A 72,089-nucleotide genomic window follows, 5' to 3' on the forward strand; every position below is an offset into this window, starting at 1 on the left:
TGACACCAGCGGACAATTTGCTCCAAAATATTTATCTTGCTAAATTATTTTACTTGCAACGTGTTTGGCTCATTTTCTAGCACACAAAACTATTCAAATTTGTTAAGATTCATTGAAAGACCCCAATACTCATATTATACTCTGAGTTTCCGGAACATATGCGGTGATCCTTTGATCGTGCGCAAAAAAGGAATATATACAACACCTGATTTCATCAATTCGCACGTAAAATGTCATTTTCCCCTACAATAACTTAGTTCATATTAAACTTTTCGCTTTCATACACGACACATTTCACATAGCAGTCCATGTCCACAACCCGTAGCGTTGTTGAATAGCGTCACGCGCCGCCAAGAGAATAGGCATATAACATGACATCCAAGCCGGCATGGTAGTAGGTCTGCAGGCCAACGATTTCAATGTATTTGAGACATCAAGGTAAAAGAACGGTCGAACTTAAGTACTATGAGCTTTATTTGCAAACGCTGTAGCCTACATAATTTCGGAAATTAGCAGTTATCCGCCTCTTACTTTACTTGGCTCTCAGCACTATCGGACTTAACTTCTGAGGTCATCAGTCCCCTATAACTTAGAACTAGTTAAACCTAACTAACCTAAGGACATCACACACACCCATGCCCGAGGCAGGATTCGAACCTGTGACCGTAGCGGTCGCGCGGTTCCAGACTGTTGCGCCTAGAGCCGCTCGGTTACTCCGGCCGGCTTACTTGACTTGAACGCATTGCTTTAGGCAATGAAAATGCGTTTGCTAGGTGCTGCATAGAGGACAGCATCTGTGCACACTGCGGAGACTGGTTCGTCCTGCGTCATTTTTCCCATCAAACGGGGTCACGCTTGTGTTTATTGCTGTGTGAAGCGGACGGTAAATGGAGAGCTATTTTTGGGAGGAAAGGGCAGACATCCATGGGCTGATGGACGGCAATGCCCATGCTGCCCAACGTTTGAACGTTCGGCGGTTTCTGAATCGTTCAGCGCCAGACCTACGCACATTTACTGACATCAACAAGTCCCTAAGAGAGTCAGGTTCACTTTATGCACGTTTTCCACTGGAACGGGTGCATTTAAGCCCTACTGCGGAATCGGTTGTATTCAATCTGTGTTATAGGTGCGAATGCCAGACGGACGTGGTCATCAACGCACATTGTGTACACCAGGAATCCACGAGGGAGCGTTATCATTGCTGGAAAACACACACCCACAAGATCGCGGAGTGTAGCACCGGAAATGGATGCAAGCCATTCCACAATTTGGCGAAAGTGGCATGAAGATGACTTGCAACCCTACCGCCTTCAGAAGGTTCACGTCGTTAGCACAGACGGTTTTCCACGCCGAATTCAATTCTGCCACTGGATTTTACCAAGGTGTACCATTCAGCGTGACTTCCCGAACAATGTACATTTTACGGATGAGGCATCCTTTACACGAGACGGTGTTCGAAACCCAATCAACACGCGTGGGCAGGGTAAAATCCGCACGCCGCCTTTGTTCGTGATTACCAATACCGCTTCGCTGTTAACATTTGGGCTCGATTCTTAGGCGATAATCTGATCAGTCCAAACATGCTCCCCTGTCGACTAAACGCAAACAGAGACTTAACCTGAAGCTGCCTGGAAATTGTGCCGCACCGAGACTCGAAGTTGGGACCTTTGCTTTTCGTAGTAAAGTGCTCTACTATCTAAGCTATCCAAACACAACTCACGCCCCGTCCTCACAGCTTTATTTTTCCAGTACCTCTTCTCCTTCCTTCTAAACTTCACAGAAGCTCTCCTGCGTCCCGAGTTCGAGTCTCGGTCAGGCCCACAGTTTTAATCTGCCAGGAAGTTTCATATCAGCAGACATTCCGCTGCAGAGTGAAAATTTAACTCTAGTTACTTAATACGAGGGGCGTTCAGAAAGTAAGCTCCGATCGGTCGCGAAATGGAAACGACTACGAAAATCCGATAAAGCTTTCCACAGATGTGTTGGGTAGTGTCTCTAGTATAACCCCAGTTAGCATCACGTCGCTCTTCTCATTTCTGAGCTCGCAGTGAGTGCGTAAAGATGTCTAGAAAATAGTGTCTGCCGCCAAGTACGAGGACCTGGTGAGAAATTTCGCCTGAAGCTATGCAGCTAACATTACATAACTTTCGTGCTGTTTCTTCTTCAAGACAATTCTCAGCCGCATTCTGCAGGGGCAATGAAGATGCTCCTGCATCGTTTTCAAATGGAAATGTGAGATTACCCACAATACAGTCCGCAATTGTCTCCCCCTGAGTTTCATCTCTGGTCACATGAACCGCTGTCTTTGAAGACAACATTTTGACACAGACAACGAGGTGTAGGCCAGCGTGGAGAATTGGCGGAAAGCACTGGCGGCTGCCTTCTATGATGAGGCTATCGAAAAGTTGGTACAACGCTATGACAAAAGTCTAAGTCAGAACGGCGACTACGTAGAGAAGTAGCTGAAAGGTGTAGCTAATTGTTACAAGCAAAACATTTCTGATGTTCACTGTGGTTTCAATTTGGCAATCAATCGGAGCTTACTTTCTGAACAGGCCTCGTATTTTTACAAGAAAATCTGCCAGAGTAGTTGTAACATGCTCGACTCAACGTGTGACAGTGAATGGTACTCTTGAGCACATACATTTGAATGAAATCCTTTGTGAGAGCTGAATACGGTACGGTGGGCTTGTGACACTGCCTGCACGCTCCCCCGACTTGACGCTCATAGATTTCTTCTTCTGGGACCAACTTGAACACCCACTGAAAGTGTTTAGGAAGTGATAGAGCGGGTTGTGACAGCCTCAGGTACAATTTACACTTTGCCAGGAGTGTTTGAAAGAGTGCGACACTCACTGCGGTGCTGTTGCGCAGTGAGCATTCAAGCAGGAAGGCGTAATTTTGAGGACTTTTTGTAACCTCTCACTTACCTTGATGCCAGAGAAACATTCAATTCGCTGCCCTGAAAATCTGCTACAATGATGGCTCTGATGGGAAGTTGGTTGGCTACCCTCTTGGCGTTGCGCGACGCTATTCAATGACGCCTAGCGTCGTAGATTAAGGGATGCGGGCATGGGCTACTGATCTCTCATTTTCAACATTCATTTCAGATGTGGGTGTGTGTGTATGAGTGTGTGTGTGTGTGTGTGTGTGTGTGTGTGTGTATGTGCGATCCTGCCTTGCATGAGTAATAAAAATTCCACCACCACCCGTATGAGGTGCTGTCGGTAAGTTTGACGCCCCGTGGCGACTGCGTCCGCGCATGGAACACACTGTGAGGGAGCGTCTTATCTCTCAATAGCTTGCAACTAGATGGAGTATGGGCCCCCTCTTGCTTTTGCGGTGAAGCTTTTCTCATAGTGCCAGAGAGAGCTGTAGTGATGTGTTTATCTGTTGATGTGATAGGCCCTAGGTCGCGCCAGTATGGGTAGCACAGTAGAGTTGTAATGTGTTTAGTACTTTTTTTTAAGTATCTCAAGTGCTCTAGTTTGCTCAGACGTTGTCTTGATTCCTCGTTTTGTTCTATGTTAGAAACATCGGGATCGATTCTCTGCGAGATGTTGCAAGGGGCCAGCCTTAATCGCACATGAATCACGCTCTCTCAAACGTACTGGCTCTGTTCTCAATAGTATAGCAAGAGGCGCATGGCTATTGATCATGAATGCGTCTTGTGTCTGGCTTGTGTGCGAGCCACGAGTAGGGATAGTCATCAACATTTGAGAGTCTCATGTTTAGCGCCAGTGAACGTACGTGTTTCCAGTGGGCCTAGGCACCACCGGCTTGATCGCCTTGCTAAGTTTCCAGCATGATGTTCCGTTCACAACGGAGTACTTACGTTTGTCACCTATGCAAAATGTCTGTGGTTTGTCCTGCGAAAATTTATTCCCGTTGCTTGGTACTGTCAGCATCGCATTGAGATCTGTTTTGTGCAATCTGATTGGTATCCTGTGTTCAGTTACGTATTACTGATTGCATCATTCGTGTAGTGAGCTCAGTCATGTGCAACAAAACGCGCACGGCGTTACAAGCTACGCGGTATGCCTCTGAAAGTGAGAGTGTGTATTTCTTTTAATTGATCTCGCAGCGCCGGCCACAGTGGCCGAGCGGTTCTAGGCGCTTGAGTCCGGAACCACGTGACTGCTACGGTCGCAGGTTCGAATCCTGCCTCGGGCATCGATGTGTGTGATGTCCTTAGGTTAGTTAGGTTTAAGTAGTTCTAAGGTCTAGGGGACTTATGACCTCAGCTGTTGAGTCCCACAATGCTCAGAGCAATTTGTTCTCTCAGCTGTCGTATTTGTTGGTTATTGCTTCATGAAACGTGGGAATAATTTTTAACTCCAATTATGTTCAATAGTCACCAGGATGTGGTTTGTTTCCTGCAGCAGGCACTGACAAGCTTCTGTCAGGTAAGTGAATATTAAGTTTGCTTGCTGTACGTTTCTGATCTATCTTGTACCACATCATAGGGATTCGGCTATAGCTCCGCTGTGAGTAGTTCCACTGGAAATATTTATAGCTCCATTATATATAATATATTTGCTGTTTTATGAGTGTGAATGAGGGTGTGTGAGTGTGTGGATGAAAGCTACACTATAGCTTCATAGAATTTTATGAAATTCTAGTTAGGGGTGTCCGTTTCTGATCTCGCTGATTATTTGTACATTAATTATTAGCGGCGGTACGTTGAATTCTTACAACTAGCTCATTACACTCTGTGAGGTTAGAGTATTGTATTTCTTTACCATAGTCACAGTAGAACGCACTCTGGCTTCGACGAAAATGTTTCAAACTTATTAACATTTGTGACAGCAGTCTTAACTAGCTCATTATATTGAATTGGATGTAGTTAAATTAAGACCGTTTCTGTCACTATGTTCATGTCCTGGTAGTTGGGAGCTTCAAATAGTCGTCCATCCTACTCAGGTTCATTATCTGTTTGCTCAGACCATTTCAGATAAGTTCCTGGACGATTCCATGTACGAAGGAATGGCAGTTCTGCATAATTGCAGTTTGAGTTCATGATTTTCCTCTTGACGTTGAGGGGAAACTGAGTCCTGAATATCGCTCCACAAACACGAAATCATTTTCCGCTTAGTCTGATGATCTGTCGGAGAATTTCCCCGACTTCAGTGAACACTATTGATTCTAGTTATTGATTCAATTATTGACTGCAGAAGTTCCGTATCCATCCACGCGAACAGAGTGCAAGAGCTTCGTAATGTACACAATGAAACGCCGTATTTTAGGTTATTTTGATAATTATTCAAACGAAATGAATAAATAAGTGTTTTCTTTTTCCTTTTCCACGATGAACATGCTACATTTCACATGAAAAGTGATTTCAAGTATATAGTGCACCCCTGGAAATGGTTGTCCTGCAGGTCGATTACATCTGAGCCAAATTTCATGAACAATGCAAGATAGTCTAAGATAAGCTGTGCAGTAAACGAAGTTTCAAAATATTTCTACAAAGAATTAGCATTCTACATCTACAAAGGAAACATTTAACTGGCTATCGTGAATCGACATTCTTCACTCCGACACCGCTGAGGCTACTTTGATAATCACTCAGTGCCTTGTTCTTATGTAGAGGGTAATTAGCCACAACTCCTACTACCAGATTTAAGTCCTGAAGGTGTTTCTGCTCAGAGGAACTCTTTTTTCCGATCATTGTAGATGTAACAATGCAATGGAAACGTTTTATCCACTATCTCATGACTAGTTCCCTGAAGTTTCACAGCTCTCTTTGAATGTAGATAATGCGGGATAGAAAACTTAAATTTAAACAGAAGCAATGTTGCTAATGTCCTTCTCATTGAAACTTAGGAAGTTCTGGGCGTCGATCAATAACATCTGGTGTTACCTACCAATTCCAGAACTTAAATGACACAATAACACTCGACTTTCAGATAAATATACAGCACCATGTGACTAAAAAGAGACCAGACCATCCACAACAAGCACTCCCAGAATGAACAGTAACTACAATTTACGCTTATATGCAGCACTGAAAAGTCCAGATTTTGGTAAATACCAACAAGTTCTTTTTGAAAATAACACCTTTCAATCCTAAACACATTCGAGTTAGTTATCCCTTACTTGTGATCTCGTTGTCCGCAGGACTTTAAATCCAAAGTTCCCATCCTTGCTGATATGAATAAATAAAACCCATTTTCCTCCATTTTTTCTAAAAAGGTCTCTTACACTACGTGTCCTTGAGGACAAAGGAACATACGCTTTGTGATTTTTAATGGACCATTGCGTTCCACGCGTAACGTTTTGTCGAAAGTGATGCTGCACTACTGGCCTTTAAAATTGCTACACCACGAAGATGACGTGCTACAAACGCGAAATCTAACCGACAGGAAGAAAATGCTGTGATATGTAAATGATTACCTTCTCAGAGGACTCACACGAGGTTGGCACCGGTGGCGACATGAGGAAAGTTTCCAACCGATTTCTCATACACAAACAGCAGCTGACCGGCGTTACCTAATGAAACTTTGTTGTGATGCCTCGTGTAAGGAGGCTAAATGCGTACCATCACGTTTCCGACTTTGATAAAGGTAGAATTGTAGCCTATCGTGATTGCGGTTTATCGTATAGCGACACTGCTGCTCGCGTTGGTCGAGATCCAATGACCGTTAGCAGAATATGGAATCGGTGGGTTCAGGAGGGTAATACGGAACGCCGTGCTGGATCCCAACGGCCTCGTATCACTAGCAGGCGAGATGACAGGCATCTTATCTGCATGGCTGTAACGGATCGTGCAGCCACGTCTCGATCCCTGAGTCAACAGATGGGGACGTTTGCTAGACAACAACCATCTGCACGAACAGTTCGACAACGTTTGCAGCAGCATGGGCTATCAGCTCGGAGACCATGGCTGCGGTTACCCTTGGCGCTGCACAACGGACAGGAGCGCCTGCGATGGTGTACTCAACGACGAACCTGGGTGTACGAATGGCAAAACGTCATTTCTTCGGATGAATCCAGGTTCAACATCGTAATGGTCGCATCCGAGTTTGACGATATCACGGTGAACGCACATTGGAAGCGTGTGTTCGTCATCGTCATACTGGCGTATCACCAGGCAAGATGGTATGGATTGCCATTGGTTACACGTCTCGGTCACCTCTTGTTCGCATTGACGGCACTTTGAATAGTGGACGTTACATTTCAGATGTTTTACGACCCGTGCCTCTACCCTTCATTCGATCCCTGCGAAACCCTACATTTTAGTAGGATAATGCACGACCGCATGTTGCATGTCTTGTACGGGCCTTTCTGGATACAGAAAATGTTCGACTGCTGCCCTGGCCACACATTCTCCAGATCTCTCACCAATGGAAAACGTCTGGTCAATGGTGGCCGAGCAACTGGCTCGTCACAATACCCAAGTCACTGCTCTACGTGAACTGTGGTATCGTGTTGAAACTGCATGGGCAGCTGTACCTGTACACGTCATCCAATGTCCTTTTAACTCAATGCCCAGGCGTCAAGACCGTTATTACGGTTAGAGGTGATTGTTTTGTGTTTCTCTGGATCTATGCACCCGACCTGCGTGAAAATGTAATCACATCTCAGTTCTAGTATAATATATTTGCCAATGAATACTCGTTTATCATCTGCATTTATTCTTGGTGTACCAATTTTAATGGCCAGTAGTGTAGAATTATTTCGCATTTAATTATTTACGAATTAGTTCCGTAACGGAAATAAATTTCCTTTTGTCTAAGTGAATAAAACTGCCTTTCGTTTAATCAGCTGTTAGAAAAACTACATTTCTCAACAACGCGCTGCCTTCTGACAGATCCACTCAGCAGCACACACCCGGATACGGAAAATGTAACACCAAGAATACATTCACGAAACTCAGTGATGCCGATATGACGTTATTTCTATGCTCTGCAGATGCTCGTTACAAATCATCTTAATGTCAACCTCACTTCAATGATCTTAGTACATCCCTACGGATTACTTATGGTGCAAGTATGTGGTGGTTATTAGGTGCATTTAGTTTTGGTGGTACCAGCCACTAGCTTATTGCTACACAGTATACCCAGACGGTATTCACTGAGCTGCACCTTGTCCCCATCGTACGGAATTTGAGAAACCAGAATCAGAGCGTAGAGACATGGCAGCCAAACACTGAAATTTCGTACAGATAAGGGGCTATATTGCATAGATTGTAGAGTGAGCGGTGAAAAAATGGCTTCTGTGTAACTGATACCAACAAGAGTAAACACTGGTCCTACAAAATGGACTGTGCCACGAGGATAGAAGGACTGTTCGACTGACTGTTAAATACACTCCTGGAAATTGAAATAAGAACACCGTGAATTCATTGTCCCAGGAAGGGGAAACTTTATTGACACATTCCTGGGGTCAGATACATCACATGATCACACTGACAGAACCACAGGCACATACACACAGGTAACAGAGCATGCACAATGTCGGCACTAGTACAGTGTATATCCATCTTTCGCAGCAATGCAGGCTGCTATTCTCCCATGGAGACGATCGTAGAGATGCTGGATGTAGTCCTGTGGAACGGCTTGCCATGCCATTTCCACCTGGCGCCTCAGTTGGACCAGCGTTCGTGCTGGACGTGCAGACCGCGTGAGACGACGCTTCATCCAGTCCCAAACATGCTCAATGGGGGACAGATCCGGAGATCTTGCTGGCCAGGGTAGTTGACTTACACCTTCTAGAGCACGTTGGGTGGCACGGGATACATGCGGACGTGCATTGTCCTGTTGGAACAGCAAGTTCCCTTGCCGGTCTAGGAATGGTAGAACGATGGGTTCGATGACGGTTTGGATGTACCGTGCACTATTCAGTGTCCCCTCGACGATCACCAGTGGTGTACGGCCAGTGTAGGAGATCGCTCCCCACACCATGATGCCGGGTGTTGGCCCTGTGTGCCTCGGTCGTATGCAGTCCTGATTGTGGCGTTCACCTGCACGGCGCCAAACACGCATACGACCATCATTGGCACCAAGGCAGAAGCGACTCTCATCGCTGAAGACGACACGTCTCCATTCGTCCCTCCATTCACGCCTGTCGCGACACCACTGGAGGCGGGCTGCACGATGTTGGGGCGTGAGCGGAAGACGGCCTAACGGTGTGCGGGACCGTAGCCCAGCTTCATGGAGACGGTTGCGAATGGTCCTCGCCGATACCCCAGGAGCAACAGTGTCCCTAATTTGCTGGGAAGTGGCGGTGCGGTCCCCTATGGCACTGCGTAGGATCCTACGGTCTTGGCGTGCATCCGTGCGTCGCTGTGGTCCGGTCCCCGGTCGACGGGCACGTGCACCTTCCGCCGACCACTGGCGACAACATCGATGTACTGTGGAGACCTCACGCCCCACGTGTTGAGCAATTCGGCGGTACGTCCACCCGGCCTCCCGCATGCCCACTATACGCCCTCGCTCAAAGTCCGTCAACTGCACATACGGTTCACGTCCACGCTGTCGCGGCATGCTACCAGTGTTAAAGACTGCGATGGAGCTCCGTATGCCACGGCAAACTGGCTGACACTGACGGCGGCGGTGCACAAATGCTGCGCAGCTAGCGCCATTCGACGGCCAACACCGCGGTTCCTGGTGTGTCCGCTGTGCCGTGCGTGTGATCATTGCTTGTACAGCCCTCTTGCAGTTTCCGGAGCAAGTATGGTGGGTCTGACACACCGGTGTCAATGTGTTCTTTTTTCCATTTCCAGGAGTGTAGATGGGTGATAGAGTAAAGGTTACAAGCATATTACTGGAAGCTGTGTTTCTGATATTGTCCAGTGTTTGCGCTGCTACACCAATGTCGGCAACGCGAATCGGTACCACAGACATTAGCGGCGTCTCCTTACAATCCGTAACAGTGAATGGGAGGCACTGCAGATGACTCGCCCTCCCTCTCAGCATAGCTGAGCCCTCGCGCTAAGATCAGTACAGTGCAAGCATGCAGCATATCAGCCCCAGTTCGAACACTCAACAACGGCAGTGTAAGATAGTGAGAGTTATGACGAAATAAAAGGGTTTAAATGTGATATTACATGTCAATATAACCCCATGGGTATCACAGTTGGCAACGGTATTCCAGGTTTTCATCGGACACCAATAATGGACGTACAGCATCTGGAGGACCGAATGGAGCACGCCTGTGAGCCACGCCTCCAGTGGTACTGTACTATGAGTGCTATCTGCAGCTGTGGCAGGCACTCAGCCCACTCCCTCATGGAACCTCTTCATTACGTGACGCTAGACTGATGCCACCTACTTATGAGTGTGACATCATCGTTCGTGCTGTAGTGCAGGGAGCCTCTTCCGTGTCACCATTCAGAGCTGGGCTTTGAGTCTTGCTGCATTATTTGTAATAAATCTTTGCACACATCGAGAAATACAAGATAACTAGATCTTTTATTTATTGTGTTAACTTGTTCGCTAGTGATATTTACCCGTGTTCATCTTTCCTATGGCGACAGCTGCCGCCCCACTCTGTTGGCCACCTCTGCTTACCGTTGTGTACTATCATGTGTAACACTAAACATTGTACCTCAGGAGAACTGTTTGTTACTAAGTGCCTAAAATGATGTTTTCATAGTTAATGACAGTAGTAAATTATCAATCAATAGCGTGGCAAAGAAATGTGTCAATGTAAATCTTTTATTCACTGATGTAGTAAGGTGAATATCTCATGTTTGTGGTTTTATAAGCCTTCTAGGAATCAAAGAATCTACAACTATGGCCAGACGAAAGTAATTTCGTCTGGTCACAAGAGTGTTGAGCTTTTGTGATGCCATGCAACGTTAACTGCTAACACCACACTACCGACAATAGAGGTTTCCATGAGGTAGAGCAACATTCAACAGGAAAACTGAGTGGTGATCTGTGCTCGGTGTATCTCCATTTCGGCACTCATATCGAAACCAACATATCACTAGACGATCAGGTGAAAGGTGGTAGGAAGCAACGATCCTTGACTAATATCTCTTATTTGTGGAATCGTACTGAGGGATGGTGTGACATTCGCCTGTTTTATTTCTTCGTTGACGTCCTCGGTGTCGGTGTACTGTGTTGTTATATTGGCTGAAAAATTGGGGGTTGGGAATCGATTTCTACACTGACTATTGTAAATAACGTAGCCAACAGTTGCACAATTGCGTTTCGCAGTTCTTTACGTTAACTGTTCGCAATCCCCCTATATTACACACTTAATACGGTCAGTTCACTATTCGTTAACAGGGTAAATTCGGCATACTCCTAGAGTAGTTTACCTTTGAACATCTATGAGCAGTAAAAACCTAACCAAACTTTTTTGCAGAATAATACGGTACGTGTGGCGCTATTGAGCAGACACTGTCATTACTTTAACACAAAGCCAATTTGTGTTACACTTATTTCACAGTCAAGTTGATACATTGTTGTCCTGAACAATACAGGTTTCTCGTCTGAAAATCAGCTGTAGAGTGACTGTCTCAGGACCAAAAATCGGGCCGTTGTTTATCCTCACAATAACAGACTCTGAAACTACATTCGATGTTTACCCTACAAAATTACAATTACAACATAGCTCATTCGATTAATTGAATACATCAGAGAACTGGTTCTTTTTAACAGTTTCTTCTACCACAAAGGTTAGGTCATATTATTTGTTCAAATTCACAGACAAATTCACAGACATAGTTATGCAAACAACCCTTTTGACAAACCTGGTAATTATTTCGGAATTAATTGTGGGCTGGCTTTGCTAACATGTTTTCAAATATAGCCAAATAAATACTTTAAGAATGCTAGCTATCCCTCTTCCTAATGTTTATAATTATTATAGAATTTATATTTGCTTATAAGGCAAGAACAGAAAATAGGTCATGAAACAATTATCGACTTCACCGTATAACAAAAAATTAACTAGGAATAGTAAAAATAAATTAAGAAGTTGATGGCATACACAAAACTAAGCACAAAATGAGATTTGTTACTATATTTCATAAGATTGAGTGCCAATCTTTCCCTTTAATGAAAATGCAGATTATAGTCATGTATGTCAACGGTAATTAGACAAAAATGAAAAAATGAATTTAAGGAGGTAGATGGCCAAACAAGAGAGGAAGTAATAAGGTCACAGCTTGCTTTGGCACATAACGCCCTCAATGGATTGACCAAATAGATATCGCAAATATCTAACTGGGCTATTCATTGACCACCAGTGACCCCCGAAAGCGGGTTAAAAATCTTACATTGGAAATATAGATAAAAACTACAGTACAAATTCCTCAAATTCCTACTTATATGAACTGGCCATATGAAAATCAGTATACAGTATTACATATAGTGTATTGTACAATGGCACAAAATTCCACAAGTCATACTTTTAACAACAATAGGCATCTTCATCATAACTTACATCCGTTTTGGGTAAGCAAAGATTACTTTCTAAGATACATATCACTTTATACAAGTCCTGTCTTGCTTCAAACAATTAATGATCAGGGTTGCAAAAAGTCAAATTACACTGTGCCCTGCAGTTCATTTTCAGACAGAAATTCCACTTTTTCAATGTTTGGTATTTTTTTCTTTTAAAAAACTTTAACACACTTTCCCACCAAGTTGTCACGCCTTCAACAGGTCCAAGTGGCAGTTAGTAAGAAAACACATTGCTGTCAGTTCCCTGGGAGGTGGTTCTCCTCTTCCACAGTATATGAAAAAATTAGAAAAAATTACCCTGTTTTAATACACTCATTTTTACTTCTAACTATAAGGAAAAAATGTTTCACACTAATGGCAAATAATTATTACCTCATAAATAAATATTTACTCAGTTCTCATAACATCACAATAATTAGCACTAAAGCTGACTATAGTGCGAAAGATGGGGACGAGTAAGAATTTAAATCAAGTGCACATTACACTACAAAATTTTACTGTAGTTCATAATTCTGTCTCACACTGGTTAAACTTGAAAGATTTGGGTTCCCTTTCCATTTGCAAAATCACTAAAATGCCAAATACTGGTTTGAAATTGACACTATTTATGAACTCAAACCTTAAAGTCCGAGATATGTACAATACTTCTAGCAAAAACTAAAGATGTGCAGTAGCACAGATTTACTAATCATTGTATTATGAAAAAAGAAGAGTGTTACCATATCATAACTTAATTACTACTCAAATCGAAGTTAAGGGGATTCAAGTTGTACCAAACCATTGCCCTATTTCTCCTTTCAACTATGAGTACTACTCTCATTCTACCAGAATATTAAACCCTCACAAAGTCGCAAAATGGTACCAAATAATTGACCTGTCACAACGAAATCCTATAATGCAGCATTATATGACTTTTACCTCCATAAAATATTGCTATTCCTGTTAAGCTGTCATTCCCAGCTGCAGTGTCATGAATTGCACAATATACACAGTACCCAATGTTGCCTAGTCCAAAAATCGATCTTCCATATAGTTACACCACCTTTCTTTATATACAGTAATCATTCCCATTACTCTACTATGTCTGTATTCATCCATTATTTTACTCACATTTCTTACTGCATTAGCTAGTAGACAGCATTCTCAAAAAAAAAAAAATCCCTGCTGCAGGGACAGGCTACCAAACCATTAAGACTCTAATTATTATTTTATTATTTCTTTATCGCTTCATTATGTAATAAATAAACACCTGCTCTGCTTATTCAATACGCAATTAATTCCACTAAAATCATTCCACAGGAACAGATCCTAATGCTAAGGTCAACTTAACTCTCGTTACCGATCAGACAAAGTTTTCACTTTGAAAAACTATTGATTCACTGTATTCCATCGAATTGCTTGAGATTCCAGCGCGAAGGGCGATATACATACAAATCTTGCTTATTTCCACACATATTACTCTAAGCAACTATGTTTAAAGTTATATGTACTTAATGTTAGTAGAGGCTGTACCATAACACATTTCTATAGAGAGATAGTTATCCCCATACACTGACTGCACTGAACACAAACACTTACATTATATCAAATTAATATTAAGACCGAGTATTCAAGATGAATTTTGCTGCATTTTATCTTTGCTGCTGCACCAAATTATACTAATTTCACACATAAGCTGATTACTTCAGATAATCTGCACCTTCTCCTCCACATATGCTGAGACTTTTCGTTTTATGTTCACCTTACCTCTTTGTTTGACAGACATTCTTTGACCATGACACCAATTTACTTTCATTACACACTATTTGGTCAAAAGTAGCTGTACACCTGGCTGAAAATAACTTACAAGTTCGTGGCGCTCTCCATCGGTAAAGATGGAGTTCAATATGGTTTTGGCCCACTCTTCGCATTGATGACAGCTTCCACTCTCGCAGTCATACGCTCAATCAGGTGCTGGAAGGTTTCTTGGGGAATGTCAGCCCAATGTTCGTAAAGCGCTGCCCTCAGGAATGGTATCGTAGTCGGTCGGTGAGGCCTGGCACGAATTCGGCATTCCGAAACATCCCAAAGGTGTTTTATAGGATTCATGTCAGGACTCTGTGCAGGCCAGTCCATTACAGGAATGTTATTTTCGTGTAACCACTGCATCAAAGTCCGTCCATTATGAACAGGTGCTCAATTGTGTTGAAAGATGTAGTCACCCTCCCCGAATTCCTCTTCAACAGTGGGAAGCAAGAGGGTGCCTAAAACATCAGTGTAGGCCTGTGCTGTGATAGTGCCATGCAAAACAACAAGTGGTGTAAGCCCACTCCATGAAAAAAACGACCACACCATAACACCACCACCTCCGAATTTTAATGTAGGCGCTACACATGCTGGCAAATGACGTTCACTGGGAGTTCGCCATACCCACACCCCGCCATCGGATGGCCACATTTTGTACCGTGATTCGTCACTCCACACAACGTTTTTACACTGTTCAATCGCCCATTGTTTACGCTTCTTACACCAAGCGAGGCGTCATTTGTCATTTACCTGCGTGATGTGTGGCTTATGAGCAGCTGCTCAACCATGAAATCCAAGTTTTCTCACCTCCCACCTAACTGTCACAGTACTTGCATGTGATACTGATGCAGTCTGGAATTCCTGTCGATGGTCTGGATAGATGTCTGCCTATTACACATTACAACCCTCTTCAACTGTCATCATTTTCTGTCAGTCAATAGATTAGGTCGGCTTGTACGCTTTAGTGCTGTACTTGTCCCTTCACGTTTCCACTTCACTATCACATCGGAAGCAGTGGACCTAGTCATGTTTAGGAGTATGGAAATTTTGCAGACAGACGTATGACAGAAGTGACATCTAATCACCTGACCACGTTTGACGTCTGTGAGTTCAGCAAACGCCCTGTTCTGCTATTTCACAATGTATAATGACTACTGTGGTCGCTGATGCGGAGTACCTAGCAGTAGGTGGCAACATAAAGCACCTAATATGAAAAACGTATGTCTTTGTGGGTGTCTGGATACTTTTGATCAAATAGTGTATGTCATAAAACCAGATAAACACAGTATATCAAAGATTTTTACCAGATGCCACTGCTGTTTTTGCGTTTTGTTCCATCCTCTCATGATTCCATGACTTATCACTGACACAACATAACATATATAAACTTTTATGAAACATTCTTGTACTTACAGGGTGTTTCAAAAATGACCGGTATATTTGAAATGGCAATAGAAACTAAACGAGCAGCGATAGAAATACACCGTTTGTTGCAATATGCTTGGGACAACTGTACATTTTCAGGCAGACAAACTTTCGAAATTACAGTAGTTACAATTTTCAACAACAGATGGCGCTGCGGTCTGGGAAACTCTATAGTACGATATTTTCCACATATCCACCATACGTAGCAATAATATGGCGTAGTCTCTGAATGAAATTACCCGAAACCTTTGACAATGTGTCTGGCGCAATGGCTTCACATGCAGATGAGATGTACTGCTTCAGCTGTTCAATTGTTTCTGGATTCTGGCGGTACACCTGGTCTTTCAAGTGTCCCCACAGAAAGAAGTCACAGAGGTTCATGTCTGGCGAATAGGGAGGCCAATCCACGCCGCCTCCTGTATGTTTCGGATAGCCCAAAGCAATCACACGATCATCGAAATATTCATTCAGGAAATTAAAGACGTCGGCCGTGCGATGTGGCCGGGCACCATCTTGCATAAACCACGAGGTGTTCGCAGTGTCGTCTAAGGCAGTTTGTACCACCACAAATTCACAAAGACTGTCCAGATAGCGTATTGCAGTAATCGTTTCGGATCTGAAAAATGGGCCAGTGATTCCTTTGGAAGAAATGGCGGCCCAGACCAGTGCTTTTTGAGGATGCAGGGACGATGGGACTGCAACATGGGGCTTTTCGGTTCCCCATATGCGCCAGTTCTGTTTATTGACGAAGCCGTCCAGGTAAAAATAAGCTTTGTCAGTAAACCAAATGCTGCCCACATGCATATCGCCGTCATCAATCCTGTGCACTATATCGTTGGCGAATGTCTCTCGTGCAGCAATGGTAGCGGCGCTGAGGGGTTGCCGTGTTTGAATTTTGTATGGATAGAGGTGTAAACTCTGGCGCATGAGGCGATACGTGGACGTTGGCGTCATTTGGACCGCAGCTGCAACACGGCGAACGGAAACCCGAGGCCGCTGTTGGATCACCTGCTGCACTAGCTGCGCATTGCCCTCTGTGGTTGCCGTATGCGGTCGCCCTACCTTTCCAGCACGTTCATCCGTCACGTTCCCAGTCCGCTGAAATTTTTCAAACAGATCCTTTATTGTATCGTTTTTCGGTCCTTTGGTTACATTAAACCTCCGTTGAAAACTTCGTCTTGTTGCAACAACACTGTGTTCTAGGCGGTGGAATTCCAACACCAGAAAAATCCTCTGTTCTAAGGAATAAACCATGTTGTCTACAGCACACTTGCACGTTGTGAACAGCACACGCTTACAGCAGAAAGACGATGTACAGAATTGCGCACCCACAGACTGCGTTGTCTTCTATATCTTTCACATCACTTGCAGCGCCATCTGTTGTTGAAAATTGTAACTACCGTAATTTCGAAAGTTTGTCCGCCTGAAAATGTACTGTTGTCCCAAGCATATTGCAACAAACGGTGTATTTCTATCGCTGCTCGTTTAGTTTTTATTGTCGTTTCAAATATACCGGTCATTTTTGAAACACCCTGTAGGTATCCTGCTGTACAAATTCACATGAGAACCGAAGACAGAATGTTTCTGATTCACTTATAAATTACAGTTAAGATAGGAGGAGTGTCTGACTGCCTCGGGAAACACGACAAATGAGACAGACCGCTGCATAAGAATTATCGCCACATAATGAATGCCATTCAGAATGTTGAATACCCTGCCTGCTTGTAGGTCTTACTTTCTCCTAACGAAATCAACACAACCAAAGCTCAGAAACGCTTTAAACTGTTTTGCGTCCATGTTCAATATGTAATTTGTAATTGGTTATACATAGGGTTTCTGGACAATAATATTCACTAGCCCAAAATTCCTGTTAGTCTTTGTGTAAGCCAATTCATGAGAGTTGTCATGGGCAACACGTACTACTCTGAAAGGACCGTGATACACATGGAAAAACTTGTATATCTCATCATTTACTTTACTAGATTTTTCTTTGGTTTTGATGAGGACAGGGTCACGTTTTCTGAAACCAGTCGGATTCATGCCTTTATCATGCCTCTGTTCCTTCCTGATGCTTTCTTTTTCATCATCTCTTCGTCCAATCTTAAATTTTCGTCCTGTGCTACTTCACCTACCTGAGGGAAATACACTTCTTCTCTGATGATGTTGATGGGCCTCTCGTTGAACATAAGATCAGGGGGCATATCCTGTCAAATCATTCCATAAGTTGTTGACAATATTTCCTAAATGTCGAATATGGCCCGCCCAATCAGTGAGTTTCTTACTACTATAAGTCCTACACAGTCTATTAATCTCCTTCATAACGCTTTCACTGGTGTTACCTTGTGGAGAATAGACAGAAATCGTTGTCTTTTATCTTGTGTATTGCCATACAGTGTTCAGACCTCTCAGAAACAAATTGTGAACCATTGTCACACAAAAGTGATTTTGGTACTGTACATTTCAAAAGTAATCAGATGGCAACTTCTCAATTATAGTAGTTGTTCTTGCCTTCTTAATCGGAAACAGTTTTACATATTTTGAGAATGTGTCCAAAACTACAAAAATATATTTACAACCTTCTGTGGATGCAGGCAATGGCCCTAAAGGTCAACTGCTATAAGCTCTTCAGGTTCGCTAGGAAGAACGGAATGCATTAAGTCTTCTGATGGCGCACCAGTAGTCCATACGCTCTGACATTCATCACACCTTCCCAGTCTCTGCTTAACCCTTCTCCACAAGTAGTTGAACATTGCTGTCTCCTTATCTTTGCTACTATTTTCTTGGTCCCATAGTATCCATAACTCTCATGGAAGTAGTCAATAAATTTATCAACATGTTCGTCAGGAAATCGTAACGTCCTGTCCTGATCATTCAAATTTTTCCTCCTAAGCAGCAACCCTTTATATATAGTAGATTACTGTTTCAACTTTGGCATGTTGTCTGAATTGTAGTACAGCTTAACCAACCTCAAATTTGAATCCGCATTCTGCTCCTCCCCTCCTTTTCTTGCAAATTTTCCAATAAGGTTCCCATCCCCCACTCCCTGCAAATAAGACAATCTTACCAGTTCTTCACGGTTCTCACTACTATCACTATCTTCCTTCTCTGCTGTCATCCTAGGTAATACATCAGCCACAATATTGTCTTTTCTTTTTATGTACCTTACATCCAAAAAAATTGTTGTAAATTCAAAACCCACCTAGTTAACTAGGTTTGTTTCAGCCTGCATTTCTCAAAACAGCTTAAAGCCTTATTGTCTGTATACACTATTTATTTATTTATTTATTGTTCCATGGGACCAAATTCAGGAGAAGTCTCCATGGTCATGGAATGAGTCAATACATGGAATTATAAGACGGAAGTAGAAACAGATAAAATGAAATATAAAAAACGTATTCAGGCAATAAGTCTTAAGTTTAAATAAAGAAAATCTACAATGTAACACTGGAACCCGCTTAAATTTTTTACTCTTCCATGAGCTCCTCGACAGAATAGAAGGAGTGAGACATGAGGAAACTCTTCAGTTTAGACTTAAAAGAGTTTGGGCTACTGCAAAGACTTTTGAGTTCTTGTGGTAGCTTATTGAAAATGGATGCAGCAGAATACTGCACTCCTTTCTGCACAAGTGTCAAGGAAGTGCATTCCACGTGCAGATTTGATTTCTGACTAATATTAACTGAGTGAAAGCTGCTAACTCTTGGGCATAGGCTAATACTGCTAACAACAAACGACATTAAACGAAATATATACTGTTAGGGCAAGGTCAGAATTCCTACACTATTGAATAGGGGTCGACAAGAGGTTCTCGAACCTACACCACATATAGCCCGAACAGCACAGTTTTGAGCGAAAATTTTTTTCAATCAGAAGAATACCCCAAAAAATAATACCATTCGACATAAGCATATGAAAATATGTGAAGCAGACTACTTTTCTGATACTGTTCTAATGGTCAATAAAGCTGCATTTAATTTCTGAACAAGATCCTGAACATGGGCTTTCCACAACAGCTTACCATCTATCCGAACGCCTAGGAACTTCAACTGTTCCGTCTCGCTAATTATATGCTCATTCTGTCTGATCAAAATGTCGATTCTTGTTGAATTGTGAGTTAGAAACTGTAAAATCTGAGTCTTACTGTGATTTAGCATCAAATTACACTCCTCGAAATTGAAATAAGAACACCGTGAATTCATTGTCCCAGGAAGGGGAAACTTTATTGACACATTCCTGGGGTCAGATACATCACATGATCACACTGACAGAACCACAGGCACATAGACACAGGCAACAGAGCATGCACAATGTCGGCACTAGTACAGTGTATATCCACCTTTCGCAACAATGCAGGCTGCTATTCTCCCATGGAGACGATCGTAGAGATGCTGGATGTAGTCCTGTGGAACGGCTTGCCATGCCATTTCCACCTGGCGCCTCAGTTGGACCAGCGTTCGTGCTGGACGTGCAGACCGCGTGAGACGACGCTTCATCCAGTCCCAAACATGCTCAATGAGGGACAGATCCAGAGATCTTGCTGGCCAGGGTAGTTGACTTACACCTTCTAGAGCACGTTGGGTGGCACGGGATACATGCGGACGTGCATTGTCCTGTTGGAACAGCAAGTTCCCTTGCCGGTCTAGGAATGGTAGAACGATGGGTTCGATGACGGTTTGGATGTACCGTACACTATTCAGTGTCCCCTCGACGATCGCGAGTGGTGTACGGCCAGTGTAGGAGATCGCTCCCCACACCATGATGCCGGGTGTTGGCCCTGTGTGCCTCGGTCGTATGCAGTCCAGCTTGTGGCGCTCACCTGCACGGCGCCAAACACGCATACGACCATCATTGGCACCAAGGCAGAAGCGACTCTCATCGCTGAAGACGACACGTCACCATTCGTCCCTCCATTCACGCCTGTCGCGACACCACTGGAGGCGGGCTGCACGATGTTGGGGCGTGAGCGGAAGACGGCCTAACGGCGTGCGGGACCGTAGCCCAGCTTCATGGAGACGGTTGCGAATGGTCCTCGCCGATACCCCAGGAGCGACAGTGTCCCTAATTTGCTGGGAAGTGGCGGTGCGGTCCCCTTCGGCACTGTGTAGGATCCTACGGTCTTGGCGTGCATCCGTGCGTCGCTGCGGTCCGGTCCCAGGTCGACGGGTACGTGCACCTTCCGCCGACCACTGGCGACAACATCGATGTACACGCCCCACGTGTTGAGCAATTCGGCGGTACGTCCACCCGGCCTCCCGCATGCCCACTATACGCCCTCGCTCAAAGTCCGTCAACTGCACATACGGTTCACATCCACGCTGTCGCGGCATGCTACCAGTGTTAAAGACTGCGATGGAGCTCCGTATGCCACGGCAAACTGGCTGACACTGACGGCGGCGGTGCACAAATGCTGCGCAGCTAGCGCCATTCGATGGCCAACACTGCGGTTCCTGGTGTGTCCGCTGTGCCGTGCGTGTGATCATTGCTTGTACAGCCCTCTCGCAGTGTCCGGAGCAAGTATGGTGGGTCTGACACACCGGTGTCAATGTGTTCTTTTTTCCATTTCCAGGAGTGTATTTTCCGCAAGCCACGAACTTATTTCATGAACTACATTATTTGATTCTCTTTCAAAACTACACACAAGATCCTTCTCTACCAGGCTGGTGTCATCAGCAAACAGATATATTTTTGAATGACCTGTAATACTAGAAGGCATATCATTTATATAAATGAGAAACAGCAGTGACCCCAGCACCAACCCTTGGGGAACACCCCACTTAACAGTGCCCCATTGCGACTGAACATCGCTACCACTCTCAGTATTGTGGAGCATTACCCTCTGCTTTCTGTTCTTAAAGTAAGAGGCGAATCAATTATAAGCTACTCCTCTTACTCCATAATGTCCAACTTCTGCAGTAATATTTCGTGGTCAACAAAGTCAAAAGCTATCGTTAAATCAAAGAAAACACCTAGCGTTCGCAACTTTTTATTTAATCCGTCCAAAACCTCACAGAGAAAAAAGAATATAGCATTTTCAGTTGTTAAACCGTTTCTAAAACCAAACTGTACATTTTACAGCAAATTATGTGAATCTAAAGGCTCCAGTAACCTTGTGTATACAACCTTCTCGATAACTTTAGCAAACATTGATGGCATAGAAATGGGTCTAAAATTGTCAACATTATTCCTGTCTCCCTTTTTATAAAGTGACTTCACTACCGAGTACTTTAATCGGTCAGGAAACCGACCACTCCCAAAGGTAAAGTTACAGATATGGCTAAGTACTGGGCTAACATACATAGAACAATACTTCAGTATTCTGCTAGATAGACCGTCATATCCATGAGAGTTCTTGGTCTTCAGTGATTTAATTATTGACTCAACCTCTCTATTGTCAGTAACGTGGAGGAGCATTTCAGGTAACAATCTCGGAACACTTTTTTCTAAGTGCGTTATGTGATTCCCTGTTGGGACTAGGTTTCTATTTAGTTCACCTGCTATATTCAGAAAGTGATGATTAAATATTGTACATATACGCGACTTATCAGTAACACGGACATTCCCGCTACGCACTGATTCTATATCCTCGACCTGTCTCTGCAGAAAAGCCACTTCCTTTATGACTGACCATATGGTTTTAATTTTGTCCTGAGACTTAGCTATTCTATCTGCATACCACATACGTTTTGCCTTCCTAATAACATTTTCAAGCACCTTACAATACTGTTTGTAATGGGCTGCTGTATTTAGATTTTGCCTGTTTCTAACGTTCTGAAATAATTGCCACTTTGTTCTACAAGATATTCTTATCCCTCTAATCAGCCACCCAGGCTGCCTATTTGTGCTAGTACCCTGTTCCAAATGCTCTAACGGAAAGCAACTTTCAAAGAGCACGAGAAAAGTCTTGCGAAAAGCATTATATTTATTATCCACTGTATCAGCGCTTTAAGCATCTTGCCACTCTTGTTCCTTGAAAAGGTTTACAAAGGTCTCTACCGCAACTGGATCAGCTTTCCTAGACAGTTGAGAACTATATTTAAAATATGTTGCAGCACAAAAATCCTTTAGAGATAAAATTTGTACATCACGATCTGAAAGGCCATTCACCTTCTTGATAACAGAATGCCCTTCTAGTAATGAGGAATGAACAAAAATGTTGTCTATGGTTGTTCTACTGTTCCCTTGCACTCTCGTCGGCAAGAATACGGTTTGCATAAGATTATAAGAATTAAGGAGGTCTACCAGCATCCTTTTCCTTGCACAATCACTTATGCAATTAATGTTGAAGTCACCACATATAACTAACTTTTTGTATTTCCTATAAAGTGAACCAAGAACCTTCTCTAGTTTTAGCAAAAATGTTGTGAAGTTGGAGTCTGGGGATCTATAAATAACAACAGTTAGAAGTTTAGCTCCATTAAATTTAACCACACCTGCGCAACATTCAAACACCTTTTCAGTGCAGTACTTTGAAACATCAAGTGACTCAATTGGGATGCCGTTTTTCACATACATGGCTACTCCCCCACACCGCAATGAGCTCGTAGAAAATCTGCCAGCCAACCTGTATCCTGCTAAAGGAAGTCTCTGAATTATCTCCTTATTTAAGAAGTGTTCAGATATGCCAATAATTTCAGAGTCAACATCTATAAGCAGTTCACTACCTGTATGTCTAATACCTTGTATATTTTGATGAAATATACTAATTCCCTCATTAGTCGGATACCTAAGCTTTGTCAAAAGTGGTTCCTTTGTTAGAGAGGCTTCCCTTAAGCAGGAATACCTGTCAGCTGACTTCAGTCTATAAAAGGTGCAGCTCTAACACCGAATACTGCAGGAATTTTCCCATGACTATCGTCTTATGTCCAAGAAAACAGTACTCAAACTGCTGAAATACAAAAATAATTGCCAAAGCCTCTAATTCCGAAATGTAATGCTTCTTTTCATGTGACTGCAATTATCTACCTGCAAAAGCAGTAGTTTTGTGATCAACCCCTATCTCAGTAGGTAGTAAATGGAAAATTTCGACCCCCAGGCCACAAAATCTTGCATGTACTCATTGAGATAGGCAATGAAAAATTTGGATATCCTAACACATTACTGTGTACTATTTCTTTTTTCAAACTCTGAAATGCCTCTTCACACCCATCTGTCCAACTACACAGCACATTCTTTTTCAACAAATAATCAAGGCAAGGACCGCTAAATGACTGATCTGATACGAACTTTCAGTAGAAGCCAAACAAGCCAGATATAGCTCTAAGATACTTATTGTTCATTGGGAGTGGTTTACACTACATTGATTTTAACGAAGGAAGTGCAGCAGCCAATCAGCGCATGGGTTTCATGGTCACAATATGACAGCACCCAATCAGCGAGTGGGTCCTATGGAAGCAGCCATTGAGTACAGGAGCAGCCAATCAGCATGCAGATGGACGCAGTCGACTTGGATAAACAAGATGCATCACTGACGAAATTACAACTTGCACCAGCCAAGATAACAACCGCAGCAGTAGCAGCAGCAAGAGATGTGTGAATAAAAATAAGGTAATTCACAGCAAAAACCCATTTTGTATTAAGAGATACATAATGAGTCGCCTTAATGAACAAGACAGTGTAATGGAAGAGAATGGACAACAAGGGAGCGATGTGATTGAAAACAAAGCTGTAGAGGTTAAGCTTTTAAATAAACTGATATACTTAATGGGGATAGATTCTGTAGATGATAGTGGTTATAAAAAAAAATGGTTCAAATGGCTCTGAGCACTATGGGACTTAACATCTATGGTCATCAGTCCCCTAGAACTTAGAACTACTTAAACCTAACTAACCTAAGGACAGCACACAACACCCAGCCATCACAAGGCAGAGAAAATCCCTGACCCCACCGGGAATCGAACCCGGGAACCCGGGCGTGGGAAGCGAGAACGCTACCGCACGACCACGAGATGCGGGCGATAGTGGTTATAAATCAGACATGAGTGTAACTACTAACGATGGGAATTAAAGTCCTACTGTAGATGAGATGAAAAAAGCATATATCTGCGTTGTTATGTGAAGTGAGCGAATTGGACAAGACAGCACTGAAGTGGATGAAGTAGTTAACGATAAGGGGGAGGAACCTAGGATTGAAAGTCAGCAAAGACAAAAGATTATGGCCGATGGAAAATTGGAAGCGAGGTTAAGGCAAATTATGAATAGTTTGAGTACTATGAATATGAACGAAAACATTACAGGATTAAAGAAGACATTAGTAGGGTGGAAAATAGTATGGAAAAACACATTAGTAAAATGGAAACTGATAGCAAAAGAACTAACATGGGTTGCTGAAAGGATGAACTGAAGAAACAAATTAAAAGGGAGATTAAGTTAGTCAGCTCTAATCTTTTAAAATTAAATAACAAGGCTGAGGCGGTAGCTAATAATTATGATGATAATGAAATAAGTGCACAACACTAATGAGAAATTAACACTGATGAGTAGTAAATGTGTAGAAGAGAGAACCACGTCGATCAAATAAAAAATGGAGGTAGAAACCGAGTGTGCACTAGTGGTAGAGGGAAAACTGGTAAAAGTAAATAAAAATGTAGATTCTAAATTGGCTGAAATGGAGAAAAAGGTGGAAGAGGTACAGCATTGAAATCATAGAGTATGTACTGTCCCAAACAGTCTTTTATTTTATACATCGAAGAAATTTAATAATTTTGAACCATAAGGGGGAGTACATCCACTGGATTTCGTTAGGGAATTTAATGATTTGCCTGAAACATGGAATGACAAAGAGAAAATGTCATTTGTGAGATGTTTTTTGAAAGAGGATGTTTATAGATGGGCAGCTCAGGTAGTTGTACTTCGTGGCAAAGCTTTAAGAAAGCAATTTTAGATGAATATTGGTTCTAAGAGAGGCAGCAGAGAATTTTGAGTGAATTTGGGGAAGGAGAGAGATTTGAATCTAGGAAGGGCACTGTAAAATCTTTCTGACAGGTTTGGATAAACAAACTGAAATATTTCGACAAAGAGCTGGGTAGCGAAACTAAGTTGCCTAAGAAAGTTAGGGAATGTGTTTGACCTGCCACTAAGGGTGATATGAGTGACTTTTCAATTATGTTGATAAAGTGCAGAGGGTGAAGCCCTCAGAGGAAAAATGTCGCAGGAATTTGATAATAAACAATAAGGCCGAGAGTTTCAGGTCAATAGGATGAACGTAACTAGTCATAGTAGAAATTCAAGGAATTCTTAGGTGAAGGATAGCCAGAATGGCCGTGGAAATGGTAGGAGAAAGTCAGTTAACAGAAGTGGATGAGTTGATTTTAATTTCGATCAAACCATTTAAACTAGATAACGCTCCAGTTTTGGATCTCACTGGAACAGGTAGTGACAAACATCCACACGTATATAAACATGCTGTAATCACAAGTAAGGGTAATGTAAATCATAGTAGTAAGACAAGTGCTAATTCTAATTCTAGTGAGATGTAGAATGGTGGTGTGTGTAGCTATGTTTATCACGTGAAAATGGAGGAGGAAGTTACTATAACAGAATTAAGTGACGAAACAGAGTGTGCTGCTGTTGCTCAGGATGCCCAAAGTGGCAAAGTGGATGGTAAATTTGTAAGAGAGCGTAAGGAATTAAGGGTTTTGATTTGTGATCTAATACTGGAGACAAGGATCAACTAATCAGCCAAGCATTTGACGTGAGTGAAAGTGACAGTGGACCTGATTCTGACAGTGGTTGTAATGATGATAGCAGTGACGAACCCAGTAGTGATGAGGACAAGGCATTTGAATTTATAATTGATAACGATGGAAATGTGTTAAATAAAGGAGAATAATATTAGGCCTAATGAGGAGTTAGAGTTTGAGAGTGGTATTGAGGAAGAGAACCATGCTATCTGTCATTTGAATGTGTCTGATAAGTATTTTGGTAAGCAGGATGATAGTTTTTCCACAGAAAGGATCAATGAGGATTTGTTGTATGAAGAATATCAGACAGTATGGAAAAAAGAAAGTGTGGCAGCCTGTAATAATAGTAATTTTACAAGGTATACATGTCAGGTGTTTATTGGGCAGTAGTAGCGATTTGAATGGAATTGCATTGGCATTTTTTGAATCTATTCAAATCATAGAGGGTATAGTAATGATTCACGTGTCTAGAATAAAAATTATTCGTGCTACTGGTAAGCTATCAAATAGTGTGAAACAAGAGGAACTGGCAGGACAGCATTTGGAGTGCAGGTTCTTGGCATTTCATAACCTCAGCATTGATGAAATGTTTGGGACGAATTTCTTGTGCAAAGGTGTGTGTATACTGATTTTGTTAGTAGAAAGTTTAGTTTTAAGTACAACGGAAGTAGATAGGAAATATCATTTTTGGAAGGTATGGACAAGTGAGTGCAAACTGAATTGGATCTGCCATTAAGAGTTTTCACTACTCGGCAGGTATGTGAGGGTAAAGAGGAGGAGAGAGGTAGGCTGGAAATAATAAAGAGAGTTGAGGACATTGAAGGTATTACAAGTAATCAAAGAGAGGATTTAAAATGTAGTCTCCTGAGCAAGTGCAAGGCATTTTCAGACAGGCCAGGTTTTGTAAAGGATTTGGTGTACAAATTAAAGTTGACAGGTCTTGAATCGTTTTTCATGAAGCCTTATGCTATTCCATTTGCAACAAAACAGGAAGCTGTGAGAAGAGAACTTCCAAACATAGTCTCATGGGGGATAATTGAAAGGTCAACCAACAGGTATAAAAACGCAGTTGTGGTTGTAAAGAAGAAGATTGGTTGTTTCAGGCAGGTTCAGGATGTCACGAAGTTAAATGAAATTGTAGTCAGGGAGAGTGACAGACCACCTAACGTAGATGACATTTTGGGAAAGTTTCATAGATGTAAATTTCTGACTTCGTTTGATGTGATTTGGGGCTATTGGAATATCAGTTTGGCCAAGGAATCTGGCCCATGTATGTCATTTTTACATGAAGGTAAGTGTTTCCTTACATTGCTATCCTAATTGAAAGTGAAGAAGAATTACATGATCTGATGAACAGCTAATAAGTACAGAATATGGACTGAGGGTAAATGGAAGAAAGACGAAAGGAATCAGAAGTAGCAGAAATGAGAACAGTGAGAAGCTTAATATCAGGATTAATGGTCACGAAGTGGATAAAATAAGAAATTCAGCTATCTAGTTAGTAAAATAACCAGTGACGGACGGAGCAAGGAGAACATCAAAAGTAGAATAGCAATGGCGAAAATGGCATTCCTGGCCAAGAGAAGTCTACTAGTATCAAACACATGCCTTAATTTGACAAAAATATTTCTGAGAACGTGCGTCTGGAGTACAGCATTGTATGGTAGTGAAACATGGACTTTGGAAAAATTGGAACAGAAGAAAATCGAAGCATTTGAGATGTGGTGCTACAGGCGAATGTTGGCAATTTGGTGGACTGATAAGGTAAGGAATGAGAAGGTTCTATGCGGAATCGGAGAGGAAAGGAATATGTGTAAAACACTCATTAAGAGAAGGGACAGGATGATAGGACATCTCTTAAGACATGAGGGAATTACTTCCGGGACCTAGAGGGAACTGTAGAGGGGAAACTTGTAGAGGAAGACAGAGATTGAAATATATTAAGCAAATAATTGAGGAAGTAGGTTGCAAGTGCTACTATGAGATGAAGAGGTTGGCACAGGAGTGGAATTTGTGGTGGGCCGCATCAGACCAATCAGAATACTGACAACCCAAAGACAAACTGTCTTACCCATACCGTTTGGTGCCATTTGGTCTGAACGTGTCTGAGTATGTGTTTATCATAGCTATTGACAGGGTGCTGGGTGAGATATTAAGCAAAGAAATCACATTCTATGTAGATGATGTCATAGTTGCAAGTGCAGAATAGTTCAAGCACTGTAAGATTGTGAATGAAGTACTGAGAGCTATGTATATGGGAGGTATGAAGCTAAAATCAAGTAAATCTGAATTAGTAAAGAAGGAAATTTCAGTTTTGTGTCACAGGATTAACGATGAAGGTATAGAACCTCATGTAGAAAAGCTTGCTGATTTCATCCTATAACAAAAGATATCAACTAGGAAGAGTCAAAATAAACCAGGAAATTGATGACGTACACAAAACTAAGCACAAAATTATTTGGTGGTATATTTGGTGCTATATTAAGCCCAACCTTTCTCTTTAAGGAAAATGCAGGTTATACTCATGTACGTTAATTGTAATCAGTCAAAAATAAAAAAATAAAATAATTTTAGGCAAAACAAGAGAGGAAGTAAAAACGTCCCAGCTATTTTCGTCGCAATGGTAATGCCTATGGTAACAGGAGACTAATTTCTTATTCATTGAGATAGTCTAAATGCTCACCAGTGTGTAGCAAGAAAGGTAGCGCTTCTGTCATTCCGTTCATGACTAGGGTATCAAATGGCGCATTCCATCAGCATTGTGCAAGACCGAGAATGTATTCCACAGCACAAACATTTTGAGGAATGTAGGGATCCACGAATTGCCTGATTCGTCAATCTTTACATCTTTAATACGGTTTTAAGTCGTTTACTTCCGTACAAGCCTCTAGCTAACAACGATCATCAAGTGACACAGAAAGTGCTCTAAGTGTGGCACATAGAACGTCAAGCTGACTTGCGTAGGCTATTTCCTTCCAGGCCACAAGTAATAATTCCTATAGGAATCACACCTCGCACTGATGTTGTGGATAGACATGTTCCGAATGAGTGAACATTTAAAAATTTAATACCCGTCATGTGATGAACACACTTCTCAAATATCTGACAGGTGCTTCTTAGTGTTACACATTACAACTGGGCCAATACATTATTTATGTAGCAATGTCCAAAAATGTTTCCACTGAAGTCATGTGAAGCCCGTTCACAATAATGTCCATCGAGGAACAGAGTGTAAGACAGTTTGATGAAAGCTAATACACTCTCTTTTAGGAAAACACATCCTGGGCTAACCCATACGGCTTCGAAGGAGTTGCTTGCAATAGTTTTAGGACAGGTCTCAAGCGAACAGATATCTGTCAAAGTCTGAGTGAGTCGGGTGGCCTGTGATCACTCGCACAACGGAATGTAAAGAAAAGCTAGTTTAATGAGAGCACGAATATAAAGAAATCTGCAGCTGCAAGATCCACCATCCATAATGGAGAGACAATGGTAAATTTCCTTGCCTTGTGAGTGTCGGCGACGCCGATGTCATTTAACCATGTACAAACGCACAGGGGGCAGGTTGCTACCACACGGGCACGTGCCGTTGGCCTCTTCCGCAAACGTGTGACTCGTGAGCCCGATACGCAGTCACGCAAGCACGCACGCACGCAGGCATGCACCGCATGCTCGCATTCAGGGCTCGGCGCCGCGACGCGACGCACCGCGCCACCCGCACATCAATATTTCAGGCGCGTTGTTAAATCTTCAGGGCGTGGCCGAGTACAAGCGTGCAGGTAAATAACCCCGAGGGATCTCCCCACCGCCGTGTAATCTTCGTTGAGGGCGGGCCAAATGGTAGAGAGTGCCCACTAGCGTGACAATACGGCCCGTTAACGATGCGGTCGCTCCGTGGCCGCGTCTGCAAAATATGAAAACATCGCTAAGCGCTTCCTTAGAGTCTGGTGAGACGCGCCAGAACAAAATGAAACGTAACGATAAAACAGCAGCGTCATTGAGTTGCCGACGGGCGCCCTCCCTGCGTTACATGTTTTGAAACCACTGGGAACTGCTAGGAAGAGAAAACTTCCCATTACACTTAATATTACTGATTCTTCCTATCAGATTCGCATAAGAAGCGCGGAAACAATAACTGTTTGAATGCCTCTGTGTACGCTGTCATTAGTGTAATCTTCGTATTTCTTTCAGTCCTTTATTTAGGGAGCTAAGGTGCATTCCAGGAGTCCTCATTTAATATTGGTTCCTGTAACCCTGTAACTAGGGTTTGTAAGTGGGGTTTCAAGAGACATTTGACGTCAGTATTAAAGTGTTTCACTGTTCAAGTCTCTCGGCATCGCCGTGACGATCGCACCTGGGTCAAACAAAACCAGCGGCCATTCACGTTGATTAGCTTCACAGACTAAATATCTCTCGTTACTCCTACTGTGTATGACTCCCACACACTTGAGCAATCATGAGGAATAGGTAATACGAGTGCATAGGAAATAATCTAATTTTTTCCTTTTGTATTTTTCAGTATCCTACCTATGGCTGAAGTCTCCAACTAGTTTTACTTAGGACTGAGTCTACGTGATGATACCATATCATAGCCACGTACACTGTTAATTCCCTGAATTTGTACGACATGAATTTCCATTTTTGAACACATAAAGCAGGATTCCAATATTTGGACCACTATGTTTTACAGCTTGAGTGCATATTTGTGCACCTTTTTTATGATGGTCTTACATTATGTGAATCATCTTCATGGAGTCTGATCCGGCCGGAGTGGCCTTGCGGTTCTAGGCGCTACAGTCTGGAGCCGCGCGACCGCTACGGTAGCAGATTCGAATCCGCCTGGGGCATGGAAGTGTGTGATGTCCTTAGGTTAGTTAGGTTTAAGTAGTTCTAAGTTCTAGGGGACTGATGGCCTCAGACGTTAAGTCCCATAGTACTCAGAGCCATTTCAACCATGGAGAGTGAAGGTACTGTTAATGTTCCCCAGTAAGTCATTAACATACAACTGGGCATCTCCAGCACGGGATGGCGAGTAAATTTTAGGAAGTCGTATAATCGTCTGATAAAATTTATTTCGTAATTTGTGTCCTCGTCTTCGCTTTCTACATGAATGTTAACATTAGTAATATCTGAAAAACTGAATCCACTGCCTGGTCCTAGCAACTATATTTCATTCCAAAGAAACACATTTGTCAGAAAGGTTAAATGTCCAAATCGTCTGTTACGGTGTTTCGCCTCTCTGTTGCCTCTTATGTGGCCATAGTAGAACTGCTAACATAAGGGAAAACGTTACAGGTTCCAACAATAGTGCTTAGGGATCAACTGAAGTTCAGGGCAGCAGCATCTGAACAATAAGTAACGAACGTTGTTCGGTGACCAAGTAACATTGTCGGTGTTTACAAGTTTACAATTTTAGGACACCATCCATAGAATTCATTAAGTAATGTGTATTGTGTACCAAATGGTCTAGGAGTGGAGTCTTTGATTAATAACCCAAACGTTCTCGGTCCATGGTCAAAACCCGCAACAGCTCAAATTTCGAACAAAATTCACCAACAATGATCCCCCTCCCGGATGACGAACTTCGCCGTGACATCTACCCTTCCTTCCAACTATAACCTGGCCTTGTTCCCCCCCCCCTCCCCAGGGCCCCCTTTCCCTCTTTCCTCCTTCTCCCAGAGCGGATTTTCCTCCGTCCCCCCCTCCCCTGAGACCCTGCACCCCATACTTGCCTCTGTCCTTCCCACGTCCCTCCCTACCTGGCCCTCTTCCGTGCGCCCCCCGCTCCCCTCCCCCATCTCTTCCCCTCCCTCCCTTCTTCAGGTCTCCCTCATCTCCTAGCGCCTGGCAGATCCTCTGTATTCATCATCAGTGTGCCACGTCAGTGTTGTGTTTAGTGCTGTTTCTCGTGTGCGTCAAGAGGTGTGATTTTAATTGTGTACTGCCTTGAGGTTCGCCGTCAGTGTTACGTTATGTGCTATGCCATCCGTCGCTACCTTTATGCTCCTGTCGTACTGTGCGTTGTGTTTTTTTAACCGTCGCAGTGTGTGGCTTTTTGTGTGTGCTACTTTTAAACAGCTTGTTATCTCCATTTTACAGTCACCCCGTTTTTTTGTCTATTGCCTTCCATGATGTTCCCCCTTTTTTATATCTATGTTCACCTTATTCTCTCCTTTGCTGTTTTTAAATGTCTTCTCTTGTTTTGTTCTATGTCTTTCGGCTGAAGAGCGGCGCATATGCTGCTGCCAGCCCGCCCCGATGGGGAATTGAAATACAATAAAGAAAAAAAAAACAAAAAAAAAACATCAACAATGACGGCCGAAGAAATCTGGCATAAGAAATCACCCTCTTTGGAACTGCGTTGCCAAAGAGGCTGAAGGAGTGGACAGAGATTGAGGGCAATCTCTTGCCCTTGGGGTGGGAAACTCTCATTCGAATCTCTGGGAGTGGAGTGCCAAGAGGGAGCTGACCATCCCATAAAAACTGTACTCAGCACGAAAGGATAATGTTCTACGAGTCGGGGATGTGGAATGTCAGAAGTTCGAACGTGGCAGAGAAGCTAGGAAATCTGAAAAGGAAAATGCTAAGGCTTAATCTAGCTATAGTGGGCGTCGGTAAAGTGAAATGGTTAGAAGATAAGGATTTATCGTCAAATGAGTCTAGGTCAATATCAAGAGAAAATGATGTATCATGAGGAGTATTCATCATGAGTAGGAAGTTAGGGTGGAGACTGAATTCCTGTGAGCGGTTCAGTGATAGGGCCAACCGGTTGGACAACAATAGTTTGGAGGGGATGAGAATCATTTGTGGTGTAAATTCAAGAACATTATGTAGAAACCTGTTCAAGGAACTTTTTATTCTAACCACTGCTTCTCAGTATATTTATTCCTTAATGAAATTTTTTGCAAGTAATATATCTCTATTTCCAACCACTAGTTCAATACATAGTATCAATACTAGGAATAACAACAATCTACATAAAGACCCCAATTCACTTACCTCGGTATAGAAAGGTGTCCAATATTCAGGAACATACATTTTCAATAAATTGCCAACAACCATTAAAAATGTGGTTTCAGATAAAGCACTGTTTGAACAGAGTGGGAAAGAATTTTTGATAGGCAACTCCTTCTACTCCACAGATGAATATCTTAACAGAGACTGTTAAGGCAGCTTAAGTAAGAATGTCTGTAAGACTTCAGTTTTTACAGCACCTGGACTCAACAGACAAGATTAGGTATTTTGTGTATGATAAATTTATTAATAGTGCAAAACAATGTTTCATTCTGATAGTGTGACAATTCTGTAAATATTAGCTTATCCAGTTTACCGTATTGCATTCACCAACTTAGACGCTATCCTGACAAATGATTAAGGTAGTAAGCATGATATTCAAATGTTTTATGTTTTGATGTTATACTTTCTGACATGTTCCACACCCACGAGAATCATTTTTTGGGTCAATGGAACGAAATGTGAATCTAATCTAATCCAATCGTGGGCACTAATAAACCCGGAAAAGATAAGAATCGAAGCATTTGAGACATGGTTCTACACAAGAATATTGGAAATAGGGTGGACTGATACGGTGAGGAATGAGAGAGTTCTCCAAAGAATCAGCGAAAAGAAATCTATGGAAAACATTAACAAGAAAAAAGTGTCAGGATATTAGGATAGGACGGCAAAACTTCCATGATAATATAGAGAGCTGTGTAAAGCTAAAACTGTAGAGGAAAACAGACACTGACGACGTGGGTAGCAAGTGCTACTCTGAGATGAAAAGAAGGGCATAGGAGAGGAATACGTGAGGGGCCGCATGAATCCAGTCAGAAGTCTGAATAATAATCAGGTGTTACACTGTATCTACCATTCTTCGGTGTACGAAATCGAAATGAGTGAATTCGGGTGAATAACGGGTAGCCATAGTTTTGGACACCAATGTAATACAAAATTGATAAGCTGTTCAGTCTTTCAAAGAACAGGACAATACTGATATAAATCCTGCGGCAGTAGCACCTTCCAGATCTAACGCATATATGCCGACACTTGAAGATGTAGATATGGTACTTGCACCACAAAAATACAACAACAATACAATGAACCGAACGTGTGCTCCACCCGCGTTGTTACACTAAAGCAAGTCATGAATCACTGGGAAGTAAACTACAAGGATCAGAAATGATATTTCTCACTAAGGTGGCAGTTGTTACCAGGAAATCTCTCTTAAAAAATGAGGATTGTATATTACGAATCAAATAGATATTCACAATACTATGGCGCAGGCAAGTAGGAAATTTTGAAGCTACTAATAAATTCAAGAAAAACTGTTTGTATTGAAGAAAGGACATATATAAAGTCGGTCATTTATGTTTTCATTACAAATACCAGAAACTGTCTCTTTAGTTCTGAAAGAAATCATAGCAATGACCTGCTCCCTTTTGGCGTTGATGTTCTAATAGCCCGTTGTACAATCTCAGATACTCTCGAAGCTGCATGTCTCTGGAAATGAGAGTGATTTCTTCATTTTTCTGTTTCAGTACAAGGATAGTTGCAGATCGTCTCGATTCATATAGCATTAAGTTGTAGCTGCAGAAGAAATTTATTGAAGAAGTGAACCGTGCGACTCAGCTTCCTTCGATTTGTCGGGTTCTTTAACTTCTGTCTGGTGGGGAGGCTAGAGTACTGTGATCCCGGACACAAATTTTTATGCCGGTTACAATACTCGGATCGATGGCTTAGCAGTTTGATGACGTGAACACCTAAAATAATAAGCCTGAATATTTCAGCCTTGGTGGCAGTTTTTTCAGATTTATTCAGTTAATATGAAGGCTTACACAGTGTTCTGTTCTAGATATTTCCTGACATCTGCCAGGGAATGGGTGTGTAGCCTTAAATCCCACCCTTGAATGCGCAAGTTGCTGTCCTCTCCGGAGTTGACGTAAGTTGGGCGTTTGTTCGGTTTAATCTCTGCATCTGTCGGCCGCCTCTTGACTTGTTCTGCATCTTCTCTCTTGTGTTATAGTTCAATAGGGCCGTGTGGGGTTCAGGCAGTTGCACTTTTAGCACCTGGTTCCACGGTGCTTCCATGTTTACTGTAGTTTCACGAAGGCACTGAGCTATTTCGCACCGGACTGATATTCCTCTCCCGGGTGAATTTACTGAAACTACTCTGGACAAGTGGTATTGAACCGACGTTAATACAGGCCTTAGTGTGTTCTAGTTTTTCCAACGTGACGGCGACGCATTGCAGAAAACGACGCCGGTGTGACCGGTTGGAAGCACGCATTGACAGCTGAAAGGTGATGGCTCTGCGAATACCTCACCGATTCAAGAGTCACGTAAAGGAGTTTATACACATTTGCAGAGCTGAGTTGAAAGCACAAGTTCGGTGTGTCTCTGAGATGGGGTGTCTCTCATGTGGTTGCTTTCGCTTAAATAGTTAATAATTAAGAACTACCCTGTTGTTCGTTTAACTGAAAGAAATTTTGAGATTTTATTAAGTATGGTGGAACCATTGAGGCTTTGATAATTTAAAGCAGCTATACATAATCGTAAGCTTACCTTGAAAGCAAGTTCTGGGAGTGTTCTCAAATGGCAACTTTCTTTTAAATGGTTAATACCTTATGAATCTTTCTGTTGGTTGTTTAACTGAAACAAACTGTAAAGTTTTATTACGTACGCCGAAATCGCTGAGAGATTAATATTTTAAAGCAGTTATACATATTTGGAAGCTTACTTTGGAAGCACACTTTGGGGGTGTCTCTCAGATGGTTGCTTCTTCTTAAGCGGTTAAAAGTTTAAAAATTTTCCTGGTGTTTAACTAAGAAAAAGAAATTGTAAGGTTTTATTAAGTATGGTGACACCACTGAGAAATTAGAAATAATATATAATTGGAAGCTTGCCTTGAGAGCACATTTTGGGGGTTTCTTTTAAACGGTTGTCTTATTGAAATGGTTAATAACGTGTCTTTCAAAAAGTTTCCTGTTGCTTGTTTAGCTGAGAGAAAAATGTAAGATTTTGCTAAACATTCTGAACTTATCGCGAGTGTAATATCTAAAAGCATTTCATACATATTTGCAAAGCTGAGTGGAAAGCAAATTTCTGGGGAGTCTGTTAAATTGTTTTTTCCTGATATGTGGTAAACCCTTCCATTAAGAATTGGGCAATTGTAAACATCTCTCAAGCGTTTGAGTAGGTCTGTAGTTTACATTAGGTCTTTTCTTCACTTAAATCCTTTAAACATTTTATAATATTTCTTCAATTACCCGAGATTTTTTCTTATTTAAAAAATTTGGGTGTTGTTTAAGTGAAGTGTGTAAAATAAAGGATGAAAAACGATTTCCATGGACCTTGCCTAACAGTTCCGCTTTCCCCGGCCCTTGATTTTTACCGGGCACGTCAAATGGTTGCTCAGAGCGTGATTTTATTGCTGGAGGCGCCCATCATTTGAAGCTGTCTAAGTCTTTTTATCCACACTACAAACCTCATTCAACGCTGGACACACACGTCCTGCTCCTTTTGGCTGTCAAATGTTGTCTCACCCCTCCATTCTCATGACATGCAAATCAGTGACTTCCTCTGGCACCGGACGAAGAAACCGTATTTAGAATCTAGAGGTGCTGACTTGACTTTCACACTACCCCAAGCATTGTACATTTCTGCATAACTGTTATTTTTTCACAGGGATTTCGTAATTCTGGGTATGCTTCCACAACATCTATACAACCTGTCTAGTAATTCCGATTAATTCTTACAAGGAGATCGCACCTACTCGTCATAACCGATTTCATCTAAATTCATGATATATGCAGGACTTGGCCATAAATGCAGGTGAAAGTAGTGGGAACTCCCGATAGCCGACGGTTTTGAAAAAAATAAAAAAAAAGGTTGTATTTTTGGCACGTATCGGGTGAGAAATGAGCCATATATGTTAGTGTAGTTTCCAGGCATAGGCTGGCGCAGCGGGAAAAGTACAGAATGGTAACCCGAGGATATTGGGGTCAAGTCCCTAGGCTTCTTTTATTATCTCAGTATCGTATATTCGTTTTAACAATATTAAAACAAAGGAAAATTTGTAACCGAGGATTTAAGAAACAGTGGCTCACTGCAAAGCAAAATATAGGCATATCGTCATTAGTTCATTACAGTCTGCGAAACTTACAACAGCCTTGCACAAAATGTTTTTGACTAATGTGGTAAAAACCTTACTGCAGGAGAAGAAATTTATAATACTGACCCGTTGCAAAGGGCAAACAAAGCCATATTTATACGACAAGACTTTTAAAGACGAAAAGGGACTGACATCGTGCAGTATTAAAGTGATTTAGCACAAATGCACTCCACTAGTGTAATCCTGAGAAGTCTACTTTTATCGTCAGGTAAAGAACTTCAACAAACAGTGTCAAAACCATGCTTGTCTCAAGGCAGAAGAAAAACATCCTGAGATGACTACATCAAAATATATTCCATTGTACATCACCAGATATCCTCGCGAACCGGTTGCGAACTGATGCGTTGTGTGTAGTTCTTTGTCAAACTGTGTGACGAAAGAGAACCTTTCATGTATGTACACCAAGTATGAATGTACACCAAGTATAGAATTTTAAACAAACATGTAATTCCAAAAATCCGGGGCTTACATGCGGCAGACCACGACAAAATTACTGCTTCCTGTGTTTTTACGATGAATATTACCACAGCTCGTGTAAATCATAATCTGCAAAATAATGTAAATATATAAGTTCATATGTGAGGTTCCTGTGTACAACTTACAATCACTTTCTGAAAATTTATTTGCAGTCCCAAATTTTCTTCGCCTTTCTTCATCGTATTGCTTATGAAAATAATAAAAAATATATCACACTGAGCATTATTTCTTTTTATTTGCTGTGTATCGTAGCAGCTGAAAATAAAGAAACCACATAAATGTGACCCCAAGGCCACCGGATTATCGTTCTGTAGTCTTCTCATTGCTCAAGCCGCTGCCTGGGAACTATACTAACTAACTGGCTCACGCTTCATCCGACACACCCCAAAAATACTACTTCTTTTTTTTCTAAGCCCTTGGCTGTGTGGAGCTCCCACTACATTCACTTGATTTGTGGCTAAGTCTTGCGTATAGCATAAATGTAGATGAAATTGGTGATGAGGAGTAGGAGAATAGGAGCGCTCTCTTTGTAAGAATGGAAATACTAGCACCCCGTCTTCAGGCCACGACTGGCCTACCGGGACCATCCGACCGCCGTGTCATCCTCCGTGTAGGATGCGGATAGGAGGGGCGTGGGGTCAGCACACCGCTCTCCCGGCCGTTATGATGGTATTCTTGACCGAAGCCGCTACCAATCGGTCGAGTAGCTCCAGAATTGGCATCACGAGGCTGAGTGCACCCCGAAAAATGGCAACAGCGCATGGCGGCCTGGATGGTCACTCATCCAAGTGCTGACCCCGCCCGATAGCGCTTAACGTCGGTGATCTCACGGGAACCGGTGTAGCCACTGCAGCAAGACCGTTCCCGGAAATACTAGACAAGAGAGAAAAGGTTGCTGTTTCAATCCTGTGACGTATAGATATTGTGGAGGCATACTCAGAATTATTGATTGCCTATGAACAAATAACAATTAAGCAGAAGTGTGCAATACAAGTGTTAATGGGAAAATTAAATCAGCGTCTCGAGATTCGAAATACGCTCCTTCGTCCGATGCTAGAGGAGGTCACTGATTTGTATGTCTTGAGAATGCAGGTGTGACGCTATATTTGACAGCAAAATGAGCAGGGCTAGATGTCCAGTGTTATGTGAGGTTGGTCGTGGAATAAAATAGACTTAGACAGCTTCACGTGACGCTTCGTTTCGATAAGGTTGGGTAATCAGAAGGTCAAGAGGTTCCGATCGTACGTTCCTGTCGCGATTTGCCCCTTATGAGCGTAATCTGTCATCGCTGAACAATAGCAGTCCCAAAAGAGCACGCAGCTTTTCCCTGCCCCATGCTGGTTGGATTTTCTCATTTTTTTCCTTTTTTGACGGTGGTGAGTGCGTCTATTTCCGCTGCTTCCTTTGCCCCTTTGTTTCGCTGCTTTAGAGACACACCCACCGCTTTAAAGTCATTTAAGCTGGAATGCAGCATTCCTACAGCTTCGTGGTTTCCGGAGGCTTTGTCAGTGGAGGTGAACGGTCTAGGAAGGGCAGAGTCTTTTGTCATGTTCAGAATGTTGCCCAAGATATTGGAAACTGATATATAATCTAGGTTTTTATTCCTCCGTCTGTTTTAGAGACTGATAACCCAATCTTCGAACACCAGACCCTATGTTTTTCTAGCGCTGCGCTGAATGGAGGTATGCCACAGAATTCTTTTACATGGAGACTTGTTACACCATATTGGAAGCATTTGCTTCGCCATGTCAACTTATGATAAGATGCTGCATTGCTGCCACGCACGTCCATCAACTCGGCATGTTCTGCTGCAGCGTTGATCTACGTCAAATGGAGAAAGCGGAATTATTGCACGATTATCCACTTAATCGGTGGGATGCACCATTATGTTTTTGTTCCTCTAATGGTGTATTGAGGAAGAAGGTGGTTATAATTAACGTGCAGGTACTCACGGAGGTTCAGTGTAGGCTGTAACTGTCAATGGCAACGAAGTGGGGTTGTTATGATAGTGCATTGGCGCAGAACAAATTTACGATGGAAAAAATTATTTCAGTTATGGTAACCAGATGCATATGTGGCACTGTTCACTGTTCGTATGACGGTACGACATCCGCGCTGCTATTTGACAAGCCATAACGTGAGAGAACAGTATGGCTTTCGAAAAGAGATACAGTGCGCTGTTAGTGATACTGTTTTATGTGATCGGCAGTGATTGCAGTCCTGCATTGGGAGAGTATCGCCGACTGAAAGGTCTCAGAAGAGGCCCGATGTTATTAAATGATTTAAAGATGAAAATGACATTCTAAAACACTGGTGAGCTTGGTGCGGCACGTGCAATAGCAAGACGTCCGAACCCCCTGGATGTCAATGAGATTGCTGTTGCTGTAAATAATCACGCAGCTAGTGCCTTTGATAGTTCTAGCGCTGGTGCATTGTCACACGCATTGTCCATCCCACGGTCAAAAGTATGGAGAGTTTTGTGGTCCATATTAAACTGGTACCTGTACAGTTGGTGTACCAACTGAAACCTTACGATCCCCAGTAAGGTTCTGAATTCGCTGTTTCGTTCTTGGCGCGGGTCACTGTTGATGGCAGAACATTATTCTACGGAGTGGCGAGGCGCATTTTACATTACAGCGTGCAGTGAATGCACTGAACTGCCTAATCTGGGGTACCGTTAAACCGCATTTTGTGCACAAAGAGTTATTGCACTCGACATATGTGACTATGTGGTGCGGATTGGCAAACACCTTTATCCACGGTCAATTCTTCTTTGATAAATATACACCCAAAGGGCTTGTCAGATGTATCTTGATGTCTCCAATTTATCGAGACCTCCTCGTACAGCATTTGACTCCTCCTCAGGAAGAGCTCAACTGCCTGGAAACCACAGTTTTTACGGAAACTTCCATGAACTTTTCTCCAGAGGTTCTCCAGATGCATGACATGCAAAATCACTTGATCTGAATCCATGTGACTATTGCCTGTAGGGATATATATTAAAAAACGCGTTTACCAGGGACACGTTCGCTGCTGACCTGATCTGAAGTACACAGGAACACGTTGCTCAGATTACACTGGAACCGCTGCGATAAACTGTTGATCGCCTTGAGGCCAAACTTTTAGCTAATTTTTTCTAGCCTAAATCGATTCCACAGTAGCACATTAGTTTATACACCAAGTTTCGCTGCCATACTGTAGTCACAGCCCACACTGGTCCTCCGTGAATTCCCGCACTTCAGTTATAACCAGCCAGTACTTGGGCGCGTGGACTTCATGGTGTACGAAGTAAATTTTGTAGCTTATGTACAGAATTCACGAAAAGTGATGTAAGGCCTCTGTTCATTCGATGTGTAATACTTCATATCTGTGTATGAGATATTTTTGAAATAGAGGTTTTCAAAAGTCGATATATTACGCCACAGAGGTTCCGGGTGACCCTTGTTTGCTAGTAGTACTGGCAGTGCTGTAGCTATCTAAGAGAAGTTAGTGAGTGTGTCGGGTGTTACCTTTGCAGCTGAGTGGCCTGAAACAGAAATAAAGAAGCAGAGCGTGATGAATTTTGAAATATGATTTGTTAAACATTTATTTGTCAAGTGAAGTCTTGAGGTAATATTATTTATTTTTTATGGTGTGTTTGAAAGAAGGAAGGTTGTAATGGAATTTTTCTCTGCTGGTTTAGGTAAGTTAATTTCATAGTTGAGACGTGATTAAAGTAAGTTATCAGTTCACATGGCTTGCGTTTAGAAGTTATAGAATTACCACTCATTTAGTATTTCAGTAATTAATTTCTAGTTAGAGTCACATCTTAAGTAACAAGTAATTCTTGTGAAAATGGTTGTAGCTATCAGGCAATGAGTTTCATTATTCAAAATATTTAAAGAGAGGTTCCCTCTTGAACCCAATTTCTACCACCCTCTCCTCACGAGACTTCATTTTCTCGCTATTTATGAGACAGCATTGGACTTTGGGAAACACAGTGATTGAAGAATGAAATTTTCGCCCTACAGCGGAGTGTCCGCAGATACGAAATTTTCTGTCAGATTACCACTGTGTGGCGGACCGAGATTTGAACTCGGGAATTCGAGTACCGGTCCGGCACAAACTTTTCTGAATTTTATTTAGTCAGCTGGTGTACGTAAGACCTGTAAGGTGATTTCACTGAGACATTGTTGATTAACTATTCTTTTAAAATTCTACTAGAATTTTGTATAGCGTTTTTATTCTGTTATCTATGTGTGTTTGTTTTTCATGTCATATATTGTAGCACTGCTCGCTGCTCTGCAGAATATATTCACAGGAACATTTCTTTAGCCTGCACTTATACAATTTCAGGTAATTTTAGCAACTCATTTAATCAGATAGCGTTTCGTAACTACACCACTTGTAGTGTTCAGGCTTACAACACAGAAATACACGACTTTAAAGATGGCAAAGTAGATTAGATTTAGTCCACATCTAAAATAAATATTGTTTGTTTGCAGCCAGTACGAACGACGTATGCCTACATACAAAATATTTCATTCTGGGTGTTACTTAACTTTACAACTAACCCGAGTAGATTTTATGATGAGGTATTTTCCAATCTACTTTCTCCATAAGTGTGAGGACACTGCTGACACTGTTGACGTTTTCTTGCATGTCATACGTGAGAGGTTACACGATAAGCGCAACGCCGGGAAGCTGCTGTCTCAGTTCCCCCCAATTAAGTATCAGACAGAGCTAATATAACGTGATAACAACCGAGGGCGTGTGGTAGAAGAGCAGGCCTGGATTTCCCGGAAGTAGAGAGCCCGGCGGCGGGCCACGGTGGCGCGGCTTGTTTGATCACGTAATGGCCCCGCCGGCTGCACTCCACTCAGCTACTCCTACTCCTGCTGGTATCCCGCCTCCTCCGCGTAAGGTGAGACACTGTTCAGCACAACAGGCACACGCAGGGTGGCTCTCACAGCACCCTAGTTTACTGCGCTTCCGTCTTAGATGGTCCTCCAAAAAGCAGGGTTTCACTATTACCTCTCGCTGGACACCTGAACATCGTGCTCAACATCAGAAATATTTTTCTCGGTGTCGTTGTAATAATAATGCCTTAAGGACTACCGGCCTGGTGCAAGTCTTTCAGTTGGCTGTCACTTTGGCGACTTGAATGCCCCTGAACCACACAATCAGCCACCCAAGTACTAGGGGAGCAGAGTGGTGTTTAACCTCCCGCCGACAAAGAGGGCGTAAGAGACGGACCTCAGGCTCGAAATTGGAAAGGAAATCAGGGGTGGCCTTTGTCAAAGGAACCATCCCTGCATTTATCTGTAGCGATCTAGGGAAATCACGGAGTAACCGGACACAGCTTTGAACCGTCGTTCTCCCGCATAAGAGTCCAATGTTGTAACCACTGCACTACATTGCTCTTTCCCAGCGAAGTACTAACTGGTCTCATGTTGCTTAATGTCCGTGATAAAGCAGGAACCTGTGTTTCCAACGCGACAAAGCTGTTCATTTCCTCCAAAGTGAAATTTTGATCCACGTAGACTGTGCAGCGTGTTAAGTGATGTAGACGCGACCAGAAATGTGGGACTGACTGTCTCGCGGAAAACACTTGTTCACCATGATGTGTTGGTAATTGTGCCAACACCTTGTAGATAGAGGCGGCCTAAATGCACGCTATCTAAGGCAGACGGGCGTGAATTGTGGAACAGGATAAGTAGTGAATTCTAATAAGAAAAGTATGCAGCTCCTCGAATACACTCCTGGAAATGGAAAAAAGAACACATTGACAACGGTGTGTCAGACCCACCATACTTGCTCCGGACACTGCGAGAGGGCTGTACAAGCAATGATCACACGCACGGCACAGCGGACACACCAGGAACCGCGGTGTTGGCCGTCGAATGGCGCTAGCTGCGCAGCATTTGTGCACCGCCGCCGTCAGTGTCAGCCAGTTTGCCGTGGCATTCGGAGCTCCATCGCAGTCTTTAACACTGGTAGCATGCCGCGACAGTGTGGACGTGAACCGCGTGTGCAGTTGACGGACTTTGAGCAAGGGCGTATAGTGGGCATGCGGGAGGCCGGGTGGACGTACCGCCGAATTGCTCAACACGTGGGGCGTGAGGTCTCCACAGTACATCGATGTTGTCGCCAGTGGTCGGCGGAAGGTGCACGTGCCCGTCGACCTGGGACCAGACCGCAGCGACGCACGGATGCACGCCAAGACCGTAGGATCCTACGCAGTGCCGTAGGGGACCGCACCGCCACTTCCCAGCAAATTAGGGACACTGTTGCTCCTGGGGTATCGGCGAGGACCATTCGCAACCGTATCCATGAAGCTGGGCTATGGTCCCGCACACCGTTAGGCCGTCTTCCGCTCACGCCCCAACATCGCGCAGCCCGCATCCAGTGGTGTCGCGACAGGCGTGAATGGAGGGACGAATGGAGACGTGTCGTCTTCAGCGATGAGAGTCGCTTCTGCCTTGGTGCCAATGATGGTCGTATGCGTGTTTGGCGCCGTGCAGGTGAGCGCCACAATCAGGACTGCATACGACCGAGGCACACAGGGCCAACACCCGGCATCATGGTGTGGGGAGCGATCTCCTACACTGGCCGTACACCACTGGTGATCGTCGAGGGGACACTGAATAGTGCACGGTAAATCCAAACCGTCATCGAACCCATCGTTCTACCATTCCTAGACCGGCAAGGGAACTTGCTGTTCCAACAGGACAATGCACGTCCGCATGTATCCCGTGCCACCCAACGTGCTCTAGAAGGTGTAAGTCAACAACCCTGGCCAGCAAGATCTCCGGATCTGTCCCCCATTGGGCATGTTTGGGACTGGATGAAGCGTCGTCTCACGCGGTCTGCACGTCCATCACGAACGCTGGTCCAACTGAGGCGCCAGGTGGAAATGGCATGGCAAGCCGTTCCACAGGACTACATCCAGCATCTCTACGATCGTCTCCATGGGAGAATAGCAGCCTGCATTGCTGCGAAAGGTGGATATACACTGTACTAGTGCCGACATTGTCCATGCTCTGTTGCCTGTGTCTATGTGCCTGTGGTTCTGTCAGTGTGATCATGTGATGTATCTGACCCCAGGAATGTGTCAATATAGTTTCCCCTTCCTGGGACAATGAATTCACGGTGTTCTTATTTCAATTTCCAGGAGTGTACTTAACTTTATTCTATCCTTGTGGTACATCGCTCTTGATAATACAAATAAGACTCTCTTCAGATACGGCTAATGGCGCCTTGCTAGGTCGTAGCCATGGACTTAGATGAAGGCTATTCTAACTGTCTCTCGGCAAATGAGAGAAGGCTTCGTCAGTGTAGTCGCTAGCAAAGTCGTCGTACAACTGGGACGAGTGCTCTTCCGTATCTCGAGACCTGCCTTGTGGTGGCGCTCGATCTCCGATCACACAGTGGCGACACGTGGGTCCGACATATACTAAATGGACCGCGGCCGATTTAAGCTACCACCTAGCAAGTGTGGTGTCTGGCGGTGACACCACATTCCTCCCCCGCAAATCGGCGAACGGTCGTGTTATAAGGGTTCCGCCCGCCGTGGGGAGGACCCCATGTTGACGTATGCGATGAGGTGGGGAGCCTAACAGGCGAGGCTGTGCCACCCGCACCCGGCCATTCGGTCCGAGGGGAGCTAGGAAACGCCTGAAAACCTAGTCCAGGGTGCACGTCAACATGCAGTGTATGCGCCCGTAAAGAGACAGGAGGGGCCGAAGGGTCGACCTCCATTGCGTCGGGGTACCCGACGCGCGTTGACGTCATGTGGTCCGGAGCGGGCAAGAGTTCCATGGCGGAGGGCAGCTGGTCACGGGAAGCGATCGGCGGCGCGTGACCCAGGGAGGCGCTTGGCGGCTGCAGTGAAGCGTCGATTGCGGGCGGCGGCGGCGGGAGAACAGGCGGCGGCGGCGGCGGAGGCTGCGGCGGCGCGTCGCCATGGGGAAAAATGGAAGGCATCGTCGGTAACACCTCGGGATGAGGCGAGCCAGTAGATGGGTCCCCAGGGCGCTGACCGGACGGCACCGTCGCTGAAAGCAGACGGGGAGCGGCAGAACCCGTGCGACGACAGAGGCGCAGCTGATTGAGATGCCGACGCACCGCACCAGAGGCCCCCAAAACCAAATACATCGCGCGGCCGAGGCAGCGAAGAATGCGCCCTGCGAGCAAACGCCGTGAACCGCAAAAGTTGCGATAGAATACAACGTCGCCTGGAGCAAAAGCAGGAGTCTGCCGCTGCACAGGAACCTGATGCGGCGGATGCAGCAAAGACATCAAGGTTCGATGAGTACGACCATGGAGCAACTCAGCCGGCGAGCGACCATCTCGGTGCTGAGAGCGATACGAAGACAAAAAGAGCAATAACGCGTCCTCCCGAGAATGCGACTCTTTCAGCTTCAACATCTGTGACTTGAAAGTCCGGACCAATCGTTCAGCGGCACCGTTTGACTGAGGTGAAAACGGCACGGATGTCAGATGTTGAATACCATTGGCCTTGCAGAATGACTGAAATTCTGCGGACATGAATTGTGGGCCATTGTCGGAAACAATAGTCTGTGGAAGGCCTTCAATGAAAAAGATAGCGGATAACGCTTGGATGGTGGCAGATGACGTCGTGGAAGACATCCGGACAACAAAAGGAAAATTACTGAATGAATCCACCACAACCAACCATCGAGCATTCCAGAATGGACCAGCAAAATCGATGTGTATGCGTTGCCAAGGGGAAGTGGCTTTCGGCCATGCAAAGTATTTCCACAGTGGTGCGGATTGTTGTTCGGCACACGCCATGCAAGAAGAGCACATATTCGTAATCGCAGCATCGATTCCGAACCAAGTACAGTGCTGACGAGCAAGTTGTTTCGTTCGCACTATACCCCAATGTCCTTGGTGAAGAAGCCGTAAGACAGAGGACTGTAACGAACGTGGGACCACGACTCTGGACTGATCATTATCAGAACGCAACAACAAAACACCACGTCGTACAAAAAGTCTCTCCTTGTGAGCAAATAATCGGCGAACCAACGGATCCTCGATCCGAGACTTTGACAAAGGCCATTGCGTAGCAACAAAACGCAAAACGGTAGCAAGGACAGGGTCAGCAGCTGTGGCTGTAGCTACACGACGAAAATCAATCGGAAACGATTCGACTACTTCATCGGTTTCCGCATCAATGAACATGCAAGCAAGTTCGGAAGAATCGAATGCTTTGTCCTCCGCAACAGGCAAACGGGACAACGCATCGGCGTTTCCGTGCTTAGCAGTGGACCGATATAAGATATCGTAGCGGTACTGCGAGAGGAAAATAGACCAGCGAATGAATTTCTGCGCTGTACGCGGAGGTACAGGCTTGTTCGGATGAAAAAGCGACGTCAAAGGTTTATGGTCTGTGATGATGGTAAAGTGACGACCATATAAGAAATCATGGAACTTAGTAACACCAAACACGAGAGCCAAAGCTTCTTTCTCTATCTGTGAGTAATTTCTTTGCGCAGACGAGAGCAATTTTGACGCAAAGGCAAACGGGCGATCATGCGAGCCAACTTTGTGCGCAAGCACAGCACCGATCCCGAAATCCGATGCATCTACCATCAACAAAAGGGGCTTCTGGGGATCGAATGGCGTAAGGCAAGTATTAGAAAGCAACGCCGATTTCAACTGGCGAAAGGCGCGTTCGTATTCCGTCGTCCAGACGAACGGAACACCCTTACGGAGTAAGCTATGAAGCGGAGCTGAAATGGAAGAGGCATTGCGCAGAAAGCGATGATAATAGTTAATTTTACCCAACACACTCTGTAGCTGCTTCACATTTTGTTGTGAAGGTAAATCGTGTATGGCACGAAGGTGCTCTGGACTTGGATGTATGCCTTGGGCATTGATGACATGGCCCAGGTGTGGTAAGTCACGAGCAAAAAACACACATTTGTCCTTCCGTAAGCGAAGACCATGTTGGCGCAATACCTGAAATAATGTTCGTAGGTGTGCTAAATGCTCGTCTGCCGTCTTCCGGCGATCACAATATCGTCCAAATAGTTCGCAGCAGTCGGGACCGACGCACAAACAGTTTGTAAATATTGCTGAAACAATGCAGGGGCGGATGCACACCCGAATGGCAGTCTTTTGAATCGGTACAAACCAAGATGCGTGTTAACCACCAAGACGCGCTGGGATTCGGCGTCCACTGGGATTTGCAAGTACGCATCTGGTAGGTCCAACTTGGAAAAGTATTTACCCTGGCACAGTTTATCAAAAAGAACTTCCGGGCGTGGTAAGGGAAAAGTTGCAGTCACTAGTTGTGGATTCACTGTTGTCTTGAAGTACACACAAAGTCTCAGTTTTCCGGAAGGTTTTGGCAAAATTACTAAGGGTGAGGCCCAGAGAGAACCTTGCACACGTTCAATTACACCCTGTGATTCGAGATCGTTTAATGTTCTTGCGACCTCATCACGCAATGCGTGAGGAACATTGCGCGCTCGGAAAAATTTCAGTTGCGCGTTTACTTTCAGTTCCAAATGTGCTTCATAGTTCTTAGTGCAACCAAGGCCCGGTGCAAAAATGTCTGCAAATTCTTCACACAGACGAGAAACACTGTCTGAAGCCACAGTCTGATTCACTGATAGTACCTGATTTACTATAGACATGTTAAACAATGGAAATAAATCTAAACCAAACAAGTTCACTGCAGTAGAAGAACGAAGAACGTAAAGTGACACAAGTGTTGTTTGTCCCTTGTATGTTGTAATAAGGCTGCACTGTCCTAACACAGGGATCTGTTGTCCTGAATAACTTTTTAACTGAACATTGGCGGCACGCAACGGAGGTTTGCCCAGTTGTTTGTACGTGTCGTGATTGAGCAATGGAACTGCAGCTCCGGTATCGAGCTGGAATGGTATGATCTTGCCATGAAAGTCCAAATCTACAAAATGTTTATTGTCCTGCTGACGACAAGAGCGACTGTCTCGTGCAATTTGAACTGATACAGGTACAGAATCACTTGCTAATTGACGCGATTTCCGGCGACGTCGACGCACACGTTTTGTGGGACGAACACAGTCACTGTTAGAGAAAGTGGCACTGGACGAAGTGGAATTAACTACATGAATGTCCATGGGCGAAGGTTCACGAGACTGAGTGCCCTTGGCTCGATTCCGGCGCGAAGCAAAGGGCCTGGAATGATTAAGAGTGTCTGATCTGAGCTTTTTCAGGCAAACACTTTGAACATGTCCTTTCTTATTACAGAAAAAGCAAATAGCTTGGCGTGACGGGCAAGTTTCACGTGAATGTCTAGTAGCACACCACGGGCATGATTGAACTGCATTTGTGTGCTCTCACGGCTTAGAGCGTGGCGGCAGCTGCGTTGACGTGCGCGAGGGCAGTTGACCGGGCCGCGCAGCGCGCCCAGGGGGCCAGTTAATGTTACACACGGCTGGCGAAGTTTCAAAAGATTCCTGAGCACAGTCAAGTGTGTCTTGCCTATCCAGTATGTCTATCACTTGCTGAAGGGAGGGATTAACTAGTTTCAAAATCTGTTCCCGTATGCGAACATTAGAAACGTTCTGTGCAATTGCATCATGTACCATTGTATCTGAATAAGGAAGGCCACAGTCACATTCAAACGCACAATCCCTAGTAAGGCCTTGCAAAGTTGCAACCCACTCCCGATTAGTTTGACCAGCTGTACGTTTTGTACGAAAGAACGTATACCTCTTTGCAACTACATTAACTGTTTCTTTGAAATAGGCGTCCAATGCCGACAAAATTTCTTCGTAGGACAGAGCTGCTACGTCGCGGCGGGGAAATAATTTCACTATCACACGGTAGGTGGACACACCTACACACGAAAGCAAAAACGGCTGCCGCTCATTACCTTGAATTCTGTAGGCGGTGAGATGGAATCCAAACTGGGGGGACCACTCGGTCCAGGATTCGTGCGCCGGGTCGTAGTGCCTAAAAGGTGGTGCAACTGCGAGTTGTGGCTGCTGTAGTGGTGAAGCGGCGGCTGCCACATCGTGTTGCAGTGCACGTTGACCCTGGACAAGCTGTCCAAGGGCATCCAATAACGCCTGCGTCTGCTGATTCTGCGAGCGATAAAATTCGGACAGTACATCTGGCGAAGCCATGACACAAATAAATCAGAGCAAGTTACTATCAAAATGACTGCAACGTGGGCGCGTCACCAATACTCGGCGCCAATGATGTGTTGGTAAATGTGCCAACACCTTGTAGATAGAGGCGGCCGAAATGCACGCTATCTAAGGCAGACGGGCGTGAATTCTGGAACAGGGTAAGTTGTGAATTCTAATAAGAAAAGTATGCAGCTCCTCGAATACTTGACTTTATTCTATCCTTGTGGTACATCGCTCTTGATAATACAAATTAGACTCTCTTCAGATACGGCTAATGGCGCCTTGCTAGGTCGTAGCCATGGACTTAGCTGAAGGCTATTCTAACTGTCTCTCGGCAAATGAGAGAAGGCTTCGTCAGTGTAGTCGCTAGCAAAGTCGTCGTACAACTGGGGCGAGTGCTCTTCCGTATCTCGAGACCTGCCTTGTGGTGGCGCTGCGATCACACAGTGACGACACGCGGATCCGACATGTACTAAATAGACTGCGGCCGATTTAAGCTACCACCTAGCAAGTGTGGTGTCTGGCGGTGACACCACACACCATACGAAGCTACATGTTGTGCTGCGTGTATGATGGAGTAGTATAAGGCGCCTAGGAAAATAAGAATGTCAGCACAACAGAGAATCGGTTATCTGATTACTGAACGGTTACGAAAGTGGGGTGGTCATCGAAGTCAAAGCTGTGGTGGGTATCTTGCAGAGATAGCGCTGACTTTAGGGTGTCAAACAGGGCATTTTATTCCTATCTGGCAATCGTCATCATTGCTGTTCTGTGTTGACGTCAGAACTTTCGCTTGTAGGAGATCATGCGATCACGCTGTTTAATCAAAATATCCCATGTTATATTTCAAACATTTTCCCTCGAAAAAAAACACCGAAATTTTAAAATAAATGGAATATGGATGTTTGTATTTAGTTTCGATTTGTATAAAAATCTGACTGATCACTTGAATTTACAGTAATAGAGGATTAAACTAATGCAGAGGTATAATTACTTAATAAATCTCAAGGATTGCCTGAAAAGTCATTCACTACCACCTGCCTTTCTTAGTTTACGTCTACATCTGTATTAATAAAAAATCCGTAAACATGTCGTGTCTGTCTGTCTCAACATGCTAATCTCCAAAACAACTAGACGAATTTTCATGGGGTTTTCCTACGTAACTTTCACGTAGGTTGGGGCAGCGTACAGGGTTCATTTCATCAAAATCTCATCACGAAAAAATATCCAAATTAAAATTTTGTGGTTCATGTTATCTCAGTAGTTCGAAGGTTTACATTGCCGACGGCGTAGTACTCGTACACCAGAATACCAATGCATGGCGCTGTTAGTATTGTAGTACCACAGCAACAGCAGTAGTTTCGGAAGATTACGTCAGTGCAAGAATTGGTTCAAATGGCTCTGAGCTCTATGGGACTTAACAGCTATGGTCATCAGTCCCCTAGAACTTACAACTACTTAAACCTAACTAACCTAAGGACATCACACAACACCCAATCATCATGAGGCAGAGAAAATCCCTGACACCGCCGGAATCGAACACGGGAACCCGGGCGCGGGAAGCGAGAACGCACCCGTACGACCACGAGCTGCGGACAGTGGAAGAATTAACCGTCCCAGTCTCATCTTTACGAATACAAAGTCACAATGAATTTACCTGGCTTGGGTATAACAATTTACTGATTTGGGTTCGTGTATTAAATTCTTAACAATGTAGCATTGCTTCTTTCCATCATAGGTTTCATTTATATTTGAGTTCTTGGCGAAGAAAAAAGAAATTTATTCCGCTAGCAATATTGTGAGATATCCGTTTTCACTGATTTAGGTACCAAAACAAAATAATTACAGAAAGAAAAGGCCTTTCTTCAACTTCCGTTCCGATGCATGGGCGTACAACTACTTTTGCACCAAAAGATCAAAAATCAACGATCAGAGGATAACCTCCTCCAGGAGAAGACAATGAACACTCAAATTAATTGGGAGGTTGGAAACAGAGGGCTAACAGCTTAACCACATTATTACCGAGATAACCAACGCTACTTGGTAAGAAACATAAAGGGATCTATATTCATTTACGCAAAACGAAAGCGCTATAAAAAGTACCCTAGGAAATAGAGATTGTCATGTATGGGATCTACATCTACATGGACACTCTTCAAACCACATTAAGTGCCTGACAGACGGATAATAGTGAAAATCATGGGACTTACTGAGTTTTACTTACACATAAATTACACCACTTGACGAAGACAAAAGGCTGCAAAAGAAATGTGTTAATACTTCTGCTTGGCTGAAACTTGTACAGTCATCTCAACCCCCTTCTAAAGCTAATTCAGACAAGCCTGAATCCCACGGACGATTGCCTGAGCACGCTAAAAACATGGAGGTGTGCACTGCTACCGGAAGCGACCAGACAAACCCTTTTCGCACCGTGTCAACTTGAGCACAACAGCGGTACGATCGTGGTGGAGTGGGAGGTAGGGGACCAAAGTTCTTTGTCTCACTCTAAGTAGAAGCAAGAGCTGGGTAAAGTGCTACAGCATCATGCAGAAACAACACATATAGTCAAACACTATGAAAACGCTATAGACAAGTGGCTCTGAGCTGTATGGGACTTAACATCTGTGGTCATCAGTCCCCTAGAACTTAGAAGTACTTAAACCTAACTAACCTAAGGACATCACACACATCCATGCCCGAGGCAGGATTCGAACCTGCTACCGCAGTGGTCACGCGGTTCCAGACTGAAGTGCCTAGTACAGCACGGCCACATAGGCCGGCGCTATAGTCAGATACGAGTACATTCAGTCCCTCTGTCATTCAAAGAGGGAAGGAATGGGGAAAGAAAAGCATACAATACAACATGAACGCATCATAAATAAGGGTGTAGAAGGTAGAGGAAACAAAGGTAATTTATGAATCTACACACAAATTTTTAAACCGGATACAAAACGAACATGGTTGCAAAAAATGGGAGATACTGTGGCTGATAAGGACTCACTCAGATGCTCACTCATTATCTGGGTATAATTTAGTAAATGCACTGAAAGTGTGAGGTTCTATTGATTTGAAACATTAACTTGAGTATTCTCTGCCAGCGTTGCTTCAGACCACCAACTGATAGACCAGGGGGCTCAAACATTAATACAGAAAGACACAGCCACGTGTGGTACTGACATATGAGCACTCGCCGTCGACAACAACGCACTTCGTTCAGTTACGTAAGATCTCTTCAAGTCACTCACATATCTGGGAACTTGTTCCGTATGCTTGTACCTTCGCTAACATCCGCAGATCGACACGCTGTCGAATGTTTTACCGTAATCTACAAATATGGAATCGCCTTGTTGGCCTTCATGCATAGTCTGCAAATATATCATGTGAGAAATTGGGAAGCTGAGATTTGCACAAGCGATGCTTTCTGAAACAGTGCTTATCTGTGGACAGAAGCTTTTCACTCTCAAGGAAATTTATTACATTCGAACTGAGAATATGTCAATGATTTTGCAACAAACTGGTGTTAAGGATATTAATCTGTAATATTTCTGGTCCTTTCCTTGAACAGTTCTTTTGTACAGGAGTTACATGTGTTTTTTCCCAATCGCTTGAGACTTAGCTCTGGGCGAGAGATTCGTGATAAATGGATGCTATATAAGAAGCCAATGCTGTAGAGTACTATTTGTAAAACAGAACTGGAATGTGTCAGAACCTGAACACTTATTTGCTTTCAAGTCTTTCAGTTGTTTCTCTTTACCGGGAATCTTTTACTATGTCCATCATGCGGGAATCTGTCCTATGGTAAAAAGATGGTATGTTTCTACGATTACACTGCGCGAACGATTCCCTAAATGACAAATTTAAAACTTAGGTTTTACTTTTGCTAACTTCTGCTACCCCACGAGACTGGACAATGATTGACTGGATACAAACCTCAGGCCCACTTAGCGATTTTGCGTAGGACCAGAATTTTTTCGGGTTCACGGCAAGATATTTTTTCTAAGGTGTGACGATAGTTTTAAACTTCGCTCATCGATCTTTCTAGAGACAAACGGATTTCTGTTATCTTTTGTATGTCGTCATTTGCACGTTCTCTTTTGTACCGAGAGTGCAACAGCCTTTGCTCCCTTAGCATTTTTCTAAAATCGTTGTCCAAATAACGTCAGTTCCTTGTGTAAGTACGATGCTAACTACTGTCTATCTGTTCTTTCTTGTAGAAATACTCCTAGCCTTAGTGACTGATTTATTTCTTTTAATAACCAAAGTCGCTATGGTGACATGGTCGTTAATCCCTGTCTTAATACTGACGCCTTCTAGAATGTCAAGCCTCCTTTCAGCTGCAGGGTTTAAAATAATCCCACAGAGTGGGAACTGTCGAACTAGTTTTTGGTAAATGGATGAGAAGAATTTCGCAACACCGTTTGTCCGTACCCCCCGTAAAGAATCTATAGACGTCCCAAACTACACTCTGTAAGTTAAGGTCACCTACAAGTAATATTCCATGATGTGGCATTTCAGAGCTACTGACTGTAAACTTTCTTTCAAGATTCTAAAACCATCGCAGCGCAATCGGGTTCCAGTAAAATCATTCAACAGTTAACTGCATTTCGGTTAGACCTCTTATACGCGACCAAATAACTTCACCGTCGCACAGAGATTCGACCTCAGTCTAGACAATACTTTTTGCACCTGCAATGAACACCCCCTCCCCCCTTCTATGGCGTTTAATCTGTCTTAGATGTACGTTCCATGAATCTGTAAATATCTCATACCTTTTTACTTCCGGTTTCAACCACTCAGCCTTCTCTTGGTCGCAAGAATAGTTTCAGTACGAGAAATTTCCTGTATTTATTCCGAAAGTGGTCTCATTTCATACCATAATCTCCGAATGATATTATTCTATGCTATGTTGGAGAAAATCCTATTAAAATTGAGTTCCACATTGGGCTCAAGTGTTGTGAAGATGTTACGACATAGCGGGACATTGTGCATATGGAGACCTAAGAACTGCAACAGGAATGGACAAGCTCAACGGTAACTGAAGAACACAGTGTTATGAAATGATTTATTGGTGAAATATGGAAGTTATCATCTTTTATTTTGATATTAAGCTCACCGAAGTTACCTGGGTATCTTGCAGCAAGCTTTCTCTGCCGGTCAGTTAGGCCCTGTGTTCCTTACCCAAAGTGCTGCTTGAAGAGGCAACGCTTGCCTTGGAGAGGTCAGCCTACACGTGGAAGACGTGGCTTCACAGCCAACCAGCCTGGCTTTGGTTATTATATCCCACCCATATCTGTCAATTGCAAAGCCCATTGCTTTTCGTGCAAAGAATGTTCTTTCACACACAGATGGCGTCCTGTCACGCACAGAATGACATACGACGCCACAGTAGTACACACGCAACACATCCATGTAACAACAAGGAAAAACAAATGAGTCAAAGGAACACACGTCCCACGAGGAAAAATATTTAACTGCAGAAAGTAAAAATGAATAACACACAAAAAATGTAAAAACAGAGTAAAACCTGTTCATATACAGGGTGTCCCAGCTACCTTGTCCACCCAAAATATCTCTGGAACAATAACAGCTATTGGAAAACGACTTTCACCGGTATCAATGTAGGGCTGGGGCCCATGAATGTACATATTCGGAAACATTCTAAAACGAAAGCATATGTGTTTTTTTAACACAAACTTATGTTTTTTTAAATGGACCTCCTATATTTTTTCTTCAGCAATCCATAGCATGACAAAGCACATACACAATGGCGTTGATTGCATCGCAATATTCCCATTACATTCCGAGATATTGAGACGCGAAGTTGACGCTTGAAACACCCGACATGCGCTGCTAGCGCACGTCCTGAGGCTTATGCGTGGACCCCATGCTGCCCGTAATCGTGATGTGATTGACATGTATAATCACACCTCCATACTTATCGAGAGGTCCGAAACGAATAATACGGTCTGTGCCATCAAATCTCATAAGCACATAATGGTTTCCCTCTTGCACGTTTTACGTATCTACGTACACAATATGAACCAGTACCGATCGGTGTACACCCCTCAGGTTGTCTTATTTATGCTGGATCTCCAAAGTAAGGTTTATCTAATGCATTATATGACCCATTGTGCCTGTCGCGCAGGGCCTGGCTCTACCTCTTCAAGTGTCCAACATAGTTCCAACTACTGCCACAGTTACCACTTCGCCTTGTTTATGATTTGCGACCCATGCAAACCCCTGTACTCCACCATACTCCGAGCATTCCATTTGTTGTTGCTTTGGCGTGCAGTAGACGGCTTGCCAGTGTAGTCGTGCATCAGATTAATCTAGTGACGGCACGGAGGTAGTACACATTGTGAATAAACGTTGTGTTGTGGAACTTATACTGTTCAGTATAATGTACACACATGAAGATATGGTAGAAATGCTGCTGATCTATGGAGAATGTACGTTGACGGGAAATACGTTATGAGATTGCTTGTTAGTTGGTAGTACTGTTAGTGAACATTATGATTATTAAGTTAATATGTTTTCCACCCTACTCTACATACCTGTACTGTACCCTGTTGTAGGTGGACGAAATGCTGTTCAGGCAGAACGAATGTACAGAAGACGGTTCCCTGACAAGCCATCGCCTTCGCGCCGGATGTTTGGTCGTCTCACATCTCGTCTACGTGAAACGGGAAGCTTAAATCCAAGACCTCGACATCGTCCTAGAACACGCACAGAAGAACGTGCTGAAGTTGCTGTGCTCGCTACCATAGCTGTGAATCCTCAAATCAGCACACGTCAAGTTGAACCTGAAGTTGGTGTGTCGAAATCAAGTGCACAGCGTATTCTTAAAAGTCATACATTTCATCCTTACCATGTTCATTTACACCAGGATCTTCATGGAAATGACTTCCGCAATAGGGTAACATTTTGTCGGTGGGCTCAGCAAAAACTTCTGACTAATCCAAAATTTTTTTGCAGATGTTCTCTTTACCGACGAGGCATTATTCTCCAACAAAGGAATTGTCAATATGAGGAATATGCATTATTGGTCCGCAGACAATCTAAAATGGCTCCGTCAGGTAGAGCATCAACGTCTGTGGAAAGTTAATGTTTGGTGTGAGATTATTGGAGATACCATTATCGGACCTTTCTTTAAAAATGGCATCCAAAATCGCAGACAATACTCCAGATTTCTACGACACAATCTTTCTGTTCTCTTCTACACCGTACCTCTGAACTGGAGAATGGTCATGTGGTATCAGCATGACGGATGCCCTGCACATAACGCCTTACGAGCACGACGACTTCTGAACCGTAAGTTCCCTGGTAGGTGGACTGGACGAGGTGGCCCAGTTAGGTGGCCTGCCCGTTCTCCGGGCCTTACACCGCTGGATTATTTTCTTTGGGGAGCAGTGAAGGATGCTGTTTACCAACATGAACCAACAACACCAGAGGACATGAAGCAACGCATTATTGATGCTTGTACAGCCATCAAAGAGGAAACAGTAGCACGAAGTAGGGCATCCTTCATCCGCAGAGTGACCCTATGTATGCAAGCCATTGGGCAACACTTTGAGGATGAGATGTGAACGCTATGTTTAGTATATAGTGCTGGTATCACAGTGGAAGTTTCTACAAAGGGCCATTTTATCCAGTGATGTTAAGATCCATTTGTTTGCAACAATTTGTCATTTAACGCATTAGATAAACATAACATTGATAATTATGTGATAATAAAATTAATCGGTTAAATATGTTTACATTCATCTTCTATGTCCTACCTGAACTTCCCAAATCAAAACATTTTTACCTAAACAACGGTAAAACTTTTAGTCCACTTGCTCGTTTCACTAAAACCATCAACATGAATTTTACTATTACGAGTGAATGATTAACTGTCACTTGCGCTAGATCTACAGCAAAGTAAAGTTTTAACGTTGAACGGCATTACCTTTTTAGTGACGGACTAACGATAAGCGAAGTTAACTTTGACTAACGTTGCGGTACACAGATATGTTACAGAACCGCATCACCTCTAGCCTATGGGATAAATACCTGCTGGAATGTACGACGTTAATGCAGGATGGCAGCAGACCGTATTATTCGTTTCAGACCTCTTGATAAGTATGGAAGTGTGACTGCCCATGTCAATCACATCGCGATTACGGGCAGCATGGAGTTCACGCCTGAGCCTCAGGACGTGCGCTAGCAGCGCATGTCGGGTGTTTCAAGGGTCAACTTCGCGTCTTAATATCTCGGGATGTAATGGGAATATTGCGATGCAATCAACGCCATTGTGTATGTGCTTTGTCATGCTACGGATTGCTGAAGAAAAAATATAGGAGGTCTATTTAAAAAAACACAAGTTTTGTGTTAAAAAACACACATGCTTTCGTTTTAGAATGTTTCCAAATATGTACATTCATGGGCCCCAGCCCTACATTGATGCCGGTGAAAGTCGTTTTCCAATAGCTGTTATTGTTCCAAAGATATTTTGGTTTGACAGGATAGATTGGACACACCTGTATATACGCAGAGAGTTTACACAACCCAGCCAACGGCCTTGCCGCAGTGGATACACCGGTTCCCGTGAGATCACCGAAGTTAAGCGCTGTTGGGGGTGGCTGGCACTTGGATGGGTGACCATCAAGCCGCCATGTGCTGTTGCCATTTTTCGGGGTGCACTCAGCCTCGTGATGCCAATTGAGGACCTACTCGACCGAATAGTGGCGGCTCCGGTCAAAGAAAACCACCATAACGACCGGGAGAGCGATGTGCTGGCCACACGCCCCTCCTATCCCCATCCTCAACTGAAGATGACACGGCGGTCGGATGGTCCCGATGGGCCACTTGTGGCCTGAGGACGGAGTGCTCCTCCTTACACAGCCCAGATACGCTAAAGACAGATAACAAAAACGACCATCACACCACCGATACACCAATACTCAAAGTAAACAAAAATGCTATCAATGAAGACAACAAGATCTCAAAAGCGCCAAACAGTAAAACAAACCTGACGAAGAAAAGCTATCACTGCTACTATAACAATACAATCAGTAGCATATCATACACATCAAATACACTCGCAGGCAGGGAGAAATATCAAAATAAACACAATTAGATAAAGGTACACACAACAGACAGAAACGCAAAGAGAACGAAGCATAGCGTAATAAAGAAGACAAACAAAGTACAGCGACAACAGTTCTTGAAGCGAAGGTAGCTTACCTTTAAGCAAACAGTGAGCGATGTGCCGCAGAGGTTAACACACTGGCCTCGCATTCGGGAGGACAAGGGTTCAAATCCGCGTCCGGTAGTCCTGATTGTTATTTTGTGTGTTTTTTCCTAAATCGTTCCAGCCGAATTCTCGGATAGCTCCTTTGAAGGAGCACCGCCGATTTCTTTCTCTATCGTTAAATCGATCCGAGCTTGTGTTCCGTCTCTAATTACCTCGTTGTGGATTGGACGTTAAACCCTAATTTTCTTTCCCTCGTTCCTTCCTTCTCAGTATACTAGAAAATAGAAACACTTTCCAGACAGCACTAAGAATCGTTATACGTATGAATTATCCAGATTGCGATGAAATATGTTTTCCAGCCATCGAACGAACGGATAGAATGGTACTCAAGACACCACGGCTTCTTAACCAAACTCCTGGTGGGACAGGCATGATCAAGAAGGGTGAAGGAATAGAATGGAAAGTAATTTACTAGGGCGCGTTTACCATGGCGCTGAAGAGACGAAAAAGCGACGTCTATACAAAATATCTACCAAAAACATGAAACGTATCCTACTAAATCGCATGAAAAGTGCCTTAGTGAGAACAGAGCTAATTCAACAAATAGAGGACGAAGCGGCTGACGTAAATTGACTACAGGAATCATATATGCGCACTGTGAAAAATACATGGCATTCCGAGACACCATACCGTAATCACAGGTTCCACACATGTGAAGGCAACAATCGTGGTGGAAAAACACACACAGATAAGTCACAGAACCTACATAGCTGAACACAGGACACACAGTAACGATACAAATCATACTAGGCACAGAACACTAGGTAAAAATAAGGAAGATAACACAGTTTGCAGTGGTAGACGGTTACTGATATGCACCGACATTAATGCACGCTCGACCATCTGGCATGCCGACAGAACGGGTGCCAGAGGGCAATACGTCAGTCACACATATTGTAAACTGTCATGCCCTAAACAAAGTCACACATAGTGATCACAAATGTAATAGTCACAACTACTACTGACACAAGCACACATAAAACGTAGCACCCACGGTTGCTGGTATACAGGTCAAACTGGCAAACTGTGAGACAGGGAGACTCTATACTACACACGGCAGCAGTGATTTCAGTTTTAACACTGACACATATATTACAAAAAGTGTGATCAACTTCCATACCAGCAGCAAGTGAAAACGAAAACAGGGAACGCCATGGTTCACAACGTCGACTAGACTTCAGCAAGACTCGCGACACAAAAGATGATTCTATTAAATGTCAAAAACAGCACTAAAACGGGCACATTAGACTCCAAATCCATCTCGACACGAAAGTGAGGTATAAAACTGAACTTAACACAAGACCACCGACAGGACCGCTGGGACAAATTTGTGCTGACTCAGTTACAAAATAATCTGTGGGGAGAACCGTACAAACTGCAGACTGACGAAATCAAACCACTACTCACACTGTCCACACCGAGACGTCCAGACGGCTCCACTACACGTGGCCGGAGACGTTTTGCAGAATACCTGCTACGAAACCTTCCCTCAGACGATAAGCCAACGCAGGACCAACGACAACATGTCAGTTTCCACCGACTAACAGAAACTAAGTAAGGAACTGACCAAGTAGTCATCCCCTTCGTTTAGGAGATTGTTGTCCTGGTAATTAACAAACCCTACTCAAAAGAAGCACATGGACCGACAGAAATCACACAGAAACTCTCAGGAGTACAGCACCGCAGACCATGCCATTTCTGACAATTACTGAGTGATGCCAAGTACTGGTGCGAATCATGGGTGGCCTGATGATATTCATCAGTACAAGAAGATGAAGCCAACTGGACTAAAAAATTACCTAAATATTGGCACCCTTAGCATATTAACCCTCATTGGAAAAATGGAAGAAATGACAGATGTACCAACAGAGAGAAAGTTAAATATATTGGGATTAAGCGAAACAAAGTGGAAGGGAAAGCGTGAGAAGAATTTGAGAGGAGGAGGAAAACTGTACCGGAGTGGGAATAACGGGCCTGGAAGAAATGGTGTGGCAGTGATGGTGAATAAGAACGTACAAAGCTGTATTGAACATGTAAGATATATATCAGACAGGATCATAATTTTAAACCTGAGATTCCAAAAAGATACACTAAAAGTAATCCAGATTTATTCACCTGAAGTGGGATGTAGCGAAGAAAAGATGATAGACTTTGAAAATGAGTTGGAAAACCATATAGAGAGTGCTAATATAGTGATGGGAGACTTTAATGCACAGGTAGGAAAAGACAGAAACGGATTTGAGCAAGTATTGAGATGTTTTGGATACTGAGGCAGAAATGAAGAAGGGGAAAGACTCCTGGATTTGTGCCAGAGGAATGAAATGAAAATAGCAAACAGCTGGTTTATGAAGAGAGAAAGACATGTTGTCACCAGATACAGTTGTGATGGAAGAACCACAAGCGTACTTGATTATATTCTAGTAGATAGGGAATGGGGAGAGAAAGTAACAAATGTGAAGGTAATATCAAGTGTGAGTGCAGATGCAGACCATAGATTACTGGTGGGACCTTGGAAAATGAATCAGTGTCTGAAAAATAAAAAACAAAACTGAAGAAAGTGATGAGGGTACGGGATTGGAAACTGAAGGAGAGTGAATGTGCTGAAAGGTACACAGAATTAATCTCACAAAAATTTCCAAAAGAAGTTTTCTGCGATGTGGAATAAGAATGGAGTTTATTCAAAGACACTTTAGTCGAAGCAGCACAAACAGTATGAGTCAGAACATCTGGAAAGGAAAAAATAATACAGACAAGTTGGTGGGATGATACCACAATCCAAGCAGTTAGAAGAAAAAAATTGAGCATGGAGAAAGTGGTGGAAAACTAAAAATGACGAAGACCATAAAAGATATATAGAGGAAAAGAAGAAGTGCAAAGAAATAGTGGAAACAGCAAAGAAAAGGCATGGGAAGAGTTTACAAAAAAAACTTGAAGAAGACGTGAAGAGCAATAAGAAAATGTTCTATAAAATAATAAGAAATAAACGGAAGACTTCTGAAGTACCAGTAAAAATGGAAACAGACGACAGTACCATAACTGAAGATCCAGGGAATGAAAAAGATCACTGGAAAGAAAATTTTAAGAAGCTTTTTAACGCTGAGGAGCAGTTACATGAGGAAACAACAAATAATGGAGAAATTGAGAGAAGTTGGGAAGCAGAATTAGGACAAATTACATGGGAAGAAATGGAAAAAGCTGCGAAGAACTTGAATGGGGGGAAAGCCCCAGGACCTGATAAAATATCAGTGGGCACGATAAGAGCAGCAGGTCCAGTGGGAATGCAGTGGCTGTATAAGTGTGTGGAGAAATAGTACAATACCTGACGAAAAGAGGAGACATTGTTCTCATCTTCAAGAGGGGCAATAAAAGACTTTGTAAAAATTACAGAGGAATAACCCTTATGAGTCATACAGCCAAAATTTTTCAAAGAATTTTACTAAATAGAATAAGTGAAACGATAGAAAAGAAGCTGAATGAACAACAGCGTGGGGTTAGGAGAGGAAGAAGCACGATAGATCTGATATATTTTATCCGTCAACTGATGGAAAAAAGTTGGGAGTATAACAAAAGGTTGATAATGGTTATTATAGACGTAGAAAAGGCATATGACTCAATTGACAGGGAAAGACTCTGGGAAGAAATGAAGAAGATAGATGCATTAGATGGATACATTAATGTTATAAAGACAATGTACAGTGGACACAATTGTAGAATTAGAACACCATTGGGGAACTCTGAATACTTCGAAATAAGACAAGGACTTAAGCACCGAAGTATTTTATCTCCTGCACTTCTTAATGTTGTGATGGAGGGAATGAATAGGGCAGTTAAAGAATTAGTAAAAGGAAAAGACAAAAGATGGTTTTTGCAGATGATATGGTAATATGGGTTGATGAAGAGGTAGATGTACAGTTAAAGCTTGATGCGTGGAAGGAAATAATGAAAAGGTACAGATTAAAAATAAATAAAGATAAGAGTGAAGTAATGGTACTTGGAAGAGAGAAAGGGATCAACGGAAGTATTACATTAAATGGAGAACCCCTCGAAGTGGTAGAAAGTTTCACTTATTTAGGGATTGAAATATCTAGGGATGAAATAATAACTAATGAAATTAAAAGGAGGTTACAGAATGGAGGCAATTTCTCCCAAACAATAAAACACCTGATTTGGAACAAGGAAGTTTCAGAAAAAGCAAAACTCCTTATATATAAGAATTATTACTTCCCTATTGTCACCTATGGTGGAGAAACGTGTACAATGACAGAAAGGGACTGGAGCAGATTGCAAGCAGGGGTAATGAAATTTCTCTGAGCAGTTAAGGGAAAAACAAGAATGGACAGAGTAAGGAATGTAGAGATCAGAAAGGACCTTAAACAAGAAAGTATGAGAGAAGAAATTGAAAAAAAGAGATTAAGATGGTATTGGCATGTTAAGAGGATGCATGAGCAGGGACTCCCCAAAATTATGGAAGAACTAAAGATCGATGGGATAAGACCTAGAGGGTTCCCAAGAACACGATGGAAAATGGGAGTGAGAAAATCTGCAGAAAGGAGAGGTGTGACATGGCAGCAAGTGGAGGAAGAAAGGTGGTGGGAGGACCGAGCCAAATGGAGAGGACTCGTCAGCACCCAGACCTGGCAATAGCTGGAGCGGGATTTGGATTTGGATGTAGATAGACTGAATGACGCCCTACAACAAGATACCCCAACATGGAAATCTGTAGATGCAGTAATCATCAAGAAGATTGAGGATAGAGACCCGATGGATCCGTAGACATACAGACCAGACGTGATTGACTTGTTGGCCAAGGTGAAGGAGAAACAGCTGTGGGACAGATTTCAGCCGCATAGACAGCTCTTCGTCAGTAGCCCCTCCAGTTCTGTTTTAGATCGCAGAAACCTACAGCTGACGCCATTAACAATGCACTACATACAACGCAAACGACGCAAGACAAATATGAGGTTGCTATCTTAATTGATATAGCTGGCACTTTAAACATTCTCTGGTGGTCTGCACATTTACAATATTTAGTGAAATGTAGATCAACATAGTTATGTTACAATCTCCTACACTACTGCACCAATATAGTTGCAGATTGGCAAGCAGGCCATCAGAGTGTCGTCAAAAGAATTACGAAAGGCTGCCCACAGGGATCTATATGCGATCCAGTGTAATGCGACATCGCTACAGAACCTACCATATCGCCTTGTTTGAGTACATTCTAAGCTTTGCACCCGGCACATGGGCATCATGTCTGCCTCAAATCACACAAAACCGTAGTACGACATGGACAATGAAGCATCCTTTTAATAATGTCAGATCTATAGAGGCATTATGCGACGTCCCACCCAAAATACTGAAAGGACAACAACTCACGCCACTAGATGTGGCTGTAGGAAAGCCCTTTACAATCCATAATCCTCAATAAAAACTCTTAAGACATAAGATACACAATCTCCCAAAGTAAAAGCAAAGCTGGGAAGGCATATATTTTAAAATGTGACACCCGACTGGTACACAACAGCAGAAACGTTGACAACGACCATTGAATAAATAAACAATCTCCAAATATAGGATAAGATGGGCAGACATGCAACACTCCCAACTGGTACACACCAGCAGAAACATTGACGATGACTTAAATTAATACACAATCCAAAAAATACAAGTTGAGATGGCAAATACAACACGTGGCTATCACAGACAAAGGGTACCGAGCAGACCAGTTGTACAATGAGTGCTGTTAGCTAATGACTGCGGATAAAAGAAAACTTAACAGTTCATATTGATAAGTAAAAGTGCTTAAAACTTAGCACGCTCCAGAAGTGGCAATAAGGGAGCAAGGTTTAAAGGAGTGGTAAAAAGCAGGTATAGTGAGGAGGAACTTCTGGCTTGCAGAACACGCTTAAAATCTTACGTGCTTAGTGAATCCTCAATATTAAACAGATTAAGAGTTCCAGATTAATTGGCGACCCTTGCCATGGTACGTATAAAACGATCAAATTTACTCAACTTGAACCAGCACAAAGCAGCTGGTGGAGTTACCAGATAGCAGGCCAAACTAGACGTCGTGCGACAACGGAAGTGTCGCCGAAGCACATAGAAAACACGTCTCTGCTTAAGGCCGAGTAAACAGGAACGTGTCGCCCGTTTCCGCAACTACCCTGCCAGATCACATCAGAAGGGAACAGTAGTAATCAGCCCAAATAAGGCAACAGACGAGAATACCTATGACTCTGGTAATATTAAGCTACAGCGGAAGCGACCACATATACATGTTACGAGCTTAAGGGGGGAGGGGGGGGGGGGTAGCACGTCAAACGGGCTGACTTGGAGCAGGAGAGGCATCGCAAGTCATTTTAATTTCCAGTGTCTATAATTTTACAAATAAATTCGTAAAACTTTGTGAGCATCACTAGGAAGGAATCAGGATTCACATTCATTGCATTGGATGTTCCAAAACATAACGAAGTAATTTTTTTTTACATCTCAAATTTCATCATTTTTTTCGCTTACGAATGGCAGCATTTGTTGCTATAGGTACACCTTTCTTCATATGTTAGAGAGATTCTTCGATGTACTTTGCGCAGCATACATACCATACTTACAGGTGTACAAAACTTTAGAATTTTTTTAATTCGTGAAAACCAAATGAACTGTTATATTTTTAACTTCATGTTTACAAAAAACACAAATTTTATAGTTAATTACTCTCAATTTAACCACAGTTTTTAATAGTTTTGGAAAATTCTAGAGTTTCATACACCTTTGGTTTGTATGCTGTGCAAAGTTCATCGAAGATTCTCTCTTACTTCTGAAGAAAAGTGTACCTACAGCAACAAATACTGCCATTAGTAAGTGAAAAAATGATGAACTTTCACATCTAAAGAAAATCATTCCGTTAAGTTTTCTAACTTCCACTGCCATGAGTGTGAATTGTGAATACTTCCTGGTCATGCTGACAAAGTTTTATGAATTTATTTGTAAAAGTATAGACAGTGGAAATAAAAATGTCCTGTGGTGCCTCTCCTGCTCCAAGGCAGCCCGTTTGATTTCCTCCCCCCCCCCCCCCCCCCCCCTTAACGCTGCTTAAGTTTACTTGAAAATAAAAGGGTGAAAGACGAGCTCCTGCTGAAGTAATGGTGACTTGCCTTCGACACAGATTATGCTAGAATTAGAATTTGATCAACTCAATTTATAACAGTGAGCGCTTGCACAGTTGTACAGAACACGGCCTGGAACAACAAATTACCATACATGCTGTTGTGACTTGGCACGACAGCCAAGCCACTGTGAGGTAACCGAAAGGCACGCGTTTAAGCTCACGCAGGCTGGCGTGAGGTCTGGAACAGTTAAAGGAGTTGAGTCTAGTAAAAAAAGTACGTAGCTTCTGCAATAGTTAACTTTAATCCATAATTGGTGAACATCGGTCTGACGGTACATGCATCACAAGATAAATAGCAAATGATAATGGCGCCTTGCTAGGTCGTAGCAAATGACGTAGCTGAAGGCTATGCTAACTATCGTCTCGTCAAATGAGAGCGTAATTTGTCAGTGAACGATCGCTAGCAAAGTCGGCTGTACAACTGGGGCGAGTGCTAGGACGTCTCTCTAGACCTGCCGTGTGGCGGCGCTCGGTCTTCAATCACTGATAGTGGCGACACGCGGGTCCGACGTATACTACCGGACCGCAGCCGATTTAAAGGCTACCACCTGGCAAGTGTGGTGTCTGGCGGTGACACCACACATACAATCACTCTACGGGGCGTTACCATAACAGGCCCAATTCCACCTTAACACAGGCATTGCCTTAACAATAACAAGTACGAATTAGAACGAAAACACTTAACTCCATTGGGGAGTGAAATCGCCGTAACTTCCATTCTTCCAAACCGTTGTGTTGTGTTCAATTCTCAAAGGCGGCCGTCGAGGCGCCGTAAAATTTAAGTTTGCAGTGTAGGCCGAGAATTAGCCGACCAGTTTGCACCTGACGTCCACTACTCTTCCTGCAACTCGCTGCTCGCAGTTCTCAATGCAGCCGACAAGGCTTGCCTCTGTCAGATTAAACCACTTGCGGCTTCTCTGTCCGTACCAGACAGCGTGCCCCCCCCCCCCCTTCCAAAAAAAAAAAAACCCACAACGTGCCAGCCACGTGCCCTCCAGCTAACTGTCGGTGCCAGAGACAGAGAAAACCAGCAACACATGTCTCGACCAAAGAACCTAGCTCCCGACATATGATCATGGTCGATAACGACAACCCATGTTGTTAGTGGCGCTAGCGGAGGGCCATGACAGCTAATATTAGAGCCGCTATGTCTCTTCAAGGGAGTTTTGGAACTTCTATTTCCGATCAGGGACTAAACACGTCACCGCGACATCTTATTACCCCCTAACCTTTGTTCACAGAACGGGTTAAGCGTAACCTAAAGTCCTCAAACTAAATGGGATTTTTCTTCACAATTGATGAACCTAGCTTTTAATACTGCCAGACATGAGACGCACAGAGCTACCACTGATTCTCTCATGTCTGACGAGCCTCTTGGAATCACATTTACCAAATATCTGATTCATACATGATTTATTGCCCAGTGACATTAGTCCTAAGCTAATCAAGGGTAACAGTTATACAACCAGGCCAAATATTCAGAGCATCCATAAAAGGGAAGCGGCACTGTAAAACCAGGGCCGATGTCGGGGGAACATTCAAGTCGGGGGTATACTCTTCGTTTGAAGTGTTGCGAGTAGAGACTCCGTGAAAAACGACTCTAGCAAACTGTCAAACGGCTTTCTTGGTCCATATAAGGTGTTTAGGTACGCAGTCCCATAAAGCTTTGGCTCTATAACAAAGAGAGTAGAAATGAGATGCGGAGGCATCTTCGCCAAGTTAAAGAGAGGTAGTGGTAAATAAGTGTCCAACGGCCTTACCGCAGTGGTAACATCGGTTCCCGTCAGATCACAGAAGTTACACGCTGTCGGGCCAGGCTAGCACTTGGATGGGTGACCATCCGGTCTGCGGGGTGTACTCAGCCCGCGTGAAGCAAACTGAGGAGCTACTCGATTGAGAAGCAGCGGCTCCGGCCTCGTAAAGTGACTTACGGCCGGGAGAGCGGTGTGCAGACTATATGCCCCTCCATATCAGCATCCAGTGACGCCTATGGTCTGAGGACGACACGGCGGCCGGTCGGTACCGTTGGCCCTTTCAAGGCCTGTTCGGACGGAGTTTAGTTTTAGTTTAGCGGTAAATAAGTTCCCCTTGTGAACCTTGCCCCTCCAGGGTTTCCTGTTTTGGGTGGGGATGCTGGTCCGTTGCACAGTCGACAGCTAGCGCCAAGTCTCCTGGAATACAACCTTTGGCTTGAAGGGGACGGGGTACATTTCCCGCGAGGGGTTTAGAGGTCATTTACTGGTAGAGGCACTGAGTGAAGCTACACTGACACCTCAGGTCTGTGGAGCAGCGGGGCCTGTTTGCTCTACCACCAGTGCGACTTTTAAGTTTGTCCAGCTGAGCATCTTCCGGACACGAAGTACGTGCAACAGAAATGAGAATGGACACATTATTCCTTCGGCAGACCAAATGTAGAGGCGGGCGGTGGGTCCTTATCATCCATGCGTCTCCTGGAAGCTCCAAGTTTTTCCACGGTTTCTCACTGCACATCGTCTTTGGATGCTCGGTGAGCTACTTTTAATTCTTGGCTTTCGTGTCGCATGCGGCATTTGTAAATATTGATCTTACCCCCTGATGTGAGCGTGGTATTTGTGACAGGTTCGGTTCCTGTGAGTACTAGTTTCAAGATGCTTCTCTATCAGACTCGGTTCAGCCTCCTGTCGTCATTGTTTCCTGCTCCTTTGTCTGGCCTTGCGATTTGAAGAGCGTGTCGCTTTTATGCAAACATAATAGCTTCAGTTTGTTAATTGTTACAGAGTTAAGATTTCTTCGTGTTTTTGTTTTTAAAATATTGGGTTTTCCGACCGCTTGGGCTATGCACATTATCCTACGTTCGATGTGTCATTATTCGTGACGCTCAGAACTTTTCTTTTTGCGTGGTTCGTTGTGCACTATATCGCCAACTCGATTTCTTTAGTTATTTGTAGCCCACAAGCTTATGTATCTTAACGGGGAAAATCCGATCAGATATACTTCCAAGCCAAGCTTATGTTTAACATAAGTGAGGTTCACCAACCAGCCGTTCGCGTCTCCCTTCCACACATGTTAAACGGATCGCTCAACAATTAAGTATTTGCGCATTCCACCTCTTGGTGTGAATTGAAGCTGTATCTACGTTGGCTGCTGAACTTTTTCAATCAGGAGTTAGTGTGTCGCCTTGGCCAGTCACCTTATTATCTTTCAGCGACTCATCACAACTGTTTTGTCTGCGCTGCCAATGTGTAACCAGATGACATAAGTTTTTACTCGTTTAATTTAAATTTTATCAGGCTATCACTGTATATTGTGCCTGCAGGTGTGTATCCACTGGTTGCTTAGAAAAAGGGGAGTTTGATGAGCAGCATATCGAACTTTGCTCTAAGTAATTTCGAGGCCATTCGTCCGTACTATATTGCAAATTGCGTGGTGGTTTCATATCAAGAAGCAGATTTAACTATTTTGGTTTCCTTTTAATGAACTTCTTTAGAGTTAATCTGGATTATTTGTTGTATTCCAGTCGAACACATTCTAAAGATGTTTATTGCCTGCCTTTTTGAAGAATGTTTTCCTCTCATGTTATACCTGTTATAAAAGACTGTTATTTGGAGAATTCTTGAGTTTTATAACGTACGTTTATCTTTTTAACAAACGAAAAGAACGGTTGAAGAGATTGTTTTCTGTATTATCAGTAGCTGTTTTTAAACTATTTTGTTAAATGAGTCGTCTTACTGTGTCAAAGTCTGTTGATCTAATTTCTTAAAGTTACTTTTCCTGAGCAGTTTTAGTAAAAATATTGATACAAATGATATTCCATCCTTATTTTTCCCGGATCTTCCACTCCCAGGCAGTCTTATACCTATAGGGCATACGAGTTGTATTGTGTCCATTCCTATCTCGAATCCCTCAACTGTTTTTCGTTTCGTTCTTTTTAGATGCTCGGAGTGGATCGCAGAGAGATGCATTCTGCTTTTGTATAATATAGTCCGCCCTTTACCTCGCTTTCATAACCTCTAGTTTTCTTCTCTGCATTCACATCATCTGTCCTTTAATGTGTTTTCTTTGTAAGCTGTTACCGGTTACATCTAGTGTATTTTGGCACCATTCTCGGAGACCCACGAAGTACAATTTCTATGTAGTTTTTCTGCCACGTAGTTCTGTTGTAACCATACTGTCTAAAAAAACCCGAAGTTTTCGGTTCGCATGCTCCACACACCAATTCTATCTGTTGGAGTTTTCCTTTATGTGTCGCAGTAACGGAAATATTAACCCGTTGTCTCAGGCTACGTTAGTATTTAATTTCCAATATCCTTTACAGAACGTCGTTTGCTTCTGTAAAGTGATTCCAAAAGTATAATCACAATGGTCATAAAAATTTATTGGCCAGATTTATGACGTACTAATGTTGCGTACTAAGTCCCATCACATGTGAATTTTATCTGTTCTGCTTGTTGAATGACTAACGATTGAGGTGTACATTCTTTATTTATGGCCTCTCACGTGTCAGTTTTATTTAAATCTGTAAACATGTATTGGAATTCACGCATCTATTGAAATTTACATTTTGGTTTTTCTTCCTAATAACAGTTAAAATCGCAACTAAATAGAGCTCTGGCCCAGGCATTCCTACGAGAGACATAATTTCCTATTCGACAGACTCGGGCGTTGCCTCTCTACAACTGCTTCCAGGTGAAACACACACATTTACAAATAGTGTATCAAATGATTTTTTATTCCAGTCTTTGATCGCAATATAAAGTCCTTTGACGATTACCTGTTTCAGTCAGTAATGAGCATCTTCAGATCTACAACATAGAAAATATACACCTAGTGGGAAGTCTGTCTTTCAAATCAATACAGCATCTCATACCACGATGTACTCTCATACAAACTGGGAAATGTACAAATAAAATAACGTAAAGTGTACCCGTTCTACATCATGGCCTAATGTAATAAAGCCATAATGGCATCTCAAAACATATAAATACACTCAGCAAAGCATCATCACGTTGAACTAAAATATGGTGTAAAATAGGCCACACCGTTGACACAGTCATTTTGCAATTGACGATACTGTACAATACATACTGAATTGCGGTAGCTACCAGAAGTATGTGTGTCTATATGCTTTATAGATGGTGCTATTGTGGGCTTAGATGTGTTCTTCACTTACGTAAGAACCATGCTCTGATAAAAACACCTTAGGTAAAATACATTTAAAATTTGGTAACTATTATAGAAATCAAATGTGATTAAATAAAAGACGAATACACTTATCCATATAAAATTATTAAAAGGAAATACATACAGATAATACCTATGACACTTTTAGGTGAATTTACGGTCAAAAATAAAATATATGTAATACATTTCCTACAGCAACCTATAAGTTACCTATGAAAGATAAATGTCTATATAAAAAAATTATTGAGGAAAAGACAGATCAATAATCAACGCTCTCTGTTGGCCCGGCCGCCATAATGTTACGTAGATGAGCAGCGATCGTACGAACTTTACCAATAGAGGAATTTTCATATATCGTGATTATCGTGATATGCCTCCTGCAGAAA

Source organism: Schistocerca americana, chromosome 5, assembly GCF_021461395.2.
Source record: "Schistocerca americana isolate TAMUIC-IGC-003095 chromosome 5, iqSchAmer2.1, whole genome shotgun sequence".
NCBI classification, from domain to species: Eukaryota; Metazoa; Arthropoda; class Insecta; order Orthoptera; family Acrididae; genus Schistocerca; species Schistocerca americana.